The sequence below is a fragment of the Tachysurus vachellii genome, chromosome 10 (genome assembly GCF_030014155.1).
Source record: "Tachysurus vachellii isolate PV-2020 chromosome 10, HZAU_Pvac_v1, whole genome shotgun sequence".
Lineage (NCBI taxonomy): Eukaryota > Metazoa > Chordata > Actinopteri > Siluriformes > Bagridae > Tachysurus > Tachysurus vachellii.
In genome coordinates, this window is record NC_083469.1 from 18326578 (window position 1) to 18387525 (window position 60948).

Sequence of the window (60948 nt, forward strand, 5' to 3'; positions counted from 1 at the left end):
CATATATTGTACAGTTATAAAAGAGAAATTATTATGTTTCATCACACTCTCTGGTGTCACCTAGACGAGGATGGACTCCCTTTTGAGTCCGATACCTCTCAAGGTTTCATCCTCATCATTTTAGGGAGTTTTTACTTGCCTCTGTTTAATACAGCTCATTGAATTAGGTATAGTTTTTAATATATCATTTCTATCCTGAAAATTTAGATTTCTGCGAAAATGTCGACTGTTAAAATTGGTTACAGGTTTATTACTCTCATGGAGTACACAGGGATTTCAGAGATCATTTTCCAGGACTTTTCCAGGACATTTCAAATTTAGCAAAAAAATACAAGGCTCACAGATTCACGGCCTAAAGTAATATGTTCTTCTTCCAGAAGTCTTAAAAACAACGTAAACTTTATGGCTATTACTTAACTAAACTTTTAAAGACAATTTGTCATGTGAATGAAATTTCAACATTTATAAAATAAAAAGACTGCACATATTAATACCCTTTCCTTTCTCAGGCCAATGCCGTCATGCATGCTTTAGTTTGCTGTGCATTCCCCTTGCACATGATATTCAGATTAACAAGGTTAATATAACGCGCTTACCCGTCACCATTTGCTGAAAACATTTGAGCACTTTAACCATTCCTAGCACCTGAAACCGCCAACACAAGACTGCGTCATCCGTCACATTAAACAGATTCAGATTCAGAATCAGATTAAACAGCATAACAAAAAACCTGTCAAAAGTCAGCGTCCCTGTACAGAGTGCTTTCTGTTACTAACGTTAATTGTTTCGACCAGTTGTAAACTGTTCTTTAAATGATCAAGAATATTTAAAAATAATAATTTTCCAGGACAACAAGTTTTTTTCCAGGACAATTTATGTTTTCTCTCATTTTCCATGTGTTTTCCAGGACTGGAACATTGGTCATTAATTTTCCTGGATTTCCAGGTTTTCCAGGACGCGTGGGAACCCTGAGTACAGAATATCTACAGCTAAATGTTCAAGTTATTGAAGCTTGAACTCTGGTCTCCAAATACGTATTACAGTATAGTGTTAATACAGATTGGATGTAGTCTATGTTGTGTTCCTGCTGGATGGCGATTGGCTGGCAGCTTATTTTGTGAGTCTGAAAACCAAAAACACCAAAAACTGCAAAAATCTCCTTTACATTCAATTTATTTTTACTTGTTTAATTCTATTTCCTGACTTCAAATAAGGGTAAAATAAGATTTAGAGCCTGGCCCTCACCTTTCTCACGTCAGCGATATTTCTGTAGACAAGAGCAATGGGTGCAGCTCTCATTGCTCCTCCGTTCCCAAATGAGCCTCGTCCACCGAACTGAGCACGTGCTGGCTGAAAGACGTCACTGAGCTGAGGCGACGCAAGCTTTCGCAGAACCTGAACCACGCCTGCTCCGTAGCCACGGCCTGGAGCAAGGCTATACTCCTTTGCAAATCTGTATTGCAAGGGAAGCAAAATGGATGCATGAAAACACACAGCAGACACAGGAAACACAACCGTTTATGCACTAATAATATCATTTCTGAGAATCACCTGCGAGCCATGTCTTGTTCGTCAAAGCCCATCCTGGTAAGAAGTGACTGGGCAACGCAGCGCATCATGGCTGTGTCATCACTGTACTGCAGTATACCTGAGGAGGAGCACATCAACAATTACACACCTTCTCAGTTTAATTATACTGCTTTAGTTCTGGATGCTCTATTAAACATACGAGACTATTATACCAGCCTAAAATGCTGGAACAGTATCAGATCAGGTTTAAAACTGTGGTGTTGACTAACAACAAATCAATCAATCTGTAGCAGTATCAGAACAGTGATAAGTTGATAAAAGTGAGTCCCTCCAGGGTTTCATTATTTTGCGATCATAGGAATTCATATGAATCAAGCAAACTAGGCAATGGTCTGAGGATCTTGCAATTTTACAAAATTACAGCAGATTTTCTGCAGATTTGGGCCGAGGCGCATTGCGATAATTCATCACAAGACACACTGAGCCTCAGCTCTTTTCGATTCACATCTGCAGACAGTAACATCGAAAGTAATTACATATGTGTCTTCATTGGAAGAAGTTTAAAACTTGCAACACAAATTTAGAAATTTGATGCAGCCGAATAAAGCATTTTTGGCCATTTTTGTCCACAAAATCCTAAAGGGACTGACCTGGGCAATGACTTGAGACTACCGTTGCAATCAGGTGCTCTAGAAACCTGAAACATTCACAAGAAAGGAAATTGTTCAGGTCTTCATCCTGTTCAGTTTCCCTTTTAGAATGTGGTTGCTTTCCCTTAAAGGTGCATTAGTCAAGATGAGTCTAGATTAGGTCTCTATCTATTAAGTAAGAGAAATACAACATTGGGATGATCTTTTTTAACACCTTGAAACCTGCTTCCCACTGTGGTCCACAGATACAACATATGCCCCATAATATAAGGCCAAAGAGTCCAGCTGAAGTTACCAAGTTACGCTTAATATCAAGAACTGCCATGACATCACTATAAATTGATGAGGTAGACTGCTTATGAAGATCACTGCCTTACTTGTTGTTTAAACACAGATGATAAAGGTACCTAATGTTACTGTGATAAAAATGTATCTACTTGATTCGCTAAAAAAAGCCAGACATTCAAACAGTTCAGAGTTTTATACAAACTGCCATTACATCTAAGCAGAAACACAGGTACAGTAATTCTGCTAACTGACAATCCTGTTTCTTTTTTTGTTTTTTGGGGGGGTTTTTTTGGACTCACGTTAAAGTTTGTAGTATGATTGTTGTGTCTATGAAACATAAACAGGTTTTTCAACACACTTGTGGTGGTGTTCATATTCTATATACACTCACCTTCCACTTTATTAGGAACACCTGTACATTTATGCAGTTATTCAACCAGCCAATCATGTGGCAGGAGCACAATGCATAAAAGCATAAGATAGAGGTCAAGAGTTTCAGTTGAAGTGCAAATCTAACATTTTATAACTTTAGGGCTCATAAACCATCACAATGGGGAAAATGTGATCTCTAATGTGTGACATTAACTGTGGCGGTTGTTGGTTTGAGTAATTCAGAAAAAAGGTCTGCAAGCTGAAACACCTTGTCAATGAGAGAGTTTAGTGGAGAATTTTTTTTTTTTTTGCTTTTCTGCTCACCACGACTGTAAAGCATGATTATTTAACTATTTGTCTGTATCAATCCTGGCAAAATCAATCCTGTATCAATCCTGGCAAAAGTAAAAAATATTGACTGTTGCACCTGTTTGGTCCAGAAATCAATTAAAGATGAGTGATAAATACATTCTAGTAGCTATTCCATCAATATGACATTTATGTACTTGTATTTCTTTTTATTATATTAAAATTTAATTGAGATTGATGGGACGTGGTAGCTCAGTGGTTAAGACGTTAAGCCACTGGTCAGAAGGTCAAAGGTTCGAATCCCACTGCTGTACATACTGGTTATATATATATATATATATATATATATATAATATAAATGCTTCGGATTTTTTGACCTGATGTTATAATTGTTTGGCTTAAAGAGTCCTCACCGTCACCCCGGGTTTCATCCTCCAGTCCACTCAGATGCTGAAGAACTCGGTCTAGTGGAACATCTTCAGCTCCTTCAAACTCACCGCCTACACAATCACCGACCACTGAAGCGACCAGAGAGCCGCAGAACCGCGACAGCTGCGACACCGAAGCTCCTGCTGCAGCTAACCGTGCTGCTCCTGACATCCTTCAGCTAATCGCTTTACACACACTTTATCTTAATGCGTACACACGCTGCGGTTTTACACGTACAACTAAATCATTATGTCCTCAGCAATAATTCAGAATTCCTTCCTGTCGCATATGTGTTGTCATTGTTTGACCTGTTTGTTTACCGCACGACTTCTAATACGCGCGGCATTCAAATGTAGATTTAGTGCGTTTTTGTGACCCAGGTTTGTTTTTAGTCATACAAGGTTTCATTCGTAGAAAATGGTTTCAAAGTTAATTAAGTTCGAAGTTAAGTTTTGACAGTTGAATATTATAATCGCGCAGGTAAAAAACAACAGGTATGTTTACAACAAGATTTACGGTAACTAACGCGTCAAAAAAAGGTCTCAATATCTGTGTGCTGCGCAGTTTCGCAGGACACAATACAACCAAAACGTCCACGGCATTCATCTTTAATGCAGCCATGTAAACTCACTTTATTTGGGTTTATTACTTTGGGCTTTAGATGCGGATATCTTCACAGCTCTGAGTGAGATGTCCGCTGCGCAGATTTGACCTTTTGAACACACCTAAATAGGCGGGTTCATTCAAAAGTCTACTTTGTCTAACAGGCGCTTCGGGTTTGAGCGAGAATTTTGTGTTGGAATGTTTTAAAGTGACATAAACTGTAAACAGCGTCAAAATAACACTCAAAACATGTTGTAGTGAACGGAAGAAAAGTAAGATTTAATTGCATATTGACTGTGTAGCGAATAAAAGTCAGTCTATGGTGTTGTTTTCTGTGGTACTAAACGTTAGCTAGTTAGCTAGTTAGAGCTAAGTACAACTAGCTAACTATAAGTACCACACAAAAACAACACCGTAGACTGACTTTATTGTTTGTTACAGACTTTGGATCATCAGACTGTCCGATTTTAGTTTAGGTTAAAATAGAAAATCATATTCTTCCTTCATGGACACTTGGGAACTAAATCCTCACTCAGTGACTCCAGCAGCTAAAGTCCTGGCGAGATGTGTAGCCTCAGGCACAATGTCTCAGGTGAGCAGCTGCATTTAGATTTATACTCTGATGTCATCCATAGCTGAGATTATTTTTTAAACACATTTCTGTTTTCTTCTACAGAAAGAGCTTGATGATGTCCCACGAGAGCCGGAGATATTTTCTTCTCTCCTGCTTCAAACCGAGCATATGAATAAAATCAAACAAGAGATTGATCAGGTTGTAAAACATCCTATATTGTGCCTCGGTTCAATATATAATATTGGGTCTGTTCATATTCCTGAAAGTACTGATAACATCAAGCATGTCATAAATGTATGCATTGCAGGTTAAGTTGGACTTGGATCTGCTAATACTTGAGAAAAATAGTGCAGATGTTACTCATAGTTATCATCTATGTAAGTACCGTGCAATAGATTTTTTTGTAATTTTTTTTGTATTCAGTAGGTGTTACAACTGAAGTTGTGTTTTTTTAGGTCAGAGATTTGCGTCTTTGCAGCGGTTCACGTCTCATCTTCAGGAAGTGCTGAGAGAACAGACCAGTTTGCGCCAAAGGCTTATGAAACCTCTTTGCCAGCAGAACCTACCTATACAGGCCAATCTTCATCGGTAAGGGAGCTTCGATCAGCATGGAGGGTTTATATTATGTTCTGATGCTAAATGTAATAGTAATAGTAAGTGTCTATAACCCCAGTACTACAAACTAATCTCTGCTTTTCTATTTCATCATAGATATGTAGTCACGCTCATGGCCATGGTGGTTGAGTTTATTGAGACTTTGGAAATGAAAATTAAGATGGTGAACTCAATTCCAACAACTGATGAATCTGTAAATAATCTGGTAAGTAATATTATGCTTAAAACATGTGGTGCCATGAAAATCTCTTACGGTGAGTCTTTTTCTGTTTCACATAATGAGTCAGTGTGTGTATATGTGTGTGTATATATGTAATATGTATATGTGTGTGTATATAAATAGGTTTTCAGGTTGGATAAATAATTGTGAAGAATAAATTTTTATGGTATTGTAAGTGTATTATTGTAAGTCATTATTAAACATTAATTTTCAGCATGGATTTATATGATTAAGTATTATTATTTTCAAGTAATTTTTCAAGATTTTATTATGAGACTAAACTGGGTAGATGTTTGACTCTACAGACAAATGTAGCTGCAAGACGTCATACCTAGAAGGCTATAGCATTAGGAATTTGGTTTTATTTGACGCACTCGCTCAGATTATAGTAACACTTCTTTGACTGAATCTGGTGTGTTAAGAGAGAACCAACATGCATTATAACATGCATTTGAATCTTCAGTAATCGCTCATCATAACTGTCTTTAACTGACCGTTTTGTTGCAAGAATGTTGTATATACATATTATTTTTTTTATCTTTTAATCAGAGTAATGGGATGACTCAGCTCCTGGCTCAAGTCACAGAGGTGGAGAGTCTGACAAAGCAAGTTCTTCAGCAGAGTCGCAACCCAAAAGCCATGTCCAGCTGAGATATAATGGTAGACTGCAGGGCCCATCTAATAAAATGCATGACACTTTAATTGAGTTGTCACTTTTTGATCACATTAAAAGAGTAATTCATTAATTATTGCTTTATTTACACTGCCATACGCTACAGTATGAACGCTGTTGGTTCCTGATTCCTTCTGAATGTTAAGTAGTTTAATCAGGTGTTGAAGTGCAGGAAAATAAGAGTAATATACAGTCTCTGTAAATACTTTGTGATATGGTTGGGAGGTTTAGGTTTTTTCTTAATGTTTAAATAAATGTCACTTTTTAAATGCTAAGATGAGCTCTCGAAGACACGATAACTTGAGATAATACCTAAATGTCTGGACCGTCTGCTGATCAATTCTTCATTGATGAGTGTGTTTCTGCAATATAAATAAATATGCATGGCATAATCTCTCTCACAATATATTTAATCTAAATTTGTGAAAGATATGACTTCCAACCTCTTAAACTTCCTTGCACTAGTGCAGACAGCACTGCAGTTTCTGGCCAGCTTTCTTTCCTTGGCATCTTCCTCTGTGTTTGCTGTTTCAGGTCATCTATTTGCAGCACTTTCTCTGTGATATTGCTCCTTGTGCAGAGCTTTTGTACCTAAACGCCATCAGAGTAAGTGAAATATGTAGTAAGCTCAATGCTTTATGCATATGTATAATAAGCCTTGTTGTATACTATTAATAAAATGATCTCAAGTGTCAAATCAAAAAAACTGAAATGCAGCACACTAACTTGCTCTGTTATCATGTGGCCCCTGCCCTTGTCCCCATCGAAGCTGTATCCACAGTGTTGCATCAGATCCCCCAGGTGCCTTTGTAATAAAAAATGAAATGTTCACATAACCAATGTGAATGTAACACGTTTAAACTAATTCATAAACAATCATTCATGAACAGGAAAATCTGTTTTAAACTGAAACATATTTTACTTTTTTTGTTATTTTACTGTCTGACAGCCCTTTGCTTTTATCCTTGGCCTCTTATTTGCTTAGTTGCTGACCTGTGGACTTGAGCATTAGCTTCCAAGGCAAAGCGTTCCTGCAGAAGATTCTGTAGCTCAGCTCCTTTAACTCCTAACACCTTCAGGGCCTCACAGGCAGCAATGCGCACACTGGGCTCCTTCTCATGTTGCAGCGCCCACAGTAAGAGCTCCTGGAGCGTTGGTGTCAACCAACCAATCCTTCCCAGAGCTGCATAAAATATTCATGAATTATTCTGTGCTCACACCAGTATCAATGCTACATCTGGCAAGCAATACTATTTTTTATTTCTAAATGCCTTAAAAAAATCAAATGTATTACATGTAGAATGAAGTGAGGTCTGTATTACATTATGACTTAAGCTCAATGTATTGTATTATGAGTTAAACTCACCATTTATTGCTGCTACCTTCACATCACATGAGTCATTCTGCATTAATTGAAATAGTTGATTCTGGATCTGTGAAAGAAACAAAAATCCAATATATACCTAAAACATTCCCAGTTTGTGTTGTTCAGTAAAGAAAGACAAAATTCATGGCCTTACCATCTCGTCTTTGATCATGAGAGAGGCAGCAGCTGAACAGGCCTGTTTGCGTACAACAGCAAATTCGTCATTTAGGCAGTGCAAGAAACTTGGCAATAGCTTGGCTGTCATTATCTTCAGTTGACCAATAAGAACCAATGCCTCCACCCTCCAAGGTGTTGGTCCCTCATGAAGTTTGACGCTGCCAAGAGAAAACGTTTTATTTTAAAACAAACAAAACCAACATCAAACATGATGGGTACACAATAATCTGTGGCAATGAATGTTTTAATCTGATACCACAATTCATTGTGTATGTCACTGCCTAAGCCCAGTTTGCCCAGAGCCTGTGCTGCTGCCTGACGCACCAAACCACTCCAGTCATTCCACATCAAGTACAGCAACTTGTTAGTCAGATCCTATATAAGACCGACAGTCACAAATCAAATTAGATTACTATACAGTATTTATGATACATTCAGTTATGCACAATTTTGGTGTAAGTACCTTGTTTATTGGGCATTTAAGCTCTGAGATGGTTTTGCAGGCCAGAACTCGGTTTCTCCATTCAGCGCAGTTCAAATGCTCTCCCAGCAGTGAGCGCACTAGAATCTGAAGAGAAGAAGTTCATGTACTTTTGGTTGAAATTTCATTGCAAATTATATTGTAAAAATGAAACAATCAAAAAATTAAAGGTACAGTTCAATGGATATCACCTAGTGATGGATAAAATAAAGCCAAGATAAATCATTTTCCACCTTCAATGTGATATAGCAACCAACAAAATCCATGTGAAAATTAAAAACCTTCCCCTTGTTTAGAAATAATTATAATTATACCCATAATCAATAAAGTGATTCTTATTTATAAAGATCAACTATTTCTGTAGGATTTTGTTGACATCAACTCCGGTTAGATCATGGTGACTAGATACCAAAATAAAAATAAATAAATAATTCCAAGCCCACCTAAATCGCCCCAAACCATATTTCCAGATATGTTTGTCTGACGCTACCAATGTATAGCGTTCTGGAATAATTCTTAAAAATGTATTTGGCGCAGAAATAAGATATTATCACCCAAAGATCACCATACCCACAGTGAAGAATGAAGGCGACAGCAACGTGTTACTGCAATATTTCTCTTCAGATGGGACTTGGGCTCTAGTTAAGATAGAGGTGATCATGGATAGCTTCAAATCCCAAACTATTTTGGCACAGAACATGAAGTCTTTTTTCATATATCTGAACATGAAAAAAGAATCTCTCCTTCCAGCATGATAACAACCAAAAAACACAAACCCGAGTAAATAAAGGATTGGGATAAAAGTGTCAAATTAAGATGAGTTGGTAGATTCTTACCCAAAAAAGAGCTACCTTACATGAAAAAAGGTGCTTTAAAAAGTATTAGCTAAGGGATGTATGCAACCACATTATTGTATTTTTTATTTTTTTTTCATTTCTTTTCTTAAAATGTTTCAGCATGATTTATTTTGGCTACAATTTTTACATCACAAAAACCTGCAATGTAGGGGTGTGTAGGCTTTTTATATCTACAGTAACATATAGGTGAAAAGACCACACGAATCCACTCACAGTCTTGCTACTAATGCTGGCTAGTAGGGCGGCAGCCTGTTCTTGGTCTGATGGAGCATTGCTGAGAAAGAGCTGGGAGAGTAACCTTTCTATTACAGTTTGACTGGCCGCCCCTTCTATTGCTAAACACTGAGCTGCAACCCAGCCATCTGCTCCTATTCCTGAAGAATCTGTGAAACCGCACAAATGGCCCCAATCAGTAAGGTACATGTGGAACACAATGTCTGGTCTACTAAATTATATGTGAGCATCTATGGTTTGTCAATTTTCTTGTGTATAATACAACAATAACACACGTTTTAGGTATTTATGTACTACTATTTTATTATATATATAAGTACTGCAAATTTTCAAACATGAAAGTGAGATAGTTTATCACTATTAATATCGTATTTGTCTAGTCAGTTTGCCCAGCTCTACTTACCATGCTCTAGTGCTTTTTGCAGTATATTCCGTGCACGGGCATTGGGTTTGCCGATGGCACACTGGCACACAGCGGCTGCCAGCTGAACTCTCTTCACTGGGTCGTTGAGAGCAACGAGAAGAAGGGGCTGCAGTTCTGGAGGCACTGCCTCGACCTCATAGCTCTGACCATACTGAGCTAACAGAAGAACAAATAGTGATGCAATGTGGTTTGGTGTACAGAGAAACTGAATGGTGGAATTGTCCAAATATATTTTTGACAGAACTGTATTGTGGTCTATGAGATATATTTGATATATTCACATGATTCACATGTACATGTATATATAGATTTTATACAGTGTAAAGGTATTTGGATATAGGTTGATTTTGTATTTACTGTTGAGTTGACCAGCCATAGAAAAAATGTATTACCCAGACCTGTTTCATCTGGATCTGGACCAACTTCTGGTCTATTAACTGCGGCTGATGCACAAGTAGCAATAGCTGCCACTCGCACTTGGCATTGCAGGTCGGTAAGATCATTCTTCAAACTCTCAATAGTGACAGTATACCAGCTAGTTTCTGGAAGAAGAGCAGTATGTAAATTTCAATCTATAAAGGTCATGGTGGATCAGAAGTCTACCTCAGGAACACTAAGCACAAGGCAGAAATCATCATACACACACTCATTTACTGCTAGAGATCATTTACTAAAATTTACCTATTGGCATGAAAGTATAGCAGGGAAGCAGTGATGTTAAGGCGAGGCAATATGAGTATATAATATCAATATCGTAATAAATTATTTCACAATGCTTATATATTATGAATGTATTTCTTTAAATATATAAATAAATTGTATCTAGTAAAAAAAAACTGTTTTTATTAAACACCTCCTTATTGCTAGGAAATAGTTTGCATACAGTGATACACATTGTGCATTGTAGAAATAGCTGAGAAATGTGGAATGATATTTATTAATCATATCACACACATCTCTGCTATGCCTCAATATCGCTTAATAATGATAATGTATTAATCATTAATGTTACAATGACTGAATTAAAGTGCTAATTTGCTGAATACCAAAATGCAAGCAGTTACAAAACTCACTGATCTTCCAGGAATCCCTCCATCCCTCCACTGCATAGCGGAGGAATGAAAGACCTGGCATTGGGCTGTAATTAATTGGCTGTTTAGGTAATTTTGTGTCTTGTCTGTTGTAATCAGGAGGTCTGAGCCCCAGCTCTCTAGCATAGTCAGCTTTGATGGGTAAACCCACCCAGCGTCGTACTCCTTTGTCCGGTCTACTCATTTCTGCTGAGGCAAAAAAAAGAGCAGGTAAGCAAATGAATACTAATATATGCTACATTCACAATTATGTACTTTTAAATATAGCTTATACTGTATATTAAATATATCTTAGCCATTAAATTAGCTATTAAATATAGCTTTTCACATTTTGCTCACATAAAAACACAAACCTTCAGTCACATTTTGCAAGTCAGCTGATGGGAAATGTGTCCACCTTTCTGGGCCGCACGGAAACTTGTCCTGGAGGTTCTTTTGGTATTCTGAATCGTTGTCCATGAAGATGTGGTCTTGATTCTTCCTGCCTGGTTGATGCACTTGTTTGGCTATCCCTAAAGGTCAATTAAATGCGCAGTCTTTTTATGTGACGTGCACACTGGCTTTTAGTTAGATTATTTTCTTAAATAGACTTTTTAGGCAAGCAGGTTGCTAATACCTGTGTATAGTTCCAGTTCAAAGTTGTTCTCAGTGTGATAAACATATTTTCCAGCATGTGGGTTCAGGCTGTCCTGAAGGCAAGGCAGCTTTGGTGTCTCTATATGATTTATGACCACTTCATTCGCAGTCCTATTGATCCCACCTTGCTCATCTATGCAAACTGGTGAGACACTGTAACCTTGCATCCTGTGAGAAGAGTTTAAAGAATTATTTTTCTATTTTTTTCTATTTTACACAGATATATGGTCAAATTAATGTGCTATTTGAGCATTGAAATCCATGGGAAGCCTGGATTTTTGGAGCCTGGATGTGGGGATATATGCTTATATAGCCACAAGAGAGCAAGAAGCTGGGCACTGATGCCAAGTGAGAAGCCTGGTGAGGTATCCACATACTTTTGGCAAAATAATGGCTTGGTCTATTGATATCAACAGTGTTAATACTTTATAATGTTGCACTGCTTCTTCTAAATGGTTAAAAAGCAAACAGTATTAACTAATAACAGTTAAAAAAATATAAATGCTGACAAAGCAACACTTGGTGTTGTACAGTATAATACATTTGGCCATAAGCATACCAGGCACTGGATTGTTTTAATAAAAGAGCATAATTCAAAGTGTTTTTTCCTGTATATATTGAAGAACAACGTTGTCAGTTGTAACTTGTATTTACTTGCCTGTAATAAACTGGTAGCAGTGTCTCAGGTTTGTTGCTCTGCAGTGGTTTGGGTTCTTTGCTGGATTTGGGTGTAATACAGGTGTCACAGAAATCCTCCTTACCCTTGTACTCATCAGTTCCCAGATAGATAGTACTGGCTGACACATACTGATCATCCAGCAGTGATTGCAGCCTTGCTTTATTCTGACAATCTCTAGAAATCTGCTGACTAACAATCCACTGAGCAGTATTCTTAGTCAGCTTCTTCAGCACAGATTCATCTCCCTTTTTTGTCCTGCTCAGCTCTTCCTCCTCTAATATGGTAGGGAGCTGGTATGGAATTATACTGTACATGTTTAATGCTCCACTCAACCCTACCCTTTTAACTGAGTCCAATGCTCCATCTTGGTGGTCAGTCTCTGTAATAAATGACTTAGTGGTCAGTGAATGGTGATGTAGAGTTTGCAATGGTGGCAAGGCTGGTAAAGGAGGCATCACATAGTTGCGGAGTTGAGCGTGATGCAGAAACAATTTCTTTCTTGCTTGCTTTGGGTTCTTTGATCCGGTGATCGGTGCCAATGGGCCGGAAGCACAAAAAAGCCATGTGAAATCAGCTTTGCTGTATGGGATGTCATCTGGTCCTCTCTCCCACATGACATCTTGAGAGAAAGTTAAACCCTTAGAGGCATTAGTAAGGAGCCGCCTGTAAAGCTGCTCCCTTCTGCGAGAAAGACACTGGTCAGTGCCTAACTGCTGCTGTAAATCCATGTCTTAAAGGCTGGACACCGGGTACAAATCAAGTGTTACTGACATGGAGATATATATTGTAGTTAAAACATAAGCCAAGTAAAAGATGCTGACATTTTTTCTACATGCTCACATATGCACTGCCCTTATTCTTCTTACCCCTGTGCTATGTTTATAGCTTTTTCTCCTCTCGTGCTGCAGTTGTCTCAGTTCGGGTGGCTGTTTAGTAGGGTCATTTTGATCAGTACAAAGTAAAAATTAATGTTTTATTCACTTCCTTCTTTTAAAGGATGTATCTGTATCATGTAACTTTGCCAGAAAAGAATCCTAAGATATTTTTAAATGCATTCTGCCAACAAATGAACAAAGAACATGTACTGAAATAGTTAATTCCTTAATATATTCATGGAAATATGAAGGGTTTTATTTTAATCACATTTTTTCCATGTAAATGTTGAGAATTTATAATAATGCCTAAACTAAATTAAAGGGAAAAATGTATAGTAGTTTAATTATACAGGTACTAATAATTAGTCGTTCTAGATACTGAACTACGTTCAAAGCCACACGTCAAATCTTTCAACTGCTGTCAAATACATAAATGTCGCATCATTATTAAATAAAATTTACTCACTAGTTCAGAGGGTTAACTTTACGAAGTTGGTATATAATTAAGTGTTTTTCATGGTCAGAGATAGCTAACGCTAAAGCAGGCTCATACTCTGATTTATACTTGTCCAGACGTAAGTTACCATGGCGACATAACGCACTCAAGAGTTTACCACACCTATTGTTTTTACCTATAGGGTCGCCTCCCTTTTTAACATTGTTATTTGATACTCTTACTGGAAAAATACTACCAGAGGACAATCACTAAACTAATCTGAACTAATCTGATGGTCTCTCTCTCTCTCTCTCTCTCTCTCTCTCTCTCTCTCTCTCTCTCTCTCTCTCTCTCTCCCTTTCAAAATCTGGCACAAAGCATTCTAATATAGTATCTGTAACATTCTAGTTCTTACTAAACAAACCCATAACCAATAGATAAAATATCAGACTTTATAATTGAGTCATAAGAGGTAAGATACGATTACTATGATAGGTTACTAAGAGGTAACTTAGTAAACATTATAGATTTTCCAACTGCAGCCATGTGAATTTAACGTATCATACAAGTTTATACACGATCATTCAAATCTATAACACCGACTATACAGATCACTGTTTAAAAAGAAGAATATACATCACTATACATCACATTTTTATGGCTAGCTTGTAATGTTGTTGATATTATTACCCACAACACATACATATAATTGTATACTATAGTTTGTTATTGTGTAGATTTTCAAGCTATGGCTTCATTGTAATATTATTTGATTCTTGGTGAGTTAACAATAATAAAGAAAGATTTCATTATTAGGGCTTGAAAGCTTGAAAGCCAACAAATGTTGTAGCAAAAGTTTAGTTTACCACAAAAAAGGGAGACCCGTGTTGTACCTTTTTTCATGCAAACTGGTTAAATTGGTGTAGAACATCATTGGATGTATTTCTATTCCTCATATGTTTGGATTTCTTGGTTATAACAGCCATAAGCTGCATTATTTCTGATGATATATTCAGGGCTCTCGAGTTTTGAAGAGACATTATTTTAATCCTGATTACAGAGCCTGGGATCTTCACTGGGACTAGAGTTCACTTTTTTCATAGAGCATTAACTTTATTGATCAGAATGTAAAGTCTAACAACTGTTTAAAAAAGAAACAATAAAAAACATTACAATGTACATTTTGAAATAATGCCTTGAAACTTACTCTGAAAATAACAGTTAATTAACAGTTCATTATCATCCATTTGAAAATGTCATTTCTTTTTCCTTTTGCATGTTACATATTTCATATTCATACTTAAAAAATGATGTGAAATATACCAAAATAAGAGTTTTCAGGATATTACATTTTTGTATCTTGAACATATATTTCAACAATAAAAAATAATGGTTTTGTAGAATGCAAATTTTGCACTACAGCAGAGTCAAAACTAATCAACCTGTATATAATGTGTGATGCACATATTTATTTATTTTCTTTCCATATGTATTTAAATTATATTAAGGCTTTTAATCTGTTTATCATTCATATCAAGCACTTGGGTTATAACCACATTCATTAAAATGGCCGTGCATATTTCCATCCCAGTTTTAATAAGGCAATAATTTTTATACATTCTTTCAGATCACTATATTTGATCGATAAAGCCAGAATGTATAAAGTTCTAAAGGGAAGTCTCCAAGCAGAGGGAACTCCTACGGACATAGTATCTTCTCACTTCTGAAGGATCTCCACATCCCTCGGATCTGTGCACAATAAGGACAGGAAAGAAACGGGCATCCTGGTAATTAGGGGGGCTGTTATTAAGTGCTAGTTGGCTGGAGTTTGACCTGCAGCACTGCTCGTCCAGGCAGCAGCGTTCAGTCAGTGTGCTGCTATGGCTTCTCCACAGCCCCACTGTATGGCTAGAGCCATACATCCGGCACAGTGAAAAGCGAGAGGTGTCTTGAGACACACATGAATGGAAAGTGTGCCGAGAGAAGATGGAGGAACAGCTGGAGCTGATGGTTGTCCGGCGCGTTCCTTCAAGCTGGCAGCAACGATCACAGTCTTCTAGCATAGTGCCATAGCTCTGGCTTAAGGAGTCATCTAATGGGAATCCATTTGATGCTCTGCTGTTATCTTGTCCTGCCCTAGAGTTCCCCAAGTTCATCAGCATGGCTTCAGAGTAGCTAGGGATAAGCTGCCGGTTTGAGTCAATATGCCATTCCAGCTCTGTGCTGTCTACAGTTTCCCCTCTTGGGATACCACAATGAGTATTCCTTGTAGATGGAAGCTCATCTAAAGATGGGCTGCTGCTGTTGTATTCCAGCCCAAAGAGCTTTTCTACCTGATAGTGTACGTAGGCTGTCCGATACTCTATCCAAACCCGCAATGGCCAGGATAGCATGAGGACAGCAGCCAGCCAAAAGGCCACCTGAGAAGAGTACCAGGGTAGCTGGTCAGGATCCACATAGGCTATAAGGTGTTCTCGGAAATCAATATTTTTTAGCTGCATGCCTTCCCATGCCTCCATATAGTCATCCAAACCCTCAATCTCTGAGAAAAATCTGGACCGTTGGTTGAGATAGGCATTTTCAGGTCCCGGTCCTGCAAAACTGAAGCACTTGGTAAAGCGTAACCTTGTAGCTGGATGACACTCCAGGCCACGTAGGTCCAGAGAGATGTCCTTCATTCCGCAATGGCTGTAGTCAAACTCACCTTCCACGACCTGTGTATTGACCCGCTCATGGTAGACCTGTGTAGTGGTGTAAGCATCTCCGTTTCGATAACGTGTGACTTGCCGTGTCCTCCGTACAAAATGGTAGCCTATGGCTTTCCACCACACACATGGCCGAGCCTGACGCATGCGTAGCACCCTGTCATAGACACTGTCTACATTTGCCTTGTACTGCAGCTCACTGCGGGCACGACAGTGCCAGCACTCCATCAGGTAAACTGCATAGAGCATTAGCAGAAAGGCAAGAGGGATATAAAAGTAGCCATCAGAGCACGGGCTGTCATGATATATCATGGAGCGCCCTCCTCCACCTCGTAGCGAGTTTACAGAGGCAGTCAAGGATGAGGTACTGGATGAACCAAAGGTCAGCTTGGTGACACGAGTGAACTGGCACCAGGCCACAGTACCCAGGCAACAGTACATGAGCAAGGAGAGGAGGAAACAACGCCAGTGTGTCTCGCGTCTCACAGATGCACTCAGGGACTGTTTCACTGGCCTTTGCTGCAGAAACAGAAGACAAGAGAGAAAGTGGATGTAGATGTTGCCACCGAAAACAGGTTCAAATGTTGTGAACTGAAAAAAGCTGCAAGACGAGGATGGAATCAGTCTCTTAGAAAACTCACAAGGCAGAGCTAGATTATCACTGCCCTCCAGGGATTTGCTAAAAAGTATGTTCAAAACAGTTACTGTTTGACATGAGAATTGCATGTTCCTCAATGCTAGGCTTGGGACAACTAAAGATAGTATTAGGAATTGGATATAGATTTTTGATGGCTATTAAGTTCTGTTGGAAAACATGGTGTCTGCAGCTTTAATATTGGCAAAATTAAATGCCACTGTATCATTTCATTTTAGCTTAGCTTATTTAGTAGTCCTAGACAAACCATTACTGCCTGTGTTGTCTGAATTCAGAGTATCTTAAATTCCCTTTGATATGCTTGGCAAATAGAAAAGCTGTGAATGTCTTTGCTTGCAAAACATGACCAGGACATAGTGCTGTTTATCAGGGCTACTTCACTACTGATTACTCACTCTCTCACTCATTTTCTACCGCTTATCCGAACTACCTCGGGTCATGGGGAGCCTGTGCCTATCTCAGGCGTCATCGGGTATCAAGGCAGGATACACCCTGGATGGAGTGCCAACCCATCACAGGGCACACACACACTCTCATTCACTCAGGCACTCACACACTACGGACAATTTTCCAGAGATGCCAATCAACCTACCATGCATGTCTTTGGACCGGGGGAGGAAACTGGAGTACCCGGAGGAAACCCCCGAGGCACGGGGAGAACATGTAAACTCCACACACACAAGGCAGAGGCGGGAATCAAACCCCCAACCCTGAAGGTGTGAGGCAAACGTGCTAACCACTAAGCCACCGTGCCCCCTCACTACTGATTAATTTAATTTAAATAATTCCACTGCTGTTCAATACAGCACATGCCATATATACATTTGAAAAAAACTATAAAGAGAGTAGTTAGGTTACCTTGTTAGTTTGTTAGTCTATTAGTTAGACAAGCATTAGGCCTGTTGGTGACATTAATATTCATTTCAATAATCTGGAAGACAATAATCACTGAGAACAGCAGTTGTGTCCATTATAAATTCAGTACGTGTAAATGAGAACCCATTTCTAATTAAGGTCACTTTCTTAATCTAATGTGAACATTCAGATTAAATGGCTTGCCTTGCCTTGCCTTACACATTTAAAATGTGTCATAAATGTTTCATAATTAGACATAATATATGCACTTGGCTATGCTACCATGTCAAACATGAATTCACATGATCTACTGCATTCTGCATACTGTACTCAACTAAGGTTTAACAATAATCTCCCAAAGTTTAGACTGAATAATGTCAGACCCCAAAAAACCTGATCAGGTCATTGAATAAATAGTGTCAAAGTTCTTCCACATTATTGTATCTTCAATACTAATAATAAAAAAAAACACTTAGAGGGGAAAAACACTCTGACATTTCAATCACACTTGCCCCTTAACACAAGCCACTCAAAAGTAAATTGCGTGAAAGTAAATTAGAAGTACATCAAAAAAGCCTCCTGAGCTTATTAGAGTCCTTATTAGAACCATTGAATATAACCACATCTCCACTCTCCACATTACATTGGCTCCCAATCAAATTTCGATTACAAAATACTGCTATTTGGTCTTTTATCATCCACCACACCTACTTAAATTAAAAGGTGCAGGCTATTTGTTAGTGCCCCAAATAATGAATGCTACATAAGGGGGAAGCTTTCTCTTACAAGGCCTCGCAGTTATGGAACAGGTTTAGAATTAGTGTTCTGGATTCACAGTCTCTGTTCACAGTCTCTGTGTTTATGGGTAGGCTAAATGTTGTTTAGGTGATACCTTTGTGAATAATTAATACATTTTACGCAATGAATGAACACTAAAATTCAAAAACTAAAAAGCTGGATAAAATTAACTTTAACACCAATTTTGATAAAAACCAATGGTGTTAGGTTTATAAGGGGGTCCTTGAAATTTTATTAAGAAGAAAAGGTCTCAGGAGGTAAAACATTTTAAGGAACACAATGGACGAATATTGGTAGAAATGTTTAAAAATGACAGCTTAGTAAATATATTCAGATGAAATTACACAAAGGTTAGAATTGCTAATAACATATTTGTTATTATGCATATCAGTTCTGACCACATGAAGAAAATCCTGTCACTCCTAAAAGACCAATACAGTGTTGTCAGTTTTAGTAATAAACTAATGTCATACAATCTATGAAATAGGCACAGTGAATATGCACAATGAAATGTTTGATATTTATAAGAGCTGACAGGATTTCAAGGAAGCAGAAAACGAGCCATCAATAATGAAGTTACCCACATGAAACAGAACACTTTATCATGTATGGAAGTCAGCAGGTCAGATAGTCTGTGTGGAAAATAGGAAAATAGTTCTCCACTACCCATGCAAATGGCTAAGTGGTTAAGAAACAGTTAGATAACTGCTAAAACATGCTGTTTCAACAAAGCCTTTCTTGTCAGATGCATGCATATATATTATGTATTACAGTTAAACCATAGTTTTGTCAATCATCTAATAAATGATCTTATTTGCAATGGTGGACATTCTCGGTTTACAGTTCTATAAGTCTGAAATGCAGGTGAACACACATCCGGTGCATATAATGGAAAAACAGTTGTAAGTGGCTGTACGTATTATGTGTTCAAATAATGTTATATAAACATCTGCAGCATGTGTATCATTATCAGATCCTGTACAGAGTTCTGACACTTTTCTATACAAAAAAAACAACTGCAGATCATTTCACAAGTTTGTCCTTTAAATATTTAGTTTCTTGCTGATCGTAAAGGTCATAAGCTGTATAATATAAAGGAAAAACATGAAATGTGATATGCATTAAAGAACCAACAGTACTGCATAGAATATAGGAATGTCTAAAATGATTTATCTTCAGAATATCTATGTTTATTCCAACAATTTATATTTCTTTACATGCTTTTAAAAATTCTAAATATGTTATGTGTACATTTAGTTACAAATATTTTTTATTATATATATATATATATATATATATATATATATATATATATATATATATATATATATATATATAAAATATATATATATATATATATATATATACACACACACATATATATATATATATATATATATATATATATATATATATATATATATATATATATATATATATATATATATATATTTATACACACACATATATATATATATATATATAGTATAAATCTTGTTAATCTTCTTGCACCCTGATCTAATGTCCTTGCATGAGCTTGTGTTTTTATGGGAGATACACAACACTTCTGTAAGTCGCTCTGAATAAGGACATCTGCTACATGAACTAAGTCTAAGTGTGAATGTACTTTACCAGACCTGTGCAGGACCCCTGTTTAAAATGTAGATGTTCAGAGTGGATCCTGTCTTCCTCATAAGTCATGATAGATTGTCAATAAACATGCAAATATTTTTTAATAAAAATTGTTTTGGAACCTAGTTGACATTTTTTTTTTATTTGCTTAGTAAGAGATTAGTAAGAGATTTTACAAACTTGCTTAAGGCCTGCAGTTTGATCTTATGTGACACTGAGTGCTGCAAAGGACTAAAATAGGTCTCAGCATCAATGACAATCAATAATGCTGGAATTTACTGTATTATCAGTGAGAACAGAGGAGCTTGAGAGACTTTAGTACAAGTCCTGATTGATAAAGAGAATTATCTAAAAATTGTTCTCAACATTTCTGTGAGGCTGCGTCCTGTAGAAACTATACAGAAACAACAAAACAACAAACTGCATGTTAATTCAATCTGAAAGGAAGGCATGTGGTGTGCAGGTTATCTCACCTCCTCTATAGTATTGAGGCTGGCCGGTGTTTCCGCATCATCATTGGGCCTGTTCAGCGCTGTGTCCTCCACACTCCTATCAGCTTCCTCATCGGTTGACACCATCCTGACCTGACATTTCAGTCAGCTCGCCTGCTGGACCTCTGAGATGCCGCTTGCCTCAGGGAAAATGGGCTCCGCGTGCACTGCTGAGCAGCACAGGGCGGGAATGGTGGGAAATCAGCCAAGGCGTGTGGAGATCCCACTGTAGGAGATCCCATTCGGTCAGACAGGGAGGGGGGAGGGGAGGAGCAGTGCTTTTATACCACACTCGGGTCTGGGTTCAGGATTTCATTCACTTTCACTTTACAGCAGATTTGTTTATTATCTGAATGGAAACCAAAGTAAAAAACTAAGGCACATGTCAAAAAATTGAATGGCCAAGTAGAGACAAACTTATATAATCCTAATAATATGCAGTAATTACACCACTGAAACAGTCTGTTGTTGTTTTATACATCCAGCCATTTTCTGAAGCGTTTATCCTACACAATGTTGCAGGGAATCTTGGAGCCTATTTCAGGGGACAAGTCTGCGGCACATCCTTGGGGAGTGTTTACCCATCACTGGGTACAGTTCTGATTGGTCAAAAGTAGTACCCTACATTTCAAATGACAAGATTATATTTCAAATAATTTACTGCTTCAATTGTAATTATTTCACAGGGACGTATAAGAGTAAACTGTATCAGGTTCACTATTTCACACGTACACTATTACACAGGGACTTATAAGGTAATGCCTTATAAGGCTAACAACAAAAGATTAAAATAAATTGTGTAGTCATTGGCATAGTGAAGCTTTCTTTAAGAAGTCTTTTTGTAATATTTAGCAAAGGAGTCTCCAGTACAAGCACTTTGTTATGATTAGCAACTATTCCACCACAGGAGAGTCTCATTTACCTCAAAAGAGAGAGAGAAAAAGACACTGGTTAGGGAAAGGCTGTTTATAGCTACTGTATCATAAGTGATAACAGGATCTAACTTGTATCAAAGATATTTTCTAACATTAAATGGAGACTATAAATAGTATGTCTTTCATTAATACATTTTAATCATAGGCAGAATGTTGTAAAATCACTGTGGTATAAGAGGAATAAAACACTTGAGTGCATGCTGTTGATATGATACATTATTTCTTAATTAGCCCTTTTCAATCCATTCCTGATTACAATAGTCATTATAACTAAAAATTAAGTAATTCAAACAGTCCTGATTTCCCAGATATAAAAAAAAAGTTGTTACAGTAATATTATCTATAATTGCCAATAATGATATTAGAAAGATTAATATTATTAGTTATATATTGTCTGCCTTTTTAATTATATCTAGTATAATTATATATAGTCACCAATATTAGTGACTGAAGTGGAAAAAAAATCTATACTATTTCTAAAACGGAGGTGTCTAAAATTTATTCATTCATTTATTTATCTTTAGTAATCCAGTTTATCCTGGACATGGTCGCACACACATTGTAAATAAAGTTAAATTTTTCCTATGTATAAAGACACCCAGAAGTTTTAATATTTTTATTTATTTATTTATTTATTTACTTACTTACTTATTTATAATTAATTCTAACTGTGTTTAATAAATCTAATAGTTATATAAGGGTTTCAGACTTTTATTTTGAAATGAAACTAACGTCGATAACCCGGAAGAGGGTTGAACGTGTTTGCATGTGGACTCTTAGCAAGTTGACGGCTTTGTATTTGTTATACAGAAGAGTGGAGAAAGTAAATATCTATTTCGTCTTGGCGTATTTTAGATGTAGCGCATTCCATTAAATGATTTGTAATAAACATCGCTTTGTGTGTGTGTATATATATGTATATATATTTATACACACACACACACACACACATATATATACATATATATTAGATACATAGAGATGGAGGCTAAACAGCTGAAAGTGACATGTGGATCTCTGAGTAGTTTTTGTTTGTTATTTTGCACCTATTCTACAGGAGACATTCTTTTTACCAGTGCAATATAATAATAATAATAATAATAATAATAATAATAATAATAATAATAATAATTAGTATTGATTTATAATTCAGCTGCCCTGTGTCTCACATGGTTCCTCTGAACGTTTCTTCTTCAGGTTTCTCCTCCCGTCTCCTCTGACTTGGTCATTACGGATCTTATTCTGCATTCAGATTTCTGTGTTTAAAGTGTTTCTTGGAAGAAAAAAATATGAATCACAACAACTGAATATAATCGAATTCTCTTACTTCTAATAATGATGTCATTATTATTATTATTATTATTATTATTATTATTATTATTATTATTTCATATTGAGAATCTATTTACAGCACATGAAATTTGTGCTTCTGTTTTTTTTTTTATTTTGTAGGTTTTCTTTTCTGAGACATAAACTGTTTTCTTCACAGGTTTGGGGATGTTGCAGCGTCCCAAGCCCACAGACTCAGAGGTGGACTTGCTCCAGGAGCAGGAGTGTTTTCTAGCCTCTGGCAGCACACCGGCGGCCACCGTGACGCGGAGGGCAGATAAGCGCAGAGGGGACAATGCTTCAGCAGACAGTGATGATTCTCATGTGAATCCAAGAGATGTTGTGACGATAGCAGGTGTGTCTTTCTGAGTGAATCAGCTACTGAACCCTTCTTTGATTGTGTTATCCTGATTAGGACAGTCTCAGATAAACAGGTACTAAGCTTGTAAACATTGTACGTTTACCTTGTGTCTCTCTCCTAGTGCAACAGACAAGACAATACAAGCCCTCTGTGTCTAGAATTACTTAAAGTGATGATTTATTATAAGGCTATTACAATCTTAAGGGCAGCACATAAATCTCACTAGAACTAAGTTTAAATACTATTTTTTCCCTTTAGAAATATACAAGTCTCTAGAAATAATTGAAAGGCGTACGGAATGTTACCTTTAACTATATCCTGCAGGTCACTAGCTGAATATTAATGACCTCAGATGCTGCAGAATATGTTTTCATGCCAAGGTTTCTTTTATGACTAAAATGCAGTCTAATAAGAGTTGTGTGCTGAAGTATCTGAAGGCATCTCGTGATGTGTAATAAAGATTTGGGAAATTCCTTTGATAAGAAAATATCATATGGAACTGACATTTGGTTAACCCTGTGTTGAAAAGCAATACATAAGCATGTTAGTATTTTATTTATTTTTTAAAGATAGATCACGTATATAATTTTGGTCCAATTTAGTAGAGGTACAGTTTAATAGATGTAAAAATCTAATGTGTAAATGTAATTAGGATCCAGTAAATGTGACTCATGTCAGCCTTATCTACTGTGCAGTACATTACTGACTGAGAGAAATGCCACATATTGTGCAGATCTTCCTGACGAGCTGCCTGACTTGACTCCTGTGCCACCCAAGAAGACATGTTCCAAAAAAGAGCGAGTGCGGTTTGAGAATGAAGATCCAGAGGAACTGCTGGACAGACATGACACTCACATCAGTGCCGTTCTCTCAAAGATTGTTGTAAGTTATATTCCTGTTAGTTTGCTAGACTTTATTTCACTATACATATCTGGTTACATTGAGCCCTGTTTGGACTGTAGGAAAGAGACACTAGCGCTGTTCCAGTGTTACTCCCAGCCTTCACAAACACAGCTTTCCCCAAAGTCCTGCATCGCTCTACAGTCAATCAGCAGGTATGATTGCAACACACAGATATTTTCTAATAGGACTTGGTTTCTAATTGAAATTGGATCACACACGATCTGTTTATTGTTCTTAGAGATAGTGGTTGAGGTATTTTAAGGCATTAGAGTACAGTTTGAGTTGTGTTTTCTCTGCATCCGTGGACAGGAAACAGCACCCGGAGGTCGGAAAAGTATTTTTGCGCGACATATTGCTGCACAGAAGGCTAAAACAGGACCTGGAGAGAAGAATGAGACAAAAATCGGCAACACACAGAAATCTGAATCCAGACCCGTTCATGGTTGTTGTCTCTGTTTTTCTCTTTGAAAGTGTTGGGATTAATTTTCAATATAAATTATTTCCAGTTGATAAATACATTTAATTAATTTTATTGAAAATTAAAAAAAAGCTATTAGTATTAACTGATTTTTTTAAAATATAAAGATCACCCCACACAAAGCTGATTACCAACCATGGAGATGATTAATGGTCTTATATCCACTGATGTCTGATATTGACTGGTTTGTTTTTCACCCTCCTAACCTCCAGAGATGGTGAAAATCACCTAGATACAATAAATAGTTCTGCATGGATGTTGAGTTTTCCAGCAAGTTCTCCTCAAGTTCTTCCATGTGACCCCATTGCTATGCTCCTACCTTTGCTTCCTGTAGCTGCCCACAACAGAAAAAATCCAAAATAAAATGGTCCATTGTTTAACTACCTTACAACACTTACTGTTCCATGATCCCTCTGATCCTCTAGAATGGCTCAGTGGGACCCGCCATATCTCAGGGTACAGTACGAGGAGGACGTGCATGAAGGAAGGATCTTCTCCATTCTGAACTTGTCCTATATTTAGTCAGAATAGTTGAGTCACTGTCAATTAAAGTTCTACCTCGTCAAGAAGAACTTTAAATTTGTTAACTTCTCACTGGAGCTTTATTGGCATTGCTCTAAACTGCATATTAGAGCAATGCCAATAAAGCAATTGTTTTTGTGATATATAGTCTAAGTAGTACATTATGTTTTATTACAATCTTTAACAGAAGGCCTGAAGTCAAAAGAGGTGATTGTGATGTGTGTGTGTGTCTGTGTGTGTTTTAGGCAATGCTGAGGGTCCCATACTGGTGTCAGGTCAGGGTCTTGGTCCAGGCAGTGCTATGGAAACACTAAAGATCCACCAGGAGAACCAAGCCAGGCTCCAAGGAATGTCCCAGAGTGAGATTTTGGAGGAGCAGAAATTGCTGTTGGCCCAACTAGGTAAAATTAACTCTTCTTTTAAAATCTTTATTACTTTAATATACTTTGCTACCTGAATCTAATTTAACAGAATAACATGTTTGCAAGATTTTTTTTGCTCATTGTAATCATTTGCAATCAAGTCTTATTGAGTTCCTCTTCTAATTTTTTTCCCCCAGATTCAAGATTGGTGGACTTTGTAAGGTCACAGAAAGCTCAGAACGCCTCATTTTCCACATCGTCTTCTATCGATAAATCAGTGTGTCCTGTCCAGTCTTTAACCGAGAGCAAAGCTCCAGCACCTCACTATTCAGAAACAGCACAGGACTCGCAGGAAGTGGCAATGGATACTGATGAAGAGGATGAAACTGAACCTGCTAATCATCATCCAATCACTGGTGAGCACTGTATTTAATTTCTACATGCTGAATTGAGTACCGTAATTTCCAGACTATTGAGCGCACCTGAATATAAGCCTCACCCACTGAATTTTAAAAAAAAAGTATTATTTTGAACATAAATAAGCCGCACATGTCTATAAGCCGCAGGTGCCTACAGGTACATTGAAACAAATTAAAGGTAGGGTCTCCGATTTTTGAGAAATGCTTCAGAAAACTGAGTCGGAACGACAAACTAAAAATCAAAACAAAAATCAAAACTAACGTGTAGCCAATGAGCAGAAAGGGGCGTGTCTTGTCAATATGCAGCGGAGAGAGTGTTCAGTGCGCATGTGACATTAGCAGAAAGTGGTTTCAACATTGACATGGAGGATAAAAACAAAGAAAGAAAGCGAAGAAACGCTAAACGCTGTTACTAGCAAAAACACGGTTGTAGCTGCCTCTACATTACTACGATAGAAAAGAGGTGTTATTTGTGTAGTAACAGCGTTTAGCTCAGGAGTTATTGACTCGGGGAACTCCAATCTGTGAATATGTGGCCAACATCCTGCTCCTTCAGTTCTCTCCAGCGCTGGAAAGCTGATCCTATATTAACACGGGTCCTGCTTCTTGCCTTATCGTAAGCCTTTCTCCGCTTTCTTTCTTTGTTTTTATCCTCCATGTCAATGTTAAAACCTCTTTCTGCTAATGTTACACATGCGCACTTTTAACTTTAGACAGGCTTTAACTAAACACGGCTTGTCACAAAAATACATAGGCTTTAACGAAACCCGGCTTGTAACAAAAAATAAAAAATTAGCAGTAAACAGTAGCCTACCAAGAACGTCATTGGTCACTATCTTCCTCCTCCTGTGCACTGAATCCACTGAAGTCATCTCCTTCGGTGTCAGAGTTAACTCGTTCAGCAATTTCATTGGTCTAATGAAAGCTTCATGCCGGCAAAAAACTGAGCATGTCACAGAATGTGTTTTTTTGAAAGAAAAAAAAAATTGAAAGTGGGAAAACTCCATATATTAGCCGCATTGTTTAAGCCGCAAGGTTCAAAGCGTGGGAAAAAAGTCGCGGCTTATAGTCCGGAAAATATGGTAAAACACTTCTATTCCCTTTTCTAGCTATAAAAAAAATGTTGGCTTAGAAAAAAACAAGGGTGACCAGTCTTATCTGCAAAGGGCAAGAGTGGCTGAAGGTTTTGTTACACCTAACAAAGAGCCACACCTGAATGAATTCAGTTAAATGAATGCCAGGATAATCTGATTAAACATTTGGACCCTAATGTAGCTTGATTGGTTGGCAGCTCTTTGTAGATAAGACAGGACTTACATGACCTAACCTAAAATTTTACACTAGTAGTGTACCAGATCAATTTAGCATATTAATAATACAGTAGCAACTCCCTAAATATGTTCACTTAATTACTTTTATCTAAAAATCTCTGATGGTTCAGCAGCAAGCTCCTGTGCTCACATCTCCGTGGCCTAGGTTTGATTCCTTGTGCATGGAAAACAAACCCAGCCACTGAAGGATTAGCTCTCAGTGCTGGTCCCAAGAATCAGGACAGGCATCCGGTGTAAAACCTGTGCCAAGTCAAAGTATAATGTTCGACACAGAATAGGTCGCAGCCGAACATTATATTACATTTGCATTTATCTGAAATGTAGGGTCTGAATGCATAAACCAACAGAACATTGAGAGGGTCCAAAAGTTTGAGCTCACTAGTGAAATTGCTTCTATATTACTACAAAAATTTTCATTCCAAATTATATTACTGATGGTAACTTGAGTGAAATAAAAATCTGAATCTCAAAGTATGTCCCTTTTTAGCTTTAATGACCATGTGCATGTGGGCTGGCATGGACTTCCCAAGTGTCTGCAAAAGCTTATGATCCATTATAGATGAAATCTATCCTGGTATCAACTGAACAATCACTTCAGTACCAAAGATTGGGAATGAGGAAAATCTGGCCTTTTGTACACAGCAGTTAACATAATAAATATTACACATTTGTGTACATTTAAATCCGTACCTAGAAATTATACAAATTTTGAATATCAGATATTCAACAGTATGCAAATTTTAAAAATTCTAAAACATGTTGTTTTTCCTGTTTTAATTCCCCAAATTTTCAATGCACTAACAGACTTTTTGACTCTGCTGTGTATGTTAAATTAGTTCCTTTGGATGAAGATATAGTTACAGCATCAAATATTCATCTGGCTATTGAAGACTTAAATCTCTTTATCAGATATACATAAGTAGTTTATTATGTTTAAAGCCCTGACTTCATTGCACTATTTTGCTCTCGAATGCAATAGGAAAGCTTAGCGCTTGTGTCTGTGACCCAATTTTAAGTTTATGGGCTGGAGTAGAACCTTTATTGTGGCCTGAAATTCATGACACCCCTGGTTTAAATGTTATATAGGCTCTTCACAGCTGTTTTACAGCTCTTCATACATTGGGTTTGTATACAACTGGACGATTATGAGAACCATTTTCATTTCACGCTTCTATATAAAAACTCTCAAGCTGAGTTCACGGTTCAGGCGAGGTGAAAAAAAAAACTTGGAACTTATTTCAGATGTAGTGCTGAATGTGCCATAGAGAGCCAAAAGTGCAACAGGAAGCCATAAAAGGCTTCATAAAGAGAGGAGATGCCCTGCCATGCAGTCTTGACTTATAGCACTGCGAGTGAAATGGTCTGAGAGGCTTTTAAGTTCAAAGAAGTCGTATGAGGACAACTGGATAAAAGCGATGATGAGGGAAAAATCAATAACCTCAGATGAATTCCAGCAAAGCTGTGGATCTGCTTCACTGGGATTCAATTTATTATAGCCTAATGCTTTGAATTAAGATGTTTGTAGATTGATAATTAGACTAGCACGTTCTCCTAAATGGGCTGGATCTAAATCTATATGAGTCATAAAAGAAACATCTATATGAAGAATGTTTCAGTAGGTAGATTTCTAAAGACCTAACCATAAAAACATCATCTTACCACTTTTTTCTTTACTTGTAATTTTTTTTGTAAGTGTACAATTCTTTTTTTTTATTTCCTTTTTTATAGTTGTTTCAAACTTGCTTCAGGTTTGGTGATGTAGTAGAGAGCATGTAAATTGAACCCTACTCCTGAAGATTCACACAGTATTTGGAGCAGACGTTTACGACATTGCATACTTCTTTCATGTTCCTCTCTCGGCTCCAGCGAGTTTCAAAGGGTCCGTCGATCCGATCTGGCGGATTTCCATCTCTTATTTTCCTTGTCTTAGCAAAAAAGATAACTGCATGTACTGTATGCATTTGGCAGAGAGAGTTCAGCTGAGCTGCAAGATTCGCCTGCCAGAGCACAGTCATTGATTTCTATTAGCTTGATTAGTGCAAGCAAGCCAGAGCATGCCCTTATATGTCTTCAAGGATTGGAAGATAATGGAAGCATCGCAGAACACAAGTATAAGCCTCAGTATGTATGACGTGGACAGTAGATTATTCCGCCTTAGTTTTTCTGGCTGCATTGCACCTATTACTTATTATTCACTATATGTTTTATTTTACTTATTAGATATCATCCATAATATTGTGTTTGTGCCGTATAAATTGCTGGATGCACAAAATGGTTTAGTATTTTTTTTACTTTTTATGCATCGCTGTTGTGATGAAACGACTATATTTTAGCATGGTCATATTTAGGTTGTAAATTTGCATGCTAGGGGGGGCACGGTGGCTTAGTGGTTAGCACGTTCGCCTCACACCTCCAGGGTCGGGGTTCGATTCCCGCCTCCACCTTGCGTGTGTGGAGTTTGCATGTTCTCCCTGTGCCTCGGGGGTTTCCTCCGGGTACTCTGGTTTCCTCCCCCGGTCCAAAGACATGCATGGTAGGTTGATTGGCAGCTCTGGAAAATTGTCCCTAGTGTGTGATTGTGTGAGTGAATGAGTGTGTGTGTGTGTGTGTGTGCCCTGCGATGGGTTGGCACTCCGTCCAGGGTGTATCCTGCCTTGATGCCCTATGACGCCTGAGATAGGCACAGGCTCCCCGTGACCCGAGGTAGTTCGGATAAGTGGTAGAAGATGAATGGATGATGAATGAATGAATTTGCATGCTACATGTTTTGTAGTATTTATTCAATGTTAATGTTTACATTAGTCAGCATAAAGTGTTGTGGCCACACAATAGAAGATGATTTGAATGCAACTCAAATTCAGATTTTATTTTCACCTACACACTTATCAACTAAATCAATTAAAAATGTAGAATAAAAAAAAAAAATAAATATAGTTACAATAAAAATAGGAATAGAATTACCTGTACAAGCAAAGGTAATGTATATAGAAAATATAAAGAAACATAAATAGATTACTGCAGAACAGTACATTTATGGGGAGGTATTGGGAATAAAGTGCAGATGTGTGCAATGTTTGTAATTTAATGTTTATGCAGCGGAACAGCTACCGATCCAGCCTGAGAAAGAGTGGCTACACATGGACAAACTGGAACCGGAGAAACTGGAGTGGATGAGAGATTTGCCTGCCCCTAGAAAGCAGGCCACCAAAAAGGTAAAAGTTCTATTCTGAGAAATTATAACACAAGTCTTTAGGGTTATGTTGTGGGTGTTGCAGGAGCAAAAAATGTTGTTTGTTCTATTTAGCTTGTACAAAAGTTTACTTCAGAGTCTCGTTTTGTCTGCCAGGACATGCAGGCCCGCTTCGACTTTTCTGGCACCCTTCTTCCCCCAACAGAAGACTTACCCACTCATCTCGGCCTTCATCATCATGGGGAGGAGCCAGAGGTCATTTAATTCCCAAACATTCGTTTTTGTGCATTCAGTTCTGTTAATTTCAGCTCATTTCATAATGCCTTCATGTTCACAATATCATTAGATCGGATAACAAACGTACATTTTTTTACTTTCTGGGTTCTAGTTGGCAGGCTATTCCTTGCAGGAGCTTTTTCTCCTTTCTCGCAGTCAGCTGACCCAGCAGAGGACTCTGGCTCTGAACACTTTGGCCCACATCCTGTCAAAGGTAAATCAATAAAGTCACTTCACTTGACTTTCTTTAAATTGCCTTCAGCTGTTTCAGAGTACATCTACAAATCACAAACAGGACACAATGTAGTGGGAGTAAAACATCCTTCCTTTTTACTGAAAGAAAAACAAGCAACAGGAGTCCCTGTGATTGTGTCATATATCATAATATCTCTTCATAGCGCTGTTCAAAATGTGCTGTTCTGACCCTGAAAACTGCCAAGATTCAGTTCAGTTTCATTTTTATTTTTTTTTGTATAGCGCTTTTAAAAATGAGTCACTTAAAGGTTGCATTCAGGGGCAAACTGGCCATGAGGAAGTAAGGATGGATGGAAGGATGGATGGATGGATGCTTTATTGTCATTGCACAGGGTACTACAAAATTAAGTGTCAGTCTTTATGGTGCGTACATCGGTAAAAATGAAAAATATATGCACATAAATAATAAAAATAAAAAATGGGCAAAAACACACTTAAAGAGCACTAAAAGGGAGAGCGTCGAGCCGCTGCATCTGTACATGCCGCCATCTTGACAACTTTTACTCTATTAGACAGAGACCCTACTAGTGACCCTGCCAAAGTCTGTGTTTATGGACACATGTGGACATGACAGTGTAAGCACATGCAGCAAAGCTTTAAAATATAATCGGATGAAAGCAGCGTGGATGACGTATGCCTTATCAGCTAAACAAAGCTAAAGAATGAAGAGCGTTCTTTATAATCATGAGGGTTGATTTTAAGGGGAAAAAACTGTTTTATATAAATTGGGTAACAATAACGGTGTTAATGTTATAGAATAAAAGATCTTTCTTCACATAAATCTTTGCTGTACTGTATGTGAGTTGTCTGAATTTGTGGTATATTTATTTATTTTAAATTTTTGATATAATATTTTAACCTAATCTTGCTGTTATAATTTGTATTAGCAATTTCTACAATAGACATTGTTGCTTTACAGGAATATATAATATATAGGTATATAAATATAAATTCAGGATATTAATTATATTTGAAATTGAAATTTTCTCTCAGTTCATTTATGTTTAACGTGCCTGTGTTTCCCGAGGCCCGTGCTGGGGAGTACTCATCATGCCTAAAAGGCAATGTGCTGACCTCCTTGCTCGATGCTGGACTTCTCTTTCTGTTGCGATTCTCGCTGGATGACAGCGTTGAAAGTGTTATGTCTGCAGCTGTGCGTGCCCTGCGAGCGTTGCTAGTTTCTACTGAAGATGAGGTTTTTAATTTTTTTATTTTTTTTAAGCAAATAAAAATACCATGTATAAAAAGGGCAAAAAAAATAAGATTGTGGATTGTGTTTGTGTTGTGTAGGAGAATCTGGACGTTCTGTTTTCCTGGATGTTAGGGATGGCAGCTTTCCCCTTGGTTCCTCAGCTTCAAAAAGAGGATGATGAAGATGATGAAGGTCTGAATGAGTCTAAAAAGGAAACCGAGAAAGAGAAAGAAGAGAGAAAATTAGATCACAGTGTCGCTCAACAGGATGTTCTCAAGGTGAGAAAAAAAGTGGTTAAAGGTTAAAAGAGGAAAGGGGATGACAACTTGAAGGAAATATATCTTGCAACACCCTTTAAGCTGAAGGATTTAGACCATTAACACAGTACAGCAACAAGGGAAGGAAAAGCTTAAAATAACCAAGACGAAGAACAGGACAAACGTCTAAAATTTGGACCAGTTCAGAAATAAAGTTCCTGGCTGTTGGTGCAGTGCTTTCCCACTAAATCCATCCTGATTTGTTAACAGTATTTCCTGGCAAATCTTTTGAAGGCTACAACAGGTTTGCATCACTCAAAGTCCAAATTGACCCTTAGAGTTATACTGTAATAGCCTATACATTAAAACACTATAAATAAATTCCCTCCCACATTTTCTTAGTGTTAATAAATGTACCATGTAGCATGGATCAGTTTATCAAGCATTTTCTCATATCAGAGTTCTCTTTATTACTCTGTCACTCACTCACTCATTTTCTACCGCTTATCTGAACTACCTCGGGTCACGGGGAGCCTGTGCCTATCTCAGGCGTCATCGGGCATCAAGGCAGGATACACCCTGGACGGAGTGCCAACCCATCACAGGGCACACACACACACTCTCATTCACTCACACAATCACACACTACGGACAATTTTTCCACAGATGCCAATCAACCTACCATGCATGTCTTTGGACCGGGGGAGGAAACCGGAGTACCCGGAGGAAACCCCCAAGGCACGGGGAGAACATGCAAACTCCACACACACAAGGCGAAGGCGGGAATCGAACCCCCAAACCTGGAGGTGTGAGGCGAACGTGCTAACCACTAAGCCACCTTGCCTCCCTCTCTTTATTACTATATGTGTAATATTATTATATTTCCTGGACTCAGGGATTGTTGAAGATGCAGCTTCTGCAGCGAATGCGCTATATTCTCGAGGTGGTACAACCTTCACCCCAAACAGTTCTCGCTATTCTGGAGATTCTGATCCGAATCGCTCGACATTCTGTCTCTGCAGCTACACAGGTGAACCTTCATCTTATTGTGCTAAAAATCCTTTACTTGTGGTTATGGAGATGTTATCTATTTATCTATTCATATCTATTTATGTGTACATGCCTCGCTTCTTGCTACTTTAAATAGGAAAACAATTCTCTTCAGTAATTTCAATTTTAGCGACTGAAATAATCTCAATAATATTTTTCTATTTGTTTTCCCCCAGTGTTGGTCTGTGACATATAAATGAAAAGACATTGCAGTCCTCTGTATGACCCCGTGCTTATGGTGTTTACAACTTTTAGATCCTTGATTGCCCCCGGCTAATGGCGACCGTGATGGCAAATTTCCTGCCTTGCTCATGGAGCGTACAGACCTCACCAACCCCACCTTCTTTATATGGGTTGCCTGTTTCCAAGGCAATGAAGCTCCTGCGAGTGTTGGGAAGCGCCGGCAGGCACACCTGTGCGAGAATAGTGAGTGCCATCTGACTCAGTAAACCTGAACTAATGGAACTCAAATAATTCTATTACAGAATTATATTACAAGCACGCATTATGGGTGAAGATTAGTGTGTCCTTATTCATTTTTTGTCTCAGCTCAACAATCTAGGTGGAAAGGAACGTCTGTCTCGGTTTTTGTCTGTGGAACCTTCAGAGCTTTTGTTGGAGTCTGAGGAAAATATATGCTGTAGCACCGAGGCTCTGAGACTGTGGGCTGTGGCTGCAAGCTATGGGCAGGGTTGTAGCCTATACAAGTAAGAGAGACTCTTCCTGATGTGTAGCTATAGTATTAATGGTAGCTTAATGGTATTAATTGTAGGGAAGTTGTATCTCAGTGGTTAAGGCTTTGGACTACTAAATAAAATATTAAAATAGCCATGAAGACTATCACCTCGCCACTCTTTCTGTCAGTTTTTACAGTCTCTGTGTTCCCCCCATGTAAAATCAGCTATTGTTGTCATCATATATATACAATATCAAGACACTGAGACAGGATTGCACAATGAAAACATGTAGTTTTCAACAAGTTTGTACAACAAGTTTGTTGTAATGATGTCGCCCTGTCTGTCTGCTTCTCCAGAGACCTGTACCCGGTGTTGGTGAAGGCTTTGCAGGCTGCACATAAGCCTTGGGCTCCTTCTGAGTCTCTGTTGGTCCTGGAGCTCTACAGAGTCAAGTCCCTGCTAGTGTTGCTCACTCAGGTCACACACACTGCTGGCTGCCACCATGAGATACAGTGTGGACTGCTGAGGTAAAAACACACTACAATGACACACAGACTTTTTTTTTTTTTTAATTTTCTGATAAGTATATTTGTTTGACAGCTCTCAGGGGGCTGAGTGTCTCCCGCCACCCCCAGTGATGTGGAGTCATGTGTCTGGGTTGCAGCCCACTGTGATGGGCATACTGAAAGGCTGCATGGGAAAGCTGGATGACCCAAGCCATCGGTCGAGCACCCTAAACCTCCTGCCATCTTTCCTAATCTACATGGGAGCATATTACTCTCAGCTCAGACTGCAGGTAGGCAAAAAAAACGCAAAAGAAAGGTTTTTTTTTCAAATTTGCAACATTGATCATTGTTAACACTGATATGTCTTTGATAATATAATATAACTGTGATATAACAATGCAGTTTAAAAGGTTTTTTGTGATGCACCGGTCAGAATAACGTCAAGAGTTTGACGTGACGTGCACTGCTATGTGATTTGACAGAGTTCATTTCAGTCGGTGCAGTGCCTGGAGGAACTAGAGGCCTTGTCTAAAGAGGTGCTCCTGCCTCTCGTGTCTACTCAGGTCTTTCACTGCATGATAGACAGCCTCAGGTAAGTCTTTATTTTGAAAATTCAAATGCAGTGACTTTTGTTTAATGAGCAGAGATTTGAAACAATGATCCTGTGCTGATTTATATTGTTCTGATAAAAATTGTGCATGCTGCAGGTTCGGTTCAGTAATATGTCAGCCTGGTATGAGCACTTCAGACCAGAATGTTCCCAGTCTGCCAGGGTTAGGCAGCAACAGGTTTACCAGCCTGTTAGGACCTGAATCTCCTCTCCCTCTCTGCACTGCTCTCTTCTACCTCCTGGACATCATCATGACCATCCACCGAGGCTTAACTAAAAGTGTAGGTTTGCCTTTCAGATCCTGAATATGAAATATTCTTGCACACTAATAGCAGGGAAAATACCTCATTACTGTAAACATATCTATTTGAATAAGGAAAATTGTATATGTTAATGATTCTACTATATATTCTCAAGTGGTGTTTTTAAATGAGCCCAAATTAGTAATGTCAGTTGGATGAGAAATAATTTTCCCGAGCTGTTGATGATCTATACCTGTCTGTGTAGTTCAGCTCTCTCATCCTCTCGGACTCCATTCTGACCTACCTGAAGACTTGCGTTGGAGCAACACCCTCAGTGTCTTATACCAGCGCCTGGATTTTACGCCATGAGCACCACCTTCTCTATTTGATACTCCGACTGGCTCACAGGCTGGTAACTGCAGCTCTTACATTGCCAAACATTTGTCTTTTTAGCCTTGTTAGAACTTTACATTGACAGAGAGTTTGCAATGTGCCTTATTAATGCCATGCCAAATTTTGTGGCTTTTTTTTTTTTTTTTTTTTAAATTTAGCTTTTTCTAGTCCTCAGCCAAATTTCCTCACAAGGTCACAACCTATTCTTCTCTCCACCAAGATCCAAAAATATGCCCCCACACACGGTCCCACCGGCCTTTCATTTAGCACTCATACTTTCCTAATGACAATATTTAATTATTCATCTTGACTTGTTCTGTCCAATCGTAATTGAGTGAAGTCTTTTGGAAGTACAGAAAAAGGCATGTGTGAGTTTGGGTGTCAGTACTAATGGGCTAATTTTTGTGTCGTTTTCTTTTTTCCCTTGCGTCTATAATGTTTAGGTTCCTGCTCATCCAGAGGTGAAGAAACATGCTTCACTTTTTCACCAAGTTTCCTTGGCTCTGATCTCCTGGCTGTTGCCTGGAAGCGAATATCTGGCACATGAACTTTTGTCTACTATGATCTTCAATCACGATCTCTTTCCGTGAGTTTTTTTGTTAGCGATTCAGTGCCTCACTTTATTTAGCCAGTCTTCTGATCAACACATCCCTAACCACTATTATAACAAACTGTATACAGTTTACTTAAATCACTTTTAATCAAATTTACTTCACAGTAGAATTAAAATGCCTGGAGAGGTTCGAGTAAGCAGTTTAACACAATACTAGCATTTAGCGCACCTACTAAATTTATTCATTGAAATGGTGAAGAAAAACTTACGTCTGGTGCGGTCATTTCTTTTACTCATTATAAAGCTTTTTTTATTCTCTTGCAGCATTCTATAAAGAAATTCAAGCTAAGCAGTTATTTTTAATCTAGAGCATTTTTATAGGCAGAAACATTTTTTTCAGTCATTGTCTCTGCTGCAGTTACACAATATTTTCACAAGAGGGCAGCAATTTATACTTCTTGTAGCAGACATTCCTCTTAGCAGTTATTTCAAATTGCTCCTACTGTCTCTGTGTTCATAGTAGGTTTTACTACAACATCATCACTTTCATCATCACATTATTTATAAAGCACATTTAAAACAGCCACAGGACTGACCAAAGTGCTGTACAATAAAAAAAGTGTTAATAAAAAATACACAGAAAAAAAGAAAAAGATATTGAGACAGGAGATAATAATAAAAAGCAAAATAGAATTAAACAATACAATAATACACACTAAAACACTAAAACAAGCAATAATAGAACAATTAGAAACAGTAAGAAGAAAATGAAAACTATAGAAAGGCAGACGAAAAGAGATACGTTTTTTAAAAGGGACTTAAAGATGGACAGAGAGGGTGCTAATCTTAATTCTATTGGCAAATCCTTCCAAAGCTGTGGCCCAATTACTGAGAAAGCTCGATCCCCTCTACGCTTGAGTCTTGAGAAGGGAACAGAGAGGAGGTTCTGGTTGCCTGATCTTAGCCTTCTGGAGGGAGAGTACGGATGTAATAACTCAGATAAATAAATAGGAGCTTGATTATGCAGGGACTTAAAAACAAATAAGAATATTTTAAAACGAATTCTGTAATCAATAGGCAACCAGTGAAGAGTCCTCAGAAGAGGGGTAATGTGATCGCTTTTGCGCTTTTTTAAAAGAAATCTGGCCGCAGCATTTTGAACCAATTGTAAACGGTTAATTTGATTTTTGGCAACACCACAGTATAGAGAGTTACAATAGTCTAAACGAGATGTGATTAGAGCATGTACTGCCATCTCTAAGGTTTTATCAGTTACAACATGGTTCAGAATCATGACAGTTAGGCAGATTATGATTTTAAATAATACCATTTAGAATGTGGGACTGTGCGCTTTATTTGTTCAATTATGTGTGTAAAGTACTCATTCATTAGGGATCAGAAGTCTTTAGTCAGAAGTCTTCTAACATCTTTAAATATATTTATATGAATTTCAGAGTTTCTTGGTATTCGGTATTTCCCTTTTTTGCTTTAATGCTGAAGGTCTGAATGAGTCTATGTGCTCTTGAGCCATCATGGACACCTTTTGGCCCATTATAGATTAAATCCATTGGGTTGTCATCAAAACACATGAGGAAGATCTGACCTTTTATACAAAAGCAGTTAACATGATTAATACAGTATCACACATTTGTGTGGATTTAAACAGGGACCTAGAAATAGTGCAAAATGTGGAATATTATTTATTCAATATATTGAGCATTTCTTTTTTTTTTAGAAATATTTCAGAAATGTAAAATATTCGGTTTTAGTTTTAAATGGAAAAAATAAATCAGTGTGGTCTCCATTTTTTTCTCCATCAGACATTTGGACCCTTATTTTAATGTTATATAATAAATAAAAATGGATTGAATAGTTACACTGATATCTGTGTATCTGATATTTTATTAAAATCAGGACGCAAGCAAAAAGAAATGTAATAACAGATTTAGATACAGATATTAAGTGTAACTGTGTGTATTCTGCAGTGAGGCTGGTAGTGGAGGTCCAGAAGCAGTGACCCTGGCAGAGCTGCATCTTCAGGAGATGTCTAGTCATTCGCCCAGCCCTGGTCCCCTCCTCCGTGAAGCCCTAGCCCAGCTTCCCTCAATCCGTGCCTGTTACCTCACCCAGTTTGCCTACATGGAGCCTGCTGTGATCACGTCCCGTGAGCAGCACCTTGGTCGTAACCCTTGGCTTTCTTCTCAGCTCCTCCCGGAACTCTCATGCCCCTCACTGCCTTCTGATTGGGCCTTTCTGCCTCTCATCAGCCTTTACGAGCGTATAGGAGTGTCTCAGGGCGGTGGGCTAAGGGCCGAATCACTACCTCCTGGCTCCGTGCAGTCACTTACGTATTGCCTGCAGTGGCTTCTTGTACTCGAAAGCTTTAGGGAGCGAGCGCTGCAGCTGGTGCCACCTGTGGCCAAACTGGCACGTCTGGCCTGCGTCTTCCTGTGCTCTAGTGATATCTTTCTTGAGAGACCAGTGAAGGAGTTGACATGGGCACTCCTGCGTGGGCTGACAAGACCCGGACGTTTAGAAGCTCTGGACCTGAGTTTACCGCCTCCAGGTTTAGCCTCCTTCCATGACCTCTACTCCGCTCTGCTGGCTCAGTATGAGGCCGTGTCCTTCGGCGACTCGCTCTTTGGCTGCTTCATACTGTTGCCACTTCAGAGACGGTACAGCGTGTCTATGAGACTGGCCGTGTTTGGCGAGCATGTCTCCATTCTGCGCTCACTCGGGGTCTCGCTGGAGCAGGTGGGGAGCCAATGCACACTCATATAACTGTCATGTGATGGAATGCAGTGAGGTAGTTCTGACAGATATACAAGCTCTTTTTCCATCTATGTGTGTATAAGCAGTGCCCTAAAACAAAGTTCTGTGTGTTTCAATGATTAAGTTTAATATTTTAAAGAGAGATAATCAATGTGGCATAATGAAAAGAGTGACAACATTTAAAACATCTAATTTAATAAAAAAATGTACAACTCTGAAATGACGGATGACGGATAAAAGCTCAGCTGCAGACAGAAACAGCTGTAGAAAGCCTATGGATTTTTATCAGTATCATACTTTGGTTTGCTACATGTCATTTAATCTTACATAGAACTTTTTTCCCTGTGCAGAAGTGCCAAATCTATGCTTTTGCAATGACATTTACATTTATACAGAGATACGGGAGACAACCTTAAAACTAAGTGTTTCCAGGTTTACAGAATCTGATTAATTGAATGCAATATTATTTACATTTACAGCATTCGGCGGACACCTTTATCCACCTTTATCCAACCTAAAGACACCTTTATCGTTTTTTTATACATCTGAGCAAGTGTGAGTTAAGGGCCTTGCTCAGGGGCCCAGTAGTGGCAGCTTGGTGGACCTGGGATTTCGATCAGTAGTCCAACACCTTAAGCATTAGGCTACCACATCCATATTAGCTGCTTCTGAACAAGCACTTGGGGGAACTCAGAGAACAGAAATTAGTATCAAAGTTTAATTTGAAAATGTAAACTTTTGTGTGAATTATTTTTTTCACCCACACATTTATGTTTTTCATGATTTGTGTTTTTTTTTTTCTTTTTAGCTACCCGTTGCTCTAGAGAAATTTACTTCCCCTGCTGAGAACTCGCTGCCTTTGCTGCGGCTGTATTTCCGAGCTCTGGTGACAAAAGCTCTGAGGAGGGATTGGTGCCCTGTACTGTACGCTGTCGCTGTCGCCCATCTCAATGCTTTTATTTTCTCCCAAGATGCTGCTCCACAGGTACGAGAGTGTTAAAAGTAGCTCGCTGTTCCAATCAAACGAATACTTAATTCCTCATTCAGCTTTGGTTTTCTGCTAAATACGTTGTTTTGGAAAACTTGTCATTGTTCATCATGGTTACTTTTGAAGGTCGATTCATTTCCTGACAGATTTGTTTACAGTTAATTCATTTGTTGATTATCCGACAGTTTATTTCTTTGATATTCATTTGGAATAGTTCTGTTGTAATTCTGTTGTAACAGTGCATTCATTGAGACTTGTATGACAGCCAAACTACATACTCTGTTGCTAATATTAATGGATTTACAGCAGATTGTTATTTAACAAAACAAGTAGAATCCACCAGCAATGCTGTCAACTGGGTTCCTTCCTTTGCCTGCAAGTCAAGTCCTTATTGGTACTAATTTGTACATCTGAAATTCTCATTGGATCAATTGTAAAATGTTACCAGTTCATCTGGTGAAAGCATGTCCAGTTTCCACCAGTTGACTAGAAGGGTGAGATAATGGGAGCCACATAGTTGCTGATTGATGTTTATGTTTTAGTAATTGAGGAGTAGCTGGTTCTTGAGTTGTCAACACTTAAGAATGTTCTTTGACAAAACAGGTCCAGATGTGAACAACGCACATATTTTAGCCAGTTCCCTTGAACTTGAAATGTGTATTGTACGTTTTGTAAGTAAAATGACCCTGGAACAGTCATAGACTGAGCTACAGTGTATTATTCCTAACAGAGTAGATTCTTTTTATGTTTACTCTTGGGTGAACTTGATGCATGACCATATGGGTCATTGGTCATCTTCTCCTTTTTTTCCTCTAGGAAGTAGAGACTACTCGCCGGAGTCTGCTGAGAAAGACATACTACCTGACAGACGAGGTACATCCCTGCTGCGATTTATCTCCACATCCATGTGCGTGTATGTCTCTTTATCGCTCTGATACAATGTTCTGCTCTTGTCTAGGTGTTGAGGAGCCACCTGCTGCTTTTCCGTCAACCCCAGCAGCACAGTGAGCTGGGCTTCAGCACATACGAGCAGCTGACGTCCATTCGTGCCGGCAGGCTCCAGAGCGTGATAAAAGCCAAGGAAGGAAATGACTGAGACAGATGAGCCAGCACAGGCTCAGTTCTGTGGAGCAAATCCATAGCCTTCAAGACACTATGACAAATTAAGACTGAATTTAGTTCTTTAAAAATATTTTGAATTTCGCATAAAAAAAAGGTCATTTAATTGCATCTCAGAGTTGTCCCTTTAAAAGTCAGTTGGTCTTTGTTCAGAAGTGGTATCACATATTTGCTCATTATTTTAGATTGAAGTTGATATTGTGGTGAAACAAGCGATGCTGAATTGAACAAGGAAATAAAGATCTCCTTGTTGTAGACAAGTGGCTTTGAATCAGGGACAGAGTAGAAGATTTATCATATATCGCACTAATGCCAAAATCCATTGGAGAGACATGATCAGCACGATTTTCTCTTTCCATTTATTGGTGTCCCATGAGCCAAAAGCCACAAAGACTTGATTTAATTTGCTAAGCTATAACGGGAGTTTTGACCATTGCCTGTGAAAAACATATTAAGAAAATGGCCACAGGGCATTACAAAGAAAGCTCTTAGCTTGTCAGTCTAAAGCTATTCTGGTCTTGTCATGTTAAGATGGGTTTTTTTTAGCTGAATTTTGTTTGTCCAAATCGTGGCCATGTGTCTATTGAGTTTTACACCAGGGCTTTTTTTGTCCATGGATCTTCCCCAACCAGGAAGCCAAGGCAAGAAAATACTTTTATATCGCCCGTCTACACCAAAAAGACATAAATTACACCACTGATAACTGGGTTATTTTAACACCATCTTTAATGCTCAGAGTTTCAGCTTCTAATAATTGATTGTTTGCTCTTGAATCCAAAGCTCTGGGACTTCTGATGATGTAGATATGATTCATTCTCCAGCACATAGAACTTGTTCTGAAACATAATAAAGCCAATTTCTTCTACTTTTTCCAATGTATCTTGTATAAATAGAATAAGTGAATCATAGCATGGTCTCTAACTGATTCTCTATCAATTGCTAATGCATTTGTGCTTTGGACAGTAAATTATTTTTTATACGTATTTGTTATTTAGATACCATTTGTATTCTTTCTTCAGCACTCTTGGTGTTAAGCATTGCTCAGCAAACATCAATTCAACAGTGTCTTGTATGTAAGCAGCACAAAGTTTCTTGATATTTTATATGGACAATATGAATATTAACCGTCCAAAAATCTTTTTTTCTTAAAGCTTTTTCTGTCTTCAAATTTCATTTAGGCAAATTTTTGAATTCGTTTCTGAATCTTTCAGGGACTAAACTCATTATAGGCCTAATGGAAGTCAGATGCTACACATTATAAACTGCTGTGAAATTGATTTTATAGACTAGAAAATATTTCTAAACAAGATTGGGACAGAGTGTTTGGACACTGGCATGCCTTTGATTTATTCCCAATTGCTAAAGTTTAGTTAAACAGCAGCACAGGCTGCACTCAAGTGCTTCCATATGTGTCTGATTTCTGTTTAAACCTTTTAGCAACTGATTTTGTTGTGAGTTGTCTTAGGCCATGCAACACTGACCAGCATTTCTAGTGTTTCTGGGAATACGCAACAGTTAGTTATTGTAAATTTTATACCGAATGATTATTTGAAACAAAATGATTAATCCCAAAGGCCAAAGCAGAAACATTGACCATTGTACTGATTTTCTATACTCAGCACCAGCTTCTAAATGAAACCAAATGTCCATCAGTTCAGTTGGACATGTATAGATAAAATTGCGTTCATTTTTTCCCCTCACTCTCAGATCCAGGCCATAAAACGCATAAACTCAAGTTAGATCCACATCCCACGAGGTCATTTATGAATTCATACAAACCCTCTAACCAAAGGAGCGAAAATAATCAACAGTGATATCCAGGAAACCCAAGAAGAAATAAAGTAAAGAATGAAGCATTGTTTTTTCTGTGTGAAATGCATTCAGCCCTCATGCAACAGAGCTTTATGGTTGCCTCGGGGGATTTTTTTCTTGAACTAATCACAGCTGCATTAAACAAACACACAATTATACATATTGCATATATTTATTTATAGATTCACATGTCTGAGTGCCAACAATTAAAGATTTAAAAACAGACCGCATAGCCTACCAGCCTAACTTGGTTACCATTTTGCAGAGAAACAGTAGAGATTATTACCCACTTCCCTTAACCTTTATGACTATAATCTTTGTTAAAGCTGGCAGAAACAAATTCTTAGCACCTAAGGGAATCCTTACTTTTCTGGGTAATACAATAATATTAATTTCCACAGCAAGCTGAATCATTTTTTATCTCTCAACACCCAATGAAACATGAGCTAAAGTGGTCAATTGTACCCATGTCAGGTTGAGCAAGAATCCAACTATTTAATTTACTTTCCTTCAAAGTATGTTAGCCTCTAATCTGCATGTTAAAAAATAAAGAAAACTTAAATTCTAGCTGTAGTGCCGGAAACTGCACCCAGTTTAATAACGTACACACCGGTTTATTGCGGTATGAAAAAGTATTACCTTAAAATATTTAAATATATTCCAAGCGTATGCCAATCGCAATCTCATTTCTTTAGTGCAAACCAGTAAATCATGACTAAACAAACTGCACATAATCTGCACTAAACATTTTTCTTTAACACAGTTATTTGCAGCAGGAAGTGTCATCTGCTTTTATCTATATTTCATCTATATTTATGAGCAGAGCTTGTGGGCAGGGCCTTTTTTTTTATTAGATTTTTATCAAAAAGTTTATAGCCAATAAATAAAAAACAAGGAAATCAACTACACTTTCCAACTCACTCCTGTCTTTGGATAAAAATAGATCTTAAATGTTACTGAATCACATGTGTTTCATTTGCTCCATATGAATCATTTCTGATTCATCTATTAAAACAAGGGGAAGAGCTGAATTTCATTGGAGGGGATTAATCATTGTAGCTGCAAGCCATACTGGTTATTTTACTGAGTTTGAGAAAAACTTGTCACAGAAAAATAAAAGCAGGGCCACTTTAATAACGGACACTCGTGTATAATTGAAATCAGACCTTAAGAGAGAAAAGGATATCTAAAAAAAAAAAAAAACATTATAAGGTGCTTGTGAATTTTCTTTTGGATGATGCAGGATGAACAGATAAAGGGATGGGTATCTTTTAGAAGCTTTGTTATGTCATGTCATAATTATCTCTATCTGACTGATTTTCCCTACCTCTCATCATCCATATCCTTTATTTATTTCTTTTTTCCATATCACTCGGATGACTATTTATGCAGCCCAGCTCATTTCTCTGTGTGCAGTTTAACATGTTCTCACCCTATTCACATGCATTTATTCTGGGTTTATTCATTTTCCTCCTAACTAGCTGTTAGTTGGATTGGCTATGCTTAATTTTCCATAGGGGTAAATGTGTGTGCATGGTGCCCTGCAATGGACTGGTATCCTATCCAGGGGGAATTTTCAAACCACACACTCATTGTTCCTCAGATAGGCTCTGGATCTACCACCTAAAGTGATTGATTATTGTTCATTTTTTCTTCTAGGATCTGCTATGCTTTCTCTTTTTCTTTTCCTTCAGGTGGATTAGTAGAATACTAACATTGATGGTTTGGAAGACATGCCTTTTGTATGTCTGGGTATAATCAAGTCAAGTCAAGAAGCTTTTATAATCATTTTATTGTCATTTATTGTCATTTCAAACATAGAGCTACATAAACAACACAGGGCTAAGGTCTAAAGACTAAAGAATAAGTTGTCCTAGCTACATAAACAGCGCAAGACAGATACGCTAGATACAATACTTTACATGACAGACACATAAAATACAGTATAGCGCTAACCAGAATGCAGAGTGTGTTGGCATTGTGCAAATAGAGGCTGTAAACATATGTACTCTTTCAATAGCAGCATTGCATTTTTCTGCAAAACAGCACTAAAGTGTCCATCCTTTTCAGTGGTTGTTTAGGTGGTGGTGTAAACATACAGTATATTTATAGAATGAGTGTGTTTGTGTCTGCGTCTCAGTTTGATGCAGTTCAGTTCTGGGTTGAGAAGCCCAATGGCTTGATGGCTTGGTATAGAACAGAGAGCAGAACAATTCAATGTGCAAGCAGTTGGAGGTGCTGTTGAGGTGCCCTGTGAGTTTCCCCAAACAGCAGCTGTGACAAATAGTGAGTGCTGGTAGAATGAGAGCCCTGTCTTAAAGCAACTAAATTGATGTCACCAGGTTGTAATGTCATTATGTGTAGCAGTAATTCAGTGGAATTTATTACATTACAAAGGACATGGTACTCTGGAGACTTTTCGAGCCACAGACAGTACCCACATTGAGCGCAGAACATTTTGACATGAAAGTAATGAGAAGCGTAAAGGCAAAGCAAATGTGCTGGCAGCAAAATGTTCGTGAAAGCATTTACCTTTGTAACCCTCTGAGAACATGCAGGTGGATCACACAGCTCTGCAAGTCATAATGTGATGAAATTCTGTTTGTTTGGGGGGGTTTTTTTCCACCAAAACTACAAAGTGAATATAAAATCTGTCAGAATCTGCGGGCTATTTCACACAAGCGTGTTTGAAGTAGAAACTTATCCTAATGTCTTCCCTGTGTGTGGAAAGTAGAAAAACACATCTTGTTCTGGGTGTTTGCCCTAGTATATTAGCCTGAGCCAAAAATAATTCAATTGAATAAGGAAGTAGAACTTGAGGGTCGAGTTGTCTGGTCATGTAACACTACCAGAAAAAGAAGAGGGAGTGAATCAGAGAGCGGAGCTGTGGTTTCCTAGTGACTGACTATTAGACATCTTATTAGTATTGTATTGATTTCTTTATCCTCAGTAGATGTGTTTCATAGATTTTGTCTTATTCATGCATTTTATTTATCAAGTGTACATGTGACACAAAGGCCTGTTGGCCTAATAGGTCAGCAAATAAAGAAACCCATAAATATAACATGAATGAGTTACATTTAGCTCCAAAATGATTAACACCCTTCAGGAAAAGGAGCAAATAATGAACAAAACACATTGGAGGGTTGTATAGCTTTATTTGAACATGTTTTAATATTTAAAGTATTTCCCATACTGCCTCTTATATATTTTCAACATCTTGGCCCTGGTTGTCATCCATTTATCTTCTGTAATGTTTTGGTGTTGCAGTGAATCCATGAGTCTATCCCAGGAACAATGAATGAGACAAGAATTGCATTCGTGTCCATTGCAGGACACCATATACACTTTTACACACTCATTCACACCTACAGTTTACTTAGTGTAGCCTGTTCGCCAACTGGCATGTTTTGGGAGGTAGAAGGACACAATAACTTGGAGGATTATATTATATTTATATATACAAATATTATTTGTTTCACTGATTAACCATAATCAAGGATTCTTTTCATTTATTATACAGTTTACAGCTCAAACTGAGACGCCTTGATCTTTGCAGGATTGTAAATGTACAACACAAGCCATTCCTTCACATGAATATACAGAAATGTTTTACAAGATCTCACATTCACTCTTTCCTTTTGGTTTCAATGCAAATAAATGGTTTTGGTATTTTTGTGATACAGGTATCAAACCGTTCAATTTTAAAGGATTTGTCTTGCACAGCATTTCTCTCAACACACTGACCAGAGAAAGTGAGCTTCTCCACACCGACTAGTATTATTATAGTGGGTGACATTGGCAGGCAGGATCAGGCTTGGGATCTCAGTGTGTTTTAGAGTGTGTGTACTCATTACTTTTTCAGTGTGGATCTGTGGACTATAGGAAGTAAAGAAAATGGTAGACTTTGACATGGTTTTCTGCTGATAGAACTAGCCTGATCTGATTTTGTGGAGTTAACAACTGTTATGTGAAGTCCTAATTACATGCACATGGCAGAATAAAGAAACATAGCCATTCATATATAGGAAATATAGCCATTTTTTAACTGGAGATGGATGTAGTTACCTTGATGCGTATAAGTTGTACCGGTTCCAGTAGTGTTTGGTGGCATGAAGATTTTGGACCTTCATAGAGATGTGACACTGTGAGGATCCTGAGGCATCTTAAGATGTACCAGCTAAGGTGAGACATTCTAAGAGGAGATGCCAACTACATGTGGTCTTTGAGGACAACAACCTCCTAATCAATACACAATTGTTGGAGTGTATATTTATAAATCACACCCTCCAATGTCACCCAAAAGAGGATGGGTTCCCTTTTGGGGTTCTTTCCTCTCAAGGTTTCTTCCACTAACATCTAAGGGACTTTTTCCTCACCACAGTCGCCTCAGTCACCTCAGGCTTGTTCATTGGGGATAAATACAAACACAAATAAATATAAGTCTAATATTAATCTGTAACTTTTGTATTACATTAATCTTTATATAATTACATCTTTGTACTTATGTTTCTTATGTTCTGTAAACCTGCTTCGAGTCAATGTCCATTGTTAAATGCGCTATACAAATAAATTTGAATTGAATTGAGTTGAATAATTAAATAAGCCACTCCAAAGGCCAACTGTTATGTTAGAGTACGTACGTGACATTTAAGGAGAAGGAGAAAGACTCAAAGCTGAGACCTACTAAGAGTAAGAGAGCACACTGATTCATCTTAAACAGAGCCGGCAGTAAAGGTCATTTATAATTTATACTGCATCAATGATTACAATATGACAAGTAAAAATTAATGAAACACTTTACATGACATCTTTGAAGAGTATCTTATCCAAATTTTATGATGTTGTTGGCAATAAGGTGAATCATTCTATACATAGCGTTAACTTGGACCACAGCTAAGACCAAGGATACATGAAATTATGCATTTTGTCCATCTGAGTTTATGACAGTCAATAATATTAACTATAACTAAACATCTGCAGCTTAAACTGTTCATTAATTAATGAATAAAACATAACAGGGCATGCTGCTGTAGGAAAATAATCAACAACACATTTATTTGTGGTGTAAATAAATCCTGGTATATTTATTCTGCTCATACAAAAGCAATAAGTCAAAAATTAAAATTTTTAAATTTTTTAGACTACTGATGTCTGATGTACTTTAACACTTTATAGTTATATTTAATGTTGTGTTACTTACATTTAAGTAATTTACTCACCAGCCTCTGTCTTTTATCTTCTTCTTATAATTAATAAAAAAATGCAGATTTTTGTTATCCAGGAAAAAAGCACAATGTCTTCTGTCTTCCTGTTACATTGGTTGAGAAATGCTAAATAATGCCTTCTTACAATAAACCTTACCGTATCAATAATTAGACATTTTTACTTTGCCCAAAAATAACACATTTTAACATTGTATTTATTATTAGCCAGAGATTTGCAAGTAGCATCCACCTTAAAAGTGACTGAGTTGTTATAGACATATTAATGTATTAGTACAAGTGGATTAAAATAAACCTGTGATCTAAATTAAAGCAATTTATTCACCTTCTGACCAATCAGATTCGAAAACTCACCAAAACTGTGACTCTGATTTAATGGTCTACGTCACGGTGCAATCAATATGTGCTTTGCTTTACAAGCCAAAGACCTCATTCTGAGTTATTGAGCCATCAGAGGATTAGCAATATCAAACCCTATTTGTCAACAATTACTGTGAGAATCCTTACAATGTTCACACCAGAACTCCCATCTAATTTCCCATCTCACACAAACACCCTGCTGAAACCATGCCACATTTCAGGTTCCTATTCTGTGTTTGCTAACAACAGTACACTCCAAGTGACATTTATAAGCTTATCTACAAATACAAAGAAAATCACTTCGGGTGAGAGACTGCTAATTGGATAATTGTTTAACATCATTTTCTCCTCAGCACCCTCATCTGCCTGTTAGGACTTGCCTTCAGGCGTGAGGTTAATGTAGGCTAACGAGTAGGAAAAATGTGACACAGTGGTCAGAACTGTCTGTTAGGCGAATGCTGCCCTAGGCAATCATCATCGACCCTGTTAACGTTGATCCACAAGGCTGCTGGCAAGATCACGCTTTTCTAGTTAGTGAACCGAGGCTTCCAATTAGCAGAGTTGTCTCGCTGGTTTCAGCCTGACCTTCTAATTATCGGGGCTAATCAAAGACTTTGTAGAAAACACTTCAACTCCACATGAGGTAGTTTCTGGCTAGACTGGCAGTTCTTGAAAATCAGCTCTTGGTTTAGTTTATACACCCTTTTTGGAATCTATAAAACACATTTTTAATGAACCTGATCCATCGTTGCAAATTTTTAACTTGTTATTTAAATGTGTACAATAATATTTGCACTTTAAATTTCAGTCAAAGAGCTTTTTATTTTTGCACTTTCTATGAAAGACTCAAGCATAAACACTCTAGACTCATGCATAAATACAATATAAAGCTTTGATAATGGTATACAATGGTTTTTACTTTCACCACTGTAACAAACAAACAAACAGACATACAGTCAGACAGATGGACAGGCAGGCAGGCAGTCAGACAAACAGACAAATTTGTTTGTAATTTTGTAAATATATGCTTAATTGTCAAAATGTAAATTTAGAGAGAAACAAGACACTTAAATAAAGAAAGTTTTTTCCTAGCCTGCAAAATCATCCTCCTGAAATTAATCCACACCAGTTCGACATCAGAAATATCTTGAATTTAATATTTAAAATTAAACAGAACCTTGGCATGTAGGTTCAACACAGTATGACATGGAGTGAAATGCTTTTCATGTCATAAAAAAAAGGAATCAAAATCAATAAAAATAGACTCCGACAATAGAATTATAAAAAAAAATATTATTTAAAATATAGTGGCAGAAATAGAGACGTATAGTAAAAATATATATAAAATATAAAAATATTCCAAATTAGTGGCAGAACAGTAACTATTAAGTCATATAAAGTGCAGATGTGTTCTTCTATGAGATGACAACAAACCAAATATAAGATTATTGAACCTTTCTGACTTTTATACTAATTCCAAACTTAAAATATCAATTAAAATCATTTTGCATCTTTTAATCATTTCTTGAAACAATTAATATTTAAAAAACAAAAGAAAATAAGTAAGTAAAAAAAGAAAAACTAAACACTGGAATTAGTAAAAAAAAAAAAAATGTGGAAATATGTTTAATAATCTTATACTTAATTTTACAATAGAAAATACAAGAAACATCTGATTATATCGAGACTTTTTTATTTCTTATTAAGATTTTTGTAGAGTAGGCCAGTTAATCTTCTGAACCTACAGCATGATCTTCCTTCATCGAGCTCTACAAATGTACATTGCAGAAACTGTTGTCCAAGCAATTAACCCTAAATCACTGGCATAAAAGCTCTCTTTCTTTCACTCGCTCACTCTGACTCACTCGCTCTGACACACTCTTTTGATTTCCTGGTGCTGATTTATACTATATAGCATTTTCCTTTTCGAGGCGTACATATTCCTGTGAGTGAGATCTCATAGTTCATTCTGTTTAGTGTCGGATTTTGAGCCAATTAAACACCGGAGCTGCCAGGAAAAGCCACAGCAGTTTTTTTTTTTAGCTCTATGGAATTAGCTTTGTAGCCAGCAGAAATAATTACATTTTGAAACAGAGCCAAACAGGACGAAGGCCACAGGAAGGTCAAACGTTTAAAATAGTTGCTTTCGTAACATCTTTCCTGTCTTCATACTGTTGATACTTACATGTTCATGCTCAGCATCTCAAGACTCATTTTCTCTAAAATGTTTGCCATGCATGCATTCATCCAAAATGGATTAGTGTGATTTCTCAACAATGATTAGATGAATATTTGCAAGATTTATGTGGAATTCAGCTTGGAGCCTGTAGATGATCTTATTAGATTTTAGAATTGCTCCAAACAGGATCAAGTTCACAGATTTTTAATATCTTACTTTTTGATTCCAATATATTTTTTTATGTATTAGTACCGAGAAAGACTAAATTGACTTTATTGTCCCTGTAAATTGTCCCTGTTAATTGTCCCTGCTCCTTTAAGAATTCCCTGGATGCCAGATGAAAGTGCAGATAATCTTTAGTAATGTTGAAAACTAGAGTGAAACACTGATATAATGAACCCAGGCAGGGGAAGAAACAAAAGATTTGGAACAACAACAAGGACTAAGCTAGGGCAAAATTGTCCATAGAGACATGACACCACATTTAAGATTTTTGTCTAACATTAGAAGAAAAAAAAATCAGCATTTAAAAGAATTAAGATTACATTTTCATTGCTGTAGGTTCCATTTTATTTAGCATTCCTGCACCGAATAAAATAAAAAAAACGGATGAACCATAAAAATAACACAGACTTACTTTTCACTTATTGTTCAATGATTGTTAAACCTTTTGCAAGGCTTACATGAGGTTGGACTGATATTGACTTATTAGCACTCGATTAATGGCCCTTAATTATACACTGTTTTAACAGGTCAAAGCACTGGGCTTATCCTAATCATACTAATCGGTTTCTATTGACCTCTTTCCCCTATTTCTCTGCTGGGTTAAATGAAGCCAAATGGTACAGAACCGTACCTAACACAGAAGCACGCAACAATAATAGTTGCTGACTGGCTGGGTGACAGAAATATAATGATAATGATATCATAGTTTATATATAGAAGAGTTTCTTTCCATGGCTCTATGCCCGGTTTTGGATAATGGGTCTGGTTGAACCCTTGCCTGTGCCTCTATTTCCCTATTGATTGATGGCTTTTTGCTGCCTGCTTGCTTATTTGTGCCAGTGCTGCATCCATCTGTGATGGAAGCTTCTGGCACCAGACAAACTTACTGCAGTGACATCAGATTTTGTCCTGCAGCTGCCACCCAAAATACACTGCATGAATGTATTGCGTTCTGGAGTGCTCCTGAAGCATATGGCCTGATTATTTTTATACTTACGCTTCTCTAATACACCGTGTCCACACAATCATCTAACTAACATACTCCTTATGAGTCAATGTGTGCATGTTAGAGCATATATTTGATATATTTTTTCCCTTATTCCCCTTATTTCCCACATCATTCACATTTTATTTCAATTCTTAGAATTGTAGCTTGCACCAAATTTTAAGTGAATTGCACTGTAAGGACTGCTTTCATTTTGCTGTACTCAGTATGGTGACAATAAAATAGTCTTTTCAGAATAATGAATACCAAATGCCATTTTGCTGAGAGAAATAAAGCAGCTATGAATGCTAATGATCATTTTATATTCATAGAATTATACTTTTAACTGTGATCCATTTTTGGCAGCCTTCAGTTGTTTTCAGGTTTATATATATATATATAACATATGCCATCCCTTCATCTTATGTACTGCTGTTCCTACACAAAGATGGGGTTACAAACTATTACAGGGCACAATCCTGCACACACTCACTCCCACAATATAGGATACCCATCAGCCTACAATGCATGTTTTTGGATTGGGGAGGAAACCAGAGGGAGAAACAAACACAGGGTGTATGCAGGAATCAAACCCCAAATGTGTGAGACTACTTACTAACCACCAGTCACTTGTAGAGTTTGAGATTTTTATTTGTGATTGCCGAAGCCTTAATGCTTTGGATTATTTGATTTTGCATTTTATTTATTGCTTTTATTTGGGGAAACTAGTTTAATTGACTAAATTGCAAGTACAGGATTTTTTCTTTTAATCTCCATCCAGTGAAGACATCTATGTTATTACTTTCTATGTGTTTCTGTCTTAATTTCTGCAATCACAAAATCGTGATATCCTTGAGTTACTGAACCATAAGCCACTGTGCCTGATAAAACTTGTGGAATGGATTACATTGAGACTTTGGTTTAAGTGAGTAATATATTTATTCCTAACTTTTATACTATACTATCTTAGAATATAGAATATAACTTAATATAATAATATTACTGTGATTTTTATGTGACAAATCTCCTTTGAACAATTTTGAACACCATATTCTACTTTCAGTGTGTTAGATTAAAATTTGTATTTATTTAAATACAATCAAAGTTTTTACTCAATTTTATTTTTCACTTGAGCAGCAGGAAGAAGAAGAAGAAGAAGAAGAAGAAGAAGAAGAAGAAGAAGAAGAAGAAGAAGAAGAAGAAAAAGAAGAAGAAGAAGAAGAAGAAGAAGAAGAAGAAGAAGACATTTAAACTAATGCTTTTCATTAACTAAGAGGGTTGGTTTTTTCTTTGCATTAGCTTTACTATTCTAAATCTAACCTGAATAGTACCTGGTGCAAACAGTGCAGGACAAGACAAACAAGACAGACAAGACAGTGCAGGACTAAAGACAGTGCAGGACCAGACAGTGCAGGACAATGACAGTGCAGACACAAGTTACAAGACAATACAAAAAGTACAAAAAATGCAGTACACAAAAGACAATAAATAGTAAACAGTCACAGAAACAGTCACAGAAACAGCGCCGACCGACCAGTGTTAATACTGTATGTGTTAATATAGTATGTGCGAAATGGCTGAGATATTGTACAGTATGTGCAAAAATGGCTGAAATGTTGGGACAGTTTGTGCAAAAAAACAGCAGACAAGGTGTGCAAAACAGCATGTAAACAGTTTGCTGGATTGTAAGCAGCATGTAAACAGTATGTTGTGTCAGTGTGTGTGTTTTGTGAGGGTCTATGCAGTCCATACAGATGATGTGTGTGTATGTTGTGCTCAGTACAGTACATTTCAGTTGTTGAGAAGTCTGATGGCTTGTGGGAAGAAACTGTTACACAGTCTGGTCGTGAGGGCCCAAATGCTTCGGTACCTTTTTCCAGATGGCAGGAGGGTGAAGAGTGTGTGTGAGGGGTGTGTGGGGTCATCCACAATGCTGTTGGCTTTGCGGATGCAGCGTGTGGTGTAAGTGTCTGTGATAGAGGGAAGAGAGACCCCAATGATCTTCTCCGCTGTCCTCACAATCCGCTGCAGGGTCTTGCGTTCTGAGATGGTGCAGTTCCCGAACCAGACAGTGATGCAGCTGCTCAGGATGCTCTCAATGGTCCCTCTGTAGAACATGGTCAGGATGGGGGGAGGGAGATGTGCCTTCCTCAGCCTTCGTAGGAAGTAGAGACGCTGCTGGGCTTTCCTGGTGATGGCGCTGGTGTGGAGTGACCAGGTGAGGTTCTCCGCTAGATGAACACCAAGAAATTTGGTGCTCTTGACGATCTCCACAGATGATCCGTCGATGTTCAGCGGAGAGTAGTCACTCCGTGCTCTCCTGAAGTCCACAACCATCTCTTTAGTTTTATCCACATTCAGAGAAAGGTTGTTGGCTCTACACCAGGCAGTTAGTTGTTGCACCTCCTCCCTGTATGCTGACTCGTCGTTCTTGTTGATGAGACCCACCACGGTCGTGTCATCGGCGAACTTGATAATATGATTCGATCTGTGCGTTGCTGCACAGTCGTGAGTCAGCAGAGTGAACAGCAGCGGACTGAGCACGCAGCCTTGAGGAGCTCCAGTGTTCAGTGTGGTGGTGCTGGAGATGCTGTTCCCGATCCGGACTGACTGAGGTCTCCCAGTCAGGAAGTCCAGGATCCAGTTGCAGAGGGAGGTGTTTAGTCCCAGCAGGCTCAGCTTCCCAATCAGGTGCTGAGGGATGATTGTATTGAATGCTGAACTAAAGTCTATGAACAGCATTCGTACATAAGTGTCTTTATTGTCCAGGTGGGTGAGGGCTAAGTGGAGAGCTGTGGCAATGGCATCGTCTGTGGAGCGGTTTGGACGATACGCGAACTGTAGGGGGTCCAGTGAGGGTGGTAGCTGCGTCTTGATGTGCCTCATGACGAGCTTCTCGAAGCACTTCATAACTATGGGTGTGAGTGCAACGGGACGATAGTCATTGAGGCAGGACACTGTAGACTTCTTTGGGACAGGAACGATGGTGGTAGTTTTGAGGCACGTAGGAACAACGGCGCTGCTCAGGGAAATGTTGAAGATGTCCGTAAAGACATCCGCTAGCTGTTCTGCACATTCTCTGAGCACCCTGCCAGGAATGTTGTCTGGTCCAGCAGCCTTCCGTGGGTTAACTCTGCATAGAGATCTCCTCACGTCGGCCGTGGATAGACAGAGTACCTGGTCGTCGGGGGGAGGGATGGACTTCCTCTGCGTTACGTTGTTCTGTACCTCGAACCGAGCGTAGAAATCGTTCAACGCATCTGGGAGGGAGGCGTCGCTATCACAAGCAGGTGAAGCTGTCTTGTAGTTTGTGATCGCCTGTATGCCCTGCCACATGCGCCGGGTGTCTCCGCTGTCCTGGAAGTGGCTGTGGATAGTCTGGGCGTGTGCGCACTTTGCCTCTCTGATGGCTCGGGACAGTTTGGCCCTTGCTGTTCTTAGGGCCGCCCTGTCCCCTGTTCTGAAGGCTAGGTCTCTAGTCCTCAGCAGAGCACGCACATTAGCAGTCATCCACGGCTTCTGGTTGGAGCGTGTAGTAATGGTCTTGGAGATGGTCACGTCATCAATGCACTTGCCGATGTAACTGGTCACTGATGACGCGTACTCCTCCAAGTTGACAGAGTCACCGTTGGTTGCAGCCTCCCTGAAGATATTCCAGTCAGTGCACTCAAAGCAGTCCTGAAGAGCAGAGGTGGCACCTGCTGGCCAGGTTTTCACTTGCTTCATAACCGGTTTTGAGCGTCTGACGAGTGGTCTGTATGCTGGAATTAGCATAACAGTGATGTGGTCTGAGTAGCCGAGGTGGGGGCGAGGCTCCGCACGGTACGCGCCGGGAATGTTTGTGTAAACAAGATCCAGCGTGTTTTCACCTCTCGTAGCAAAGTCCACATGTTGATGGAATTTAGGGAGCACTGACTTGAGATTTGCATGGTTGAAATCTCCGGCGATGATAAAAAGTCCGTCGGGGTGAACATTCTGTAGGTCGCTAATAGCTCCGTATAGCTCACTTAGCGCCTCTTTAGCATTAGCGCTAGGAGGAATGTAAACTCCGACAATGTAAACAGTAGTGAATTCCCGTGGTAAATAAAATGGTCTGCATCTAACAGTCACAAACTCCACTGACGATGAGCAGTAACTAGAAACAAGCACAGAGTTCTTGCACCAATCCGTGTTGATATAAACACACACACCACCACCGCGAGTCTTACCGCACAGAGCTGCATTTCTGTCGGCTCTAAATGAAGTTAGCCCGTCCAGTTGAATGGCGGCGTCCGGAACTCTGTCGCTGAGCCACGTCTCCGTGAAAACAAACACGCAGCAGTTTCTAATGGAAGCTCAGTGTCACTGTCACACAGCAGCTCTGCAAAATGTTCATTAACAGAAGAGAATCCCTGTACAAGTGTGTTATGAATGTGGTATAATGTAAAAAACTTACTGTGATTAATTTCTTAAAATAGAAAAATAGATTGGTTTTAGGAAAATAGATAATAAGTGACTTGCAAACTAGTCTAGAATAAAAAGGACTCCAGAATCATAATAGTCCTCCATACCTGTGTAACATTAACAGCTTTTTTTTATTTGCACATAATTATAACAAAATTATCCTTTATTCATATAAGAGTCAAGGGTATAAGTTCCAGTACAAAGGCCACATTTAACATTTCCCTCCTTCAGACATTCATGCTCTGACTTGTATCTCAGCAGGTTTGCTGGACATTTGATTATGGAAGCCAAATCTTCACCTGAGACTGAATCCTAGCAAGTCTGAGCTGCTATAAACCCCTGCAGATATATTCCCACAACAAGATCTTGTCATCTCCCTGGAGAACCCGACCATCGCATCAACTGAAAACACACAATCTTTAGTATAGTTCTGAACAACCGACTCATTTTCCTAGCCTGATTTGGTCATGAAGGCTCCTTCCTTAAAACACCAGAAGTATTTGGTAATTTCCCTCCGCACAAATCACTCAGTTGCTTGTTCATTTATTTCTACAGAAACCAATAATTTACTTGTTCAGTCCTTTTCATGTAAAAAGTGTGTTCAGACTACCGTTTTGGCCTGGAAACTCTTTGTCTACATGCTATCAGAGTCCATTAACCAATACAGAATGTGCCTGCATTACTTATTTTTAATCTCTTAAATTTGTCCACATCATCCAGTTGCTGGCTTTCCTCCACTGGATTCCTGTAGCTGCCCACATTAAATTAAAAGCACTAATGCTTGGCTACGAAACCAAAAATGGAGCAGAATCCACCTGCCTGAAGGCTCTGATTAAACCCTGTTTTCTAGCTTTTCCTACTAACTAAAGCAAAAACATACATATATATATATATATATATATATATATATATATATATATATATATATATATATATATATAAATAATTCCATTGCTAATTATGTAAGTCAGATACAGTAGGTCATCAAGATAGGATTATATTGCTTAAATTTTCTATATAGTGAGTGTATGGATAAATCTAACATGGGGCAAAATGTAAAAAAGCTTTTGTTATTACACATGGTTAAGGAAAGTGTACCTGTGTGAGGAATTGTCTGTAGCCAAGCTTCAGAATGAACCGAACCATGTTCTCAAGAAATCAGTTTTTAAATATATATGTATTATTCTTATTATTCTTATTATTATTTTAATTTTCCACTGTGAATGGGTAATATTTATCCTGGATGTTTGCAGATATATATATATATATATATATATATATATATATATATATATATATATATATATATATATATATATAAAAAGAATGAAAAATTGTTGTACTTTTTTTACACTGATTTATCAGGCATTTCTAGCAGATGTAATCAGGCATTTCTAGCAGAGATGTTCATGTTGTATTTTAACTTAAATAATTTAGGTATGAAGCGAGAACCAAATTGTGTTAGGTTGTGCCTTGCTCTGCAAATTACAGTTTGCACAGTGAATGTAATCAATTCATGTATCATTAATGTGATCCAGTAATGTCATGAAATCTCAAAAGTTGAATTGTGATGCAAAGAAAGACTGTATTATTCAAATAAACTGAATTAAAACAAGTGTGGTATAAATAGCAAAACTCAGTGAGCATTCGGAGGTTTTTCATATTAAAGGATCAAATCATGTCAGATTAACAAAAACAAATTGTGTTAAAATAATTTAATTCAATCACATGGAACTGAGGTAGACATGTGAATGAAGTATTCATTTAGCTTTTTCAGTGTACTGTATCATAATTCCATTCCATTCCATTCCATTTTCTACCGCTTATCCGGGGCCGGGTCGCGGGGGCAGCAGTCTAAGCAGGGACGCCCAGACTTCCAACTCCCCTGACACTTCCTCCAGCTCTTCCGGGGGAATACCGAGGCGTTTCCAGGCCAGTCGAGAGACATAGTCCCTCCAGCGTGTCCTAGGTCTTCCCCGGGGCCTCCTCCCGGTTGGACATGCCCGGAACACCTCCCCAGGGAGGCGTCCAGGAGGCATCCGGAACAGATGCCCGAGCCACCTTAGCTGACTCCTCTCGATGTGGAGGAGCAGCGGCTCTACTCTGAGCTCCTCCCGGGTGACCGAGCTCCTCACCCTATCTCTAAGGGAGCGCCCAGCCACCCTGCGGAGGAAACTCATTTCGGCTACCTGTATCCGGGATCTTGTCCTTTCGGTCATGACCCAAAGCTCATGACCATAGGTGAGGGTAGGAATGTAGATCGACTGGTAAATAGAGAGCTTTGCCTTGCGGCTCAGCTCTTTCTTCACCACAACAGACCGGTATATTGACCGCATCACTGCAGAAGATACACCGATCCGCCTGTCGATCTCCCGCTCCATCCTTCCCTCACTCGTGAACAAGACCCCAAGATACTTAAACTCCTCCACTTGAGGCAGGAGCTCTAAACCAACCTGAAGGGGGCATCATGTATCATAATTATGAAATGTAAAATATTAAACTTTACAGAAGGCAACACACACACCGTGAACACACACCCAGAGCAGTGGGCAGCCATTTATGCTGCGGCGCCCGGGGAGCAGTTGGGGGGGTTCGGTGCCTTGCTCAAGGGCACCTCAGTAGTGGTATTGCCGGCCCGAGACTCGTACCCACAACCTTAGGGTTAGGAGTCAAGCTCTCTATCTATTAGGCCACGAATTCCCCCTAAGCCATTCCTTAACCATGCCTGATACCTATCTATAAAGCAGTACAATATTATAATGATCACCTTCATCATCTCATTATGAAAGATTTCTACATTAAAGGGACATCAGTACACATCCACAGGACATGATAAATGGTTTGATTTCAAAGTTTTAATGAGTATCAAAAAAATGTTATTCATGTCCTATGCCCTTCACAGTAAATCTTCCCAACCTACATGAATACATAAAATATATAGGATATTTTAGACAAATGTGTTAGAGCTCTCCAGCATTATGATTAAAGGATAAAATGGGAATAATCTTTAGTTCCAAAGATTTGTAGGATATATTGAAAGTGGTACTGAAGCCAGTTGTAGAGGCAGTGTGAAGGCCCAATATCACACATCTCTCTTTCTTTATGAATATATTATTCTTCATTGGTTAGTTTTACAGAACTGAACACACTTTTTTCTTCATTCAGGTTGCAGTTCTAGCTTACTGAAAATTGTGATCAGTGCAAAAAAACTAATTTCATATACAAATGTCCTAATATTATTCAAAGACTCCATGTACAGTTGTATGCAAAAGTTTAGGAACCTCTGACCATTTCCATGATTTTCATTTATAAATATTTGGGTGTTTGGATCAGCAATTTCATTTTTATCTATCAAATAACTGAAGGACACAGTAATATTTCAGTAGTGAAATTAGGTTTATTGGATTAACAGAAAATGCGCAATATGCATCAAAATGAAATTAGACAGGTGCATAAATTTGGGCAACCCAACAGAAAAATCACATCAATATTTAGTAGAGCCTCCTTTAGCAGAAATAACAGCCTCTAGATGCTTCCTATAGCCTGTAATGAGTGTCTGGATTCTGAATGAATGTATTTTGGACCATTCCTCCTTACAAAATATCTCCAGTTCAGTTAGGTTTTATGTTTGTCGAGCATGGACAGCCCTCTTCAAATCATGCCACAGATGTTCAATGATATTCAATGATATTCAAATTTCTCAAAAACTGTTTTGCTCAACTCTCCAGTTGAGAAGATTACAGAGCTGTACAATACAAATACAAATAAGCAAAAGAAGAACACTTAGTAGGAGATCTTCCAGAGGAATAAGCTACATACTGAAGGACAGCTAACTGTATCAACCGTGATATAAGCATCATTGATGCAGGACAGAGAGCTAGAAAGGATTTGTTTTTCATATGGAAGAATACAATAAGTCTGTTACCTTCAGATCTTCCTTTAGTTGTTTTTCTTTCACAGAAAGCATCTTATGCAGTTTGCGTGTTTTGCAACTTACATATTGGGTAATTGTGTACGGATCTGCTTCTGATCAATGTGTCTGTGGTTTTTTCCCTCTGACTTCCCTATAATGTTATCAACAATATCAAGATTTGCATAATATTGTTTTGCAAATTGTGTATAAACAGTTAAGAAAAGTTGAAAAGGCTGTAATTACAAGCCTTCTGTTTAATGCTAATTATAGACAATCAGTTCTGCTTTTTCATAAAACAAAAATGTAATCAGATTGGATAAACAGCATATTTACTGTACAAGATAAATGCACTGTAGGGATAAAGGCAGCCAGATATTGGTGTCCTTTCCATTAACTATTTGCACCAAACTCATAAAGTGTTTTTGGAAAAC

General features: G+C 38.1%; 5 protein-coding genes across 8 annotated transcripts in view; 2 read left to right on the forward strand and 3 right to left on the reverse strand.

The window, feature by feature from the left end:
- The window catches only part of adprs (ADP-ribosylserine hydrolase), a 6657-nt gene extending 2741 nt beyond the window's left edge, over positions 1-3916 (reverse strand). The window contains exons 1-3 of the mRNA XM_060880061.1: positions 3563-3916; positions 1552-1648; positions 1246-1453 (exon numbers count right to left, since the gene is read on the reverse strand). Coding sequence (XP_060736044.1) covers positions 1246-1453; positions 1552-1648; positions 3563-3749 — 492 coding nt within the window. The 5' untranslated portion in view covers positions 3750-3916. The remainder of the gene's footprint in view (positions 1-1245; positions 1454-1551; positions 1649-3562) is intronic.
- A 255-nt stretch (positions 3917-4171) lies between these two features.
- On the forward strand, positions 4172-6655 carry haus2 (HAUS augmin like complex subunit 2). Of its 2 annotated transcripts, none has more exons than XM_060880063.1 (7): positions 4172-4199; positions 4623-4773; positions 4858-4953; positions 5063-5132; positions 5211-5343; positions 5467-5575; positions 6140-6655. In XM_060880063.1, the coding sequence occupies exons 2-7, from the start codon at positions 4687-4689 to the stop codon at positions 6239-6241; spliced, it is 597 nt and encodes a 198-aa protein (XP_060736046.1). In that variant the 5' UTR covers positions 4172-4199; positions 4623-4686; the 3' UTR covers positions 6242-6655. The 2 variants fall into 2 exon arrangements, with proteins under 2 accessions (XP_060736046.1, XP_060736045.1); XM_060880062.1 differs by lacking the exon at positions 4172-4199 and adding an exon at positions 4316-4453.
- heatr4 (HEAT repeat containing 4) lies at positions 6535-12936 on the reverse strand. Its single transcript, XM_060878901.1, has 15 exons — positions 12188-12936; positions 11510-11697; positions 11247-11405; positions 10876-11082; positions 10195-10344; positions 9782-9958; positions 9358-9527; positions 8270-8374; positions 8063-8181; positions 7784-7964; positions 7630-7696; positions 7257-7446; positions 6990-7068; positions 6700-6854; positions 6535-6625 (listed from the first exon to the last, which is right to left on the reverse strand). Exons 1-15 carry the CDS (start codon positions 12934-12936, stop codon positions 6535-6537), a joined length of 2787 nt encoding a protein of 928 aa, XP_060734884.1.
- Positions 12937-15186: 2250 nt separating this feature from the next.
- Positions 15187-20786, reverse strand: si:dkey-13p1.4 (transmembrane protein 151B). The gene is made up of 2 exons (XM_060880067.1): positions 20638-20786; positions 15187-16743 (listed from the first exon to the last, which is right to left on the reverse strand). Exons 1-2 carry the CDS (start codon positions 20740-20742, stop codon positions 15187-15189), a joined length of 1662 nt encoding a protein of 553 aa, XP_060736050.1. The 5' UTR covers positions 20743-20786.
- A 1554-nt stretch (positions 20787-22340) lies between these two features.
- rpap1 (RNA polymerase II associated protein 1) lies at positions 22341-42240 on the forward strand. Of its 3 annotated transcripts, none has more exons than XM_060880070.1 (25): positions 22341-22413; positions 23080-23274; positions 24014-24162; positions 24243-24335; positions 24493-24625; positions 25429-25584; positions 25743-25961; positions 30392-30507; positions 30642-30740; positions 30874-30975; positions 32044-32211; positions 32307-32486; positions 33361-33495; positions 33771-33941; positions 34065-34222; positions 34549-34719; positions 34793-34988; positions 35181-35290; positions 35406-35589; positions 35816-35962; positions 36387-36529; positions 38482-39250; positions 40077-40253; positions 41073-41129; positions 41215-42240. In XM_060880070.1, the coding sequence occupies exons 2-25, from the start codon at positions 23088-23090 to the stop codon at positions 41350-41352; spliced, it is 4158 nt and encodes a 1385-aa protein (XP_060736053.1). In that variant the 5' UTR covers positions 22341-22413; positions 23080-23087; the 3' UTR covers positions 41353-42240. The 3 variants fall into 3 exon arrangements, with proteins under 3 accessions (XP_060736053.1, XP_060736052.1, XP_060736054.1); XM_060880069.1 differs by lacking the exon at positions 22341-22413 and adding an exon at positions 22796-22814; XM_060880071.1 differs by lacking the exon at positions 22341-22413 and adding an exon at positions 22911-22930.
- Positions 42241-60948: the final 18708 nt, after the last annotated feature.

Coding starts and splice junctions, on each gene's coding strand:
- haus2 (XM_060880063.1), top strand. CDS start 4,687: ATGGACACTTGGGAACTAAATCCTCACTCAGTGACTCCAGCAGCTAAA. Junction 5,344..5,466: donor ATACAGGCCAATCTTCATCG/GTAAGGGAGCTT, acceptor ATTTCATCATAG/ATATGTAGTCACGCTCATGG. Junction 5,576..6,139: donor ATGAATCTGTAAATAATCTG/GTAAGTAATATT, acceptor TCTTTTAATCAG/AGTAATGGGATGACTCAGCT.
- heatr4 (XM_060878901.1), bottom strand. CDS start 12,936: ATGGATTTACAGCAGCAGTTAGGCACTGACCAGTGTCTTTCTCGCAGA. Junction 9,959..10,194: donor TCCAGATGAAACAGGTCTGG/GTAATACATTTT, acceptor TTCTTCTGTTAG/CTCAGTATGGTCAGAGCTAT. Junction 7,069..7,256: donor GCTAATGCTCAAGTCCACAG/GTCAGCAACTAA, acceptor TTTATTACAAAG/GCACCTGGGGGATCTGATGC.
- rpap1 (XM_060880070.1), top strand. CDS start 23,088: ATGTTGCAGCGTCCCAAGCCCACAGACTCAGAGGTGGACTTGCTCCAG. Junction 32,487..33,360: donor CTCAACAGGATGTTCTCAAG/GTGAGAAAAAAA, acceptor TCCTGGACTCAG/GGATTGTTGAAGATGCAGCT. Junction 35,590..35,815: donor ACCGAGGCTTAACTAAAAGT/GTAGGTTTGCCT, acceptor CTGTCTGTGTAG/TTCAGCTCTCTCATCCTCTC.
- si:dkey-13p1.4 (XM_060880067.1), bottom strand. CDS start 20,742: ATGGTGTCAACCGATGAGGAAGCTGATAGGAGTGTGGAGGACACAGCG. Junction 16,744..20,637: donor GCCTCAATACTATAGAGGAG/GTGAGATAACCT, acceptor CTGTTTCTGCAG/CAAAGGCCAGTGAAACAGTC.